The sequence below is a fragment of the Schistocerca gregaria genome, chromosome 5 (assembly GCF_023897955.1).
Source record: "Schistocerca gregaria isolate iqSchGreg1 chromosome 5, iqSchGreg1.2, whole genome shotgun sequence".
In the NCBI taxonomy this organism is placed as follows: domain Eukaryota; kingdom Metazoa; phylum Arthropoda; class Insecta; order Orthoptera; family Acrididae; genus Schistocerca; species Schistocerca gregaria.
In genome coordinates, this window is record NC_064924.1 from 628,886,150 (window position 1) to 628,958,238 (window position 72,089).

A 72,089-nucleotide genomic window follows, 5' to 3' on the forward strand; every position below is an offset into this window, starting at 1 on the left:
ACGACGTGTAGGGTGAATACTTTGAGGATACCTTTCAGCGTATAAGTCTCTACCTCCCACTGAATTTCGTTGGCATTCTCCGAAAATGGGAAGCATATCGACTTGTTTTTCGATGGAATACATCATTCACATTCGCTTGGTTTGACGATCCTAGGCTTATCTCTCCTATTAGTGTTGTACTGCGAAACCGTCGAATGGTGTTTACATGTCAATCGCACGTTAGGTGGATAGCCGTATTCGGCGAATATTTACTATATGCACGATATACGTGAGAGAACTGTCAGAGCATGTCCTTCGATAAGTGCCGAAGTGATAAGGATTACCACTTAATTGCAGAAGATTGCAGCACTGCACTGATACCAACGGTCATCGCTTCGAACACCTTCTGTAAATGGACGTTCATGCGACCTTTTTGACCCTCTTTGGCCTTCAAAGACCTTAACACATCACTGGATTCGTCTCGATAGCCGGTATCAGAAAATAAGTACCAAACTATAGCATCCCATTTAAAAAATCAAAGTTGACCTTCAAATCTCTGACGCGACCCCACCTAGCAACAAAAAGCCAATGTCATATTACAGTCCACATTGCCCCATGCAACATTTGTCCCACAATCTTTTCAGCTGTTATCATACTTTCGGAGTTATTCTAGGTGGCAATAATTAGTGATTCACCCTGTAGATGCCGTCGTGGCCTGCCTTCTTGCTACGTGGTCCGCAGCTCGTGGTCGTGCGGTAGCGTTCTCGCTTCCCACTCCCGGGTTCCCGGGTTCGATTACCGGCGGAGTCAGGGATTTTCTCTGCCTCGTGATGACTGGGTGTTGTGTCCTTAGGTTAGTTAAATTTAAGTAGTTCTAAGTTCTAGGGAACTGATGACCATAGATGTTAAGTCCCATGGTGCTCAGAGCCATTTGAACCTTGTTCCGTGACAAAACTATGTATCTTACGCTTCAGTACTCGGTACGGTCTAACATAAGGCGGGCGCAATGGTGGTTTGACTGCAAATATTGTAACCACACAGATGAACATTGATGAAGGTCTTCATGAAAGGTTTTGTACTGTGACGCAGAGGAGCCTGTGGACGAGTTTTTCTTTTTTTTATTTACACGTCTAGTTCCGTAGGACCAAATTGAGGAGCCAATCTGCAATGTCATGGAACGTGTCACTACATGAAATTACGGCGTAATAACAGAGAAAATGAAATGTTTATGAACCCAAGAAAAGTAAAGCCATAAGTTTAAGTAAACGCAACGAATAATGTAACATAGGAATCAGTTTAATTTTTCAAAGAAATCCCCAAAAGAATAACAGTGACCCATGACAGAACTCTTCAGTTTCGATTTGAAAGCGCGTGGATTACTTCTAAGATTTTTGAATCCTTGTGATAGCTTATTGACAATGGATGCAGCAGTATACTGGACCTATCTGCAAGAGCGTCAAGGAAGTGCGATCCAAAGGCAGATTAGATTTCTGCATAGTATTAACCGAGTGAAAGCTGCTAATTCTTGGTTATAAGATGGTACTGTTAACAAGAAACGACGGTAAAGAATACCCAGACTAGTGAACAGGGGTCAACAAGAGGTTCGCGAACACACATTGAATTGAACGTTGTAAGTTTTGTTAGAAGTCTTGCAGCATGCTACCTGGAGGTATCATTGCTCTTTTAAATTGGCAGGAATACGAATCTGCTGGGCAAGAACCAAATGACGTGGTGCTAGTTCGGTATCTGTTCTAACAGCTGTTCGTAACCCAAGCAGCACCACCGGCGAAGTTTCGGTCCGTATCTCCTGGTGAAATATGAGTACAGCCTTAAGAGTTCTATGGAGCCCTTCTACCATGAGGTTGCTGGCAGGATGATAGCTCATAGTCCGCAAATGGGAAACTCCTCAGAGTCTCGTAAGCTCTGAAAAAAGTTTGCACTCAAACATACTTCCCCGGTCGGTTTTCACCGTGATTGGTACTCCAAATCTGGTGATTCGTACACTGAAAAAGTACCTAGCCACCTTCTCTGATGAGAGGTACAGCTTATAGCCAACGTGTAGAGCGGTCAATCATTGTAAGTAGGTACCTATATCCTTCCGACAAGTATAATGGTCTCACAATGTCTACATGTATATGGGTAAGACTGCCAAAGGGTGCAAAAAAAAGTGCCTTCTGACCTTGCACTGCTGATACTGTAGACATTTTCTTGCCACTTGTTGACAATCCTTGTCTGCGTTCGGCCAAGTAAGACACTGAGTATGCAATTTAGAGCGCACGTTTACTGGACTTTTTTTCTCGTTTTTGAAAGTTGCCAGCCCTAAACTCTTCGCAACACACAAGAACCGGTACATGCATTCAACTGTCAGAGGTATCACAGCGGTCTTCGTTTACAACTTTCGACTCGTTCGTTTCCGGTATAGGGATCCTTACATCAAATTAATACATTTATCGTTCTCCGTCATCCTAGAAAGTCTGTAACATCATCACGGAATTATCCCGTGTGTACGTACATTTACAGACGTCCGCGCCTATAACTTTGGCGATCTGTAGTCTCGTTCGACGACGTTTCCGGACACGGGTTCCTATTCAAAATATGGTGTACTCACTCCCCTCTACAGGTCCTAGAAGTCTGTAACGGGAATTTCCGACCACCCTGTATAGGTGTTGACGACTGCAGTGCCGTATTCTGCCGGTTTACATATCTCTGTAACTGAATGCGCATGCCTTTACCAGCGTATCTGAATGCGCATGTCTATACCAGTTTCTTTGTCGTTTCAGTGTGTATCTACATCTACATCTACATACATACTCCGCAATCCACCATACGGTGCGTGGCGGAGGGTACCTCGTACCACAACTAGTATCTTCTCTCCCTGTTCCACTCCCAAACAGAACGAGGGAAAAAATGACTTCCTATATGCCTCTGTACGAGCCTTAATCTCTCTTATCTTATCTTTGTGGTCTCCTCGCGAAATGTAAGTTGGCGGCAGTAAAAATGTACTGCAGTCAGCCTCAAATGCTGGTTCTCTAAATTTCCTCAGTAGCGATTCACGAAAAGAACGCCTCCTTTCCTCTAGAGACTCCCGCCCGAGTTCTTGAAGCATTTCCGTAACACTCGCGGGATGATCAAACCTACCAGTAAATCTAGCATCCCGCCTCTGAATTGCTTCTACGTCCTCCCTCAATACGACCTGATAGGGATCCCAAACGCTCGAGCAGTACTCAAGAATAGGTCGTATTAGTGTTTTATAAGCGGTATCCTTTACAGATGAACCACATCTTCCCAAAATTCTACCAATGAACCGAAGACGAATATCCGCCTTCCCCACAACTGCCATTACATGCTTGTCCCACTTTATATCGGTCTGCAATGTTACTCCGAAATATTTAATCGACGTGACTGTGTCAAGTGCTGCACTAGTAATGGAGTATTCAAACATTATGGGATTCTTTTTCCTATTCATCTGCATTAATTTAGATTTATCTATATTTAGAGTCAGCTGCCATTCTTCACACCAATCACAAATCCTGTCCAAGTCATCTCGTATCCTCCTACAGTCACTCAACGACGACACCTTCCCGTACACCACAGCATCATCAGCAAACAGCCGCACATTGCTATCCACCCTATCTAAAAGAACATTTATGTAGATAGAAAACAACAGCGGACCTACCACAGTTCCCTGGGGCACTCCAGATGATACCCCTACCTCCGATGAACACTCACCATCGAGGACAACGTACTGGGTTCTATTACTTAAGAAGTCTCCGAGCCACTCACATACTTGGGAACCAATCCCATATGCTCGTACCTTAGTTAGGAGTCTATAGTGGAGCACCGAGTCAAACGCTTTGCCGGCCGCAGTGGCGCTGCAGTCCGGAACCGTGCGACTGCTACAGCCGCAGGTTCGAATCCTGCCTCGGGCATGGATGTGTGTGATGTCCTTAGGTTAGTTAGGTTTAAGTAGTCCTAAGTTCTAGGGGACTGATAACCTAAGATGTTAATTCCCTTAGTGCTCAGAGCCATTTGAACAATTTTTCAAATGCTTTCCGGAAGTCAAGGAATATGGCATCTGTCTGATACCCTGTATAAGTAGATAAACATGCCTAAAATTTTCAAACTGGACTTTCTCGAAAACGGTTGACAATTGCGTCTTTCTGTTTACATATTACGTTGAAGCCCTAGTCGTTTCCCGCACACCCTGTCAATATGAATCGAATCGGCGAGGGGAAGTTCGGACGGGCCCTTGTTAGATCTTTCAGTGTCTGTCAGATTCTTCTCTCACTATCGTATTTACCAACAGACAACCGAAACTTCCTGGCAGATTAAAAGTGTGTGCCGGACCGAGACTCGAACTCCGGACCTTTGCCTTTCGCGGGCAAGTGCTCTACCTTCTGAGCTACCCAAGCACGACTCACGCCCCGTCCTCACACTTTTACTACCGCCAGTACCTAGTCTCCTACCTTCCAAACTTTACAGAAACCTCCTGCGAACCTTGCAGAACTAGCACTCTTGAAAGAAAGGATATTGCGGAGACATGGCTTAGCCACAGTCGGGGGGATGTTTCCAGAATGAGATTTTCACACTACAGCGGAGTGTGCGCTGATATGAAACTTCCTGGCAGATTGGAACTGTGTGCCCGCGAAAGGCAAAAGTCTCGAGTTCGACTCTCGGTCCGTCACACAGTTTTAATCTGCCAGGAAGTTTCATATCAGTGCACACCCCGCTGCAGAGTGAAAATCTCATTCTGGGAACAGACAACAGTATGACTGAAGTAAAATCAATAAACGTCGACAGGTTCAAAATGGCTCTGAGCACTATGGGACTTATAATCTGAGGTCATCAGTCCCCTAGAACGTAGAACTACTTAAACCTAACCAACCTAAGGACATCACACACATCCATGCCCGAGGCAGGATTCGAACCTGCGAGCGTAGCTGTCGCGCGGTTCCAGACTGAAGCGCCTAGAACCGCTAGGCCACACCGCGTCGACAGGTAATGGGGGAAGAAGTTAGCACCGAAAGAGGGATAGCATAACAATTGCTGTAATGAGTGCGCTTAACGCAGGACTGCTGGCGTGTGGGCGCCAGGGTCCCCGGAGCCGGCTGGCCGCGCTGTGGCGGTTGGTCGTTATCTGAGTGTCTGCTCGCCGCTGCAGGTAGCTCGGGGCAGAGGCACCGGACAGCTGCCGTGGCTCTCACGCAACCACGGCGAATGCAGAGCTTCCTCGTGGCTGGACGGGGGCAGCCGTGTCTGCCAGCGGCCGTACACTCACCCAGTAGGCCCGTTCGCTGACATCCTTAAATCTATGTACCGTTGCGCCGAAAATTTTTGAAAAGTAACGTACAGGCAGCTTCTCAACCATCTGACCACAAATAACATATTATCGAGAACACAGATTGGATTTCTGAAGGGTTCTGATATCGAGAAGGCTATGTACACCTACATCGACAGGAAGCGCAAAATGGCTAAGCAGGGATGACTAGAGGACAAGTGTAATGATGTAGAGGCTTATCTCACTAGGGGTAAGATAGATACTGCCTACAGGAAAATGAAAGAGAAAAGAGAACCACTTGTATGAATATCAAGAGCTCAGATGGAAACCCAGTTCTAAGCAAAGAAGGGAAAGCAGAAAGGTGGAGGGAGTATACAGAGGGTCTATACAAGGGCGATGTACTTGAGGACAATGTTATGGAAATGGAAGGGGATGTAGATGAAGATGAAATGGGAGATATGATACTGCGTGAAGAGTTTGACATTGCACTGAAAGACCTGAGTCGAAACAAGGCCCCGGGAGTAGACAACATTCCACTAGAACTACTGACGGCCTTGGGAGAGGCAGTCATGACTAAACTCTACCATCTGGTGAGCAAGATGTATGAGACAGGGGAAATACCCTGTGACTTCAAAAAGATTTCTGTAGCTCCTGGAGTGCTGGTTATTTTGTGTTTTGCTGTACCTGTTAACACACATCGTTTAAATAAATATCACACTACACTAATCTGGGACCGCTCTGTCGAGTGGGCACGTTAAAGTCCACTCTAAAAATGATTCTTTTTATAACGGGAAACAAACTGATGCTTTCCATCGACGATGGGCGTCGCATGGAAGACGTGGTGTGCATAATTTGTTTCGGTCGACTTCCGCTACACGTTTCAAAAACAAAATTGCAAATATCTGCCGAAATGCCAGAGAAAGTGCACCTGACAGCTCTTAGGAGAGACACCATCTATATCAGTAAGATACAAGTCAGTGGAATCGTGCTGTAACTATTTATGTGTATAGAACTGTAGATCATTCTTGGGTCAACTGGTAAACAGAAATCAGCTGAGCAGTCGAAAGTATAGATTAGATTAGATTAGTACTTGTTCCATAGATCATGAATACGACATTTCGTAATGACGTGGAACGTGTCAGGTTAATAAAAGGTGTCTATACAAGATATTACATTACACAAAATATTACATGACACTTAATATTTTTTTGTGGGTGTTTGGGAAATTACCCACTTACTATATCCTAAAATTCATCTAATGAGTAGGAGTTGCCATTAAGAAATTCTTTTAATTTCCTTTTAAATGCTATATGGCTATCTGTCAGACTTTTGATGCTATTAGGTAAGTGACCAATGATTTTTGTGTCAGCGTAATTTACCCCCTTCTGAGCCAAAGTCAGATTTAACCTCGAGTAGTGAAGATCATCCTTTCTCCTAGTGTTGTAGCCATGTACACTGCTATTACTTTTGAATAAGTTTGGATTGTTAATAACAAATTTCATAAGTATATATATATATATATATATATATATGTGTGTGTGTGTGTGTGTGTGTGTGTGTGTGTGTGTGTGTGTGTGTGTGTATTTTGTGAGGATACAGTGAAGATCTCTAGCTCTTTAAGTAAACGTCTGCAGGATGGTCTTGGATGAGCTCCAGCAATTATTCTGATTACACGATACTGTGCAATGAACACTCTTTTACTCAATGAGGAGCTACCCCAGAATATCATGCCATACGAAAGCAGAGAATGAAAATAGGCATGGTGTGCTAATTTACTGAGATGTATATCGCCAAAATTTGCAATGACCCTAATAGCGTAAGTAGCTGAACTCAAACGTTTCAGCAGATATCCAGTGTGTTTTTTCCAGTTCAAACCATCATCAATGCATACACCTAGAAATTTTGAATATTCTACCTTAGCTACCGATTTCTGATCGAATTCTATATTTATTAATGGTGTCATTCCATTTACTGTGTGGAACTGTATGTACTGTGTTTTGTCAAAGTTTAATTAGAGCCCATCTGCAGAGAGCCACTTAATGATTTTCTGAAAAACATCGTTTACAATTTCACCAGTTAATTCTTGTCTGTTGGGTGTGATAGCTATACTTGTGTCATCGGTAAAAAGTACCAGCTTTGCATCAAATTATGTTTTATCGTTTCCGAAGCTGAAGTTTATTCTTGTGTGCGACTAAAATTTCATTTACAAAAGGTGGAAGTTTTATCATCGTTATGATAAAACATAATTGAAGTTATAATCAGCAAATGAGGAAAATGGCTGCCAGTATTAACAATCGTATATACACTCCTGGAAATTGAAATAAGAACACCGTGAATTCATTGTCCCAGGAAGAGGAAACTTTATTGACACATTCCTGGGGTCAGATACATCACATGATCACACTGACAGAACCACAGACACATAGACACAGGCAACAGAGCATGCACAATGTCGGCACTAGTACAGTGTATATCCACCTTTCGCAGCAATGCAGGCTGCTATTCTCCCATGGAGACGATCGTAGAGAAGCTGGTTGTAGTCCTGTGGAACGGCTTGCCATGCCATTTCCACCTGGCGCCTCAGTTGGACCAGCGTTCGTGCTGGACGTGCAGACCGCGTGAGACGACGCTTCATCCAGTCCCAAACATCCTCAATGGGGGACAGATCCGGAGATCTTGCTGGCCAGGGTAGTTGACTTACACCTTCTAGAGCACGTAGGGTGGCACGGGATACATGCGGACGTGCATTGTCCTGTTGGAACAGCAAGTTCCCTTGCCGGTCTAGGAATGGTAGAACGATGGGTTCGATGACGGTTTGGATGTACCGTGCACTATTCAGTGTCCCCTCAACGATCACCAGAGGTGTACGGCCAGTGTAGGAGATCGCTCCCCACACCATGATGCCGGGTGTTGGCCCTGTGTGCCTCGGTCGTATGCAGTCCTGATTGTGGCGCTCACCTGCACGGCACCAAATACGCATACGAGCATCATTGGCACCAAGGCAGAAGCGACTCTCATCGCTGAAGACGACACGTCTCCATTCGTCCCTCCATTCACGCCTGTCGCTACACCACTGGAGGCGGGCTGCACGATGTTGGGGCGTGAGCGGAAGACGGCCTAACGGTGTGCGGGACCGTAGCCCAGCTTCATGGAGACGGTTGCGAATGGTCCTCGCCGATACCCCAGGAGCAACAGTGTCCCTAATTTGCTGGGAAGTGGTGGTGCGGTCCCCTACGGCACTGCGTAGGATCCTACGGTCTTGGCGTGCATCCGTGCGTCGCTGCCGTCCGGTCCCAGGTCGACGGGCACGTGCACCTTCCGCCGACCACTGGCGACAACATCGATGTACTGTGGAGACCTCACGCCCCACGTGTTGAGCAATTCGGCGGTACGTCCACCAGGCCTCCCGCATGCCCACTATACGCCCTCGCTCAAAGTCCGTCAACTGCACATACGGTTCACGTCTACGCTGTAGCGGCATGCTACCAGTGTTAAAAGACTGCGATGGAGCTCCGTATGCCACGGCAAACTGGCTGACACTGACGGCGGCGGTGCACAAATGCTGCGCAGCTAGCGCCATTCGACGGCCAACACCGCGGTTCCTGGTGTGTCCGCTGTGCCGTGCATGTGATCATAGCTTGTACAGCCCTCTCGCAGTGTCCGGAGCAAGTATGGTGGGTCTGACACACCGGTGTCAATGTGTTCTTTTTTCCATTTCCAGGAGTGTAGAATGGTTGCGCTCGTAACATTGATGTTGACTGTTAATACAACACGAATGACTGCACTGCTTGGCACATTTTTATAATTGATAATGCAACTGTTTACTATTTTGATACAGGTAACGCTGTGTAAATGTGATTTACGCACGTTTCTCGTGCTATGTTTTGAAAGCGTTTGTTGCGTTATTCTGTGTGTCGTTGTCTTTAATTCGAGAGACGAATTCAGGGATTTTTTTATTTGACGCCATTGATTGTATATCCGCTAGTGTAATCTTGTAAGAGCTTTCATGTCAGTATGTGACATTTTATTACGCGACATTCTTCGTATACGTGTGCATCAGTTAGTGAGATAGTGAGAGTCCAATTCGGTTACGCTCTTCTTACTCGTATGTTCTTGCATTTGGTTTACAAGAACTTGATGACAGCCCATGGACCGAAACTGCTTGTTCAATGAAGAAATTTTATCAGCAGCTCTGGGCAGTAAATGACGACAGTTTTTCGATCATGGTACGACACCATGAAGACTTAATTTTATACATTTCTGTCAGTGTTTATTCAGCGACTGTATTAATTTCGTAAAATAAAGAAGAACCGATTTCAGTCACAATCGTGATTTTATTTGAATGCACGACGCATTCTGAGTCCTGGGGTTCTTCTTCAGCAGCTTACACAGTCTAAGTGGAATATTTTTCCAGATTTAGGTTGATTCTGATCCTAGTGTGATTGTTGTTGTTGTTGTTGTGGTCTTCAGTCCGAAGAAAAGTTTGATAGAGCTGTCCATGCTACTCTATCCTGAGCAATTCTCTTCGTCTCCGAATAACTACCGCAACCTACAACCTTCTGAATCTGCTGACTGTATTCATCTCCCTCCTCGATGTTTACCACCCACACTTCCCTCCGATACTAAATTGATGAGCCCTTGGTGTGTCAGAATGTGTCCTAGCAACCTATCCTTTCATTTGGTCAAGTTGTGTCACAAATTCCTTGTCACCCCAGATCTTTTCAGTACCTCCTCATTAGTTACATGATCTACCCATCTAATCGACAGCATTCTTCTGCAGCACCACATTTCGATAGCTTCTATTCACTTCTTCCCTCCGATACTAAATTGGTGAGCCCTTGCTGTCTCAAAATGTATCCTATCATTTGGTCAAGTTGTGCCACAAATTCCAAGTAACCCCAGTTCTTTTCAGTACCTCGTCATTAGTTACATGCTGTACCCATTTAATCTTCAGCATCTTCTGCAGCACCACATTTGGAAATCTTCTGTTCTCTTCTTCCCTCCAATACTAAATTGGTGAGCCCTTGATGTGTCAGAATGTGTCCTATCAACCTATCCCTTCATTTGGTCAAGTTGTGTCACAAATTTCTTGTCACCCCAGTTCTTTTCAGTACCTCCTCATTAGTTACATGATCTACCCATCTAATCGACAGCATTCTTCTGCAGCACCACATTTCGATAGCTTCTATTCTCTTCTTCCCTCTGATACTAAATTGGTGAGCCCTTGATGTCTCAAAATGTATCCTATCACCATGTCCTTTCATTTGGTCAAGTTGTGCCACAAATTCCTAGTAACCCCAGTTCTTTTCAGTACCTCGCCATTAGTTACATGATGTATCCATTTAATCTTCAGCATCTTCTGCAGCACCACATTTCGAAAGCTTCTGTTCTCTTCTTCCCTCCAATACTAAATTGGTGGGCCCTTGATGTGTCAGAATGTGTCCTATCAACCTATCCTTTCATTTGGTCAAGTCGTGCCACAAATTCCTTGTCTCCCCAGTTCTTTTCAGTACCTCCTCATTAGTTACATGATCTACCCATCTAATCGACAGCATTCTTCTGCAGCACCACATTTCGATAGCTTCTATTCACTTCTTCCCTCCGATACTAAATTGGTGAGCCCTTGCTGTCTCAAAATGTATCCTATCATTTGGTCAAGTTGTGCCACAAATTTCTTGTCACCCCAGTTCTTTTCAGTACCTCCTCATTAGTTACATGATCTACCCATCTAATCGACAGCATTCTTCTGCAGCACCACATTTCGATAGCTTCTATTCACTTCTTCCCTCCGATACTAAATTGGTGAGCCCTTGCTGTCTCAAAATGTATCCTATCATTTGGTCAAGTTGTGCCACAAATTCCAAGTAACCCCAGTTCTTTTCAGTACCTCGTCATTAGTTACATGCTGTACCCATTTAATCTTCAGCATCTTCTGCAGCACCACATTTGGAAATCTTCTGTTCTCTTCTTCCCTCCAATACTAAATTGGTGAGCCCTTGATGTGTCAGAATGTGTCCTATCAACCTATCCCTTCATTTGGTCAAGTTGTGTCACAAATTTCTTGTCACCCCAGTTCTTTTCAGTACCTCCTCATTAGTTACATGATCTACCCATCTAATCGACAGCATTCTTCTGCAGCACCACATTTCGATAGCTTCTATTCTCTTCTTCCCTCTGATACTAAATTGGTGAGCCCTTGATGTCTCAAAATGTATCCTATCACCATGTCCTTTCATTTGGTCAAGTTGTGCCACAAATTCCTAGTAACCCCAGTTCTTTTCAGTACCTCGCCATTAGTTACATGATGTATCCATTTAATCTTCAGCATCTTCTGCAGCACCACATTTCGAAAGCTTCTGTTCTCTTCTTCCCTCCAATACTAAATTGGTGGGCCCTTGATGTGTCAGAATGTGTCCTATCAACCTATCCTTTCATTTGGTCAAGTCGTGCCACAAATTCCTTGTCTCCCCAGTTCTTTTCAGTACTCCCTCATTAGTTACGTGATCTACCCATCTAATCATCAGCATTCTTCTGCAGCACCATATTTCGAAAGCTTCTATTCTCTTTTTAGGTGAACTCTTTATCGTTCATATTTCACTTCCATATACGGCTGCGCTCCAAATACCTCCAAATAGACTTCTTAACTCTTAAATCTATGTTTGACATTAACAAATTAGTCTTCTTCAGAAATGCTTTTTTTGGCGTTGCTAGTTTACATTTTATATCCTCTCTATCTCGGCCATCATCAGTTATTTTTCTTCGCAAATAGCAAAACTAATCTACTACCTCAAGTGTCTCATTTCCTGATCTAATTCCCTTAACATCGCCTGATTTAATCCCATTACCCACGTTTTGCTTTTGTTAGTGTTCAGCTTATACCCTCCTTTCATGACACTGTCCATTACATTCAACTTCTCTTCCAAGTCCTTCGCTGTCTCTGGCAGAATTACAGTGTCATTGGCAAACCTCAAAGTTTTTATCTCCTCTCCCTGAACCAATTTTTTTTGTTTCCTTTACTGATTAGAATGGTATATTACAAAATGGTCACATTGTCAGTATAAGCTTACGAAACTAATATAAACCGGAAAATAACTTTGTTTCCAGCGGTGGATACATGGTGTTTGAAGCTCTGTATGAGTAAACATGTTTCTGTGCATTCGAAAATCATGTACCCACAACTGGAAGCAGTAAGTTACTTTTCGATTTGTATTAGTTTTGTGAACTTATTTTCACGATGTGCCCGATTTGGAATATACCATCGTATTCTTACCATGACCCGAATTAACCCATGTAAGACGTGTATATTTCTATTGTCTATTGTCAAACCAAAATTTATGAAAGATGTTTATATTTTATTAATAGGCTTAAGTAGAAATAATTGATATTTGTTATTTTGGAAATAATTGTGGTAGCAGGGAATGTCTGTACCAAAGTGTTGTTGGTGGGAGAGACCGCACATTGATATAATTTTAAAAAGGGCGGGTGAGACAGCGTATGGATACATTTTAAGAAAAGTGCGGGAAAGGCCGCGCATTGATGCATTTTGTAATGGTAGCAGGGATAGTCTGCACCAGAAAGCATTGTTGGCGAGAGATATCGCACTTTAGTGTTCGTAGGAAGTCAGTAGTAAGCGAGATGTGAAGCGAGTCGGTAGCAGGTCTGAAGCGAGAGGTTGAGAGGAGCGGTGTGCCTGCCAGCCACCAGCTATGATCTACAAGAGATTATAAACGGATGTACAGAGACATCAGCTAACTATTAACTAAAAAGTAGGTCCCATTCGAACGTTGTAAAATCATCTCATTACCAACAGTAAATATTTGAAGAATCGTTTTCAGAATATAATTAATTTTTGCCAGCAATATTGCATTACTGATTATATTCCATCCCAAAAACCATCAACGTAAAAGTTTGCAAATTTTAATTGTTGTCAAGAAAAAGTTTAACTATGAATTATGTCAAATTACGTCAAATTGATTGAAGAATAACGTCAGCTTTGCTATTAAAGAATAACGTCAGCTTTGGTAATAAATACAGCCACTTATTATGACAGCCCACCAGCAGCTAATAGAGTATAGCAAAATAGAGTAAGTATATTCACGTCGCAGTTCGATGTAGCAGTCAGATGGCGATCCAGTAACAGTAAAAAAGGTAAGGAACAGTTTTGGGTTGTTGCAGGTAACGACTGAGGGCCACGACGACGACACGTTCTATGTTTAGTCGAAATAATCAGCAAATCACTTTTAATTAGCAGCATTTAAATTTGAATGGGATGATTAAACTTAATATTATTGAGAAAGAGAATTAATTTCAAAGCACTATGCGACTTAACTTCTGAAGTCAACAGTCGCCTAGAACTTACAACTAATTAAAGCTAACGAACCTAAGGACATCACACACATCCATGCCCGAGGCAGGATTCGAAGCTGCGACCGTAGAGGTCGCGCGGTTCCATACTGCAGCACCTAGAACCGCACGGCCACTCTCGCCGGCGGGAAGATTTCCTTTGTTATTATTAAGCAAGAGATAGAAATCCTAAGGAATGATTTCATAGGTTATTGCAGAAGGGAAGATTGCGTAACAAAAGAGATACAGAGGAGGCGGGAAGGTTTCACCCAAATCTGGGAAACATAATCGGTGTTGACTGTCACATCTACATCTACATCCATACTCCGCAAGCCACCTGACGGTGTGTGGCGGAGGGTACCTTGAGTACCTCTATCGGTTCTACCTTCTATTCAAGCCTCGTATTGTCCGTGGAAAAAAAGATTTTCGGTACGCCTCTGTGTGGGCTCTAATCTCTCTGATTTTATCCTCACGGTCTCTTTGCGAGATATACGTAGGAGGGAGCAATATACTGCTTAACTCTCCGGTGAAGGTATGTTCTCGAAACTTCAACAAAAGCCCGTACCGAGCTACTGAGCGCCTCTCCTGCAGTCTTCCACTTCGCGATTACTAAATGATCCTGTAACGAAGCGCGATGCTCTCCGTTGGATCTTCTCTATCTCTTCTTTCAACCCTATCTGGTGCGGATCCCACACTGCTGGGCAGTATTCAAGCAGCGGGCAAACAAGCGTACTGTAACCTACTTCCTTTGTTTTCCTATTGCATTTCCTTAGGATTCTATCAATGAATGTTAGTCTGGCATCTGCTTTACCATCGATCAACTTTATATGATCATTCCATTTTAAATCACTCCTAATGCGTACTCCCACATAATTTATGGCATTTTATTCAGCACAGCAGCTGAAGATGAGCCCCCAGGGCTCGAAACACATCATGCGTTCAAATAAAACCACAGTTGTCACTAAAGGCGATTGTTCTTTATTTTACGAGAATAAAGGCTGTGTAACTGTAGCCCTTATTTTTATTAATTACGGAGAAATTGATAAATACAGAATACATTTAAGACCCTCGATATTCCTTCAGTGGAGCGGCTATTTACGGTGAGACATTTAGGCGGAGTGCAGCCTGGCAGCGAGGGGAGGAAACAGCAGTGACCCGGGGAGGCCGCAGCGCTGGGTGCCGGCGAGTGCGTGTGTGTGTGTGTGTCTTGTGTGGGGGCCGCGCCAGCGCGTTTAATCGACCAGTCGGCGGCGATACAGCGGGCGGCAGAGCGCCGCGCCGGCAGCACCGTTTTCCAGCGGCCGGTCTCCATGGCAACAGCGGCCGTCCATCAGGCAGCCACCTGCGCGGCGAGCGGTCGATGTCCGGCGCCGCTCCAGCCGTTCCTCTGCGGGCAGCACACAGGCTGCGCCGCTCTCTTCCGCCGAGCCAGCCCCGGCTGGGGCACACCGTGCACCATCTCCCATCTACACTCCTACCTTCCCCATATTTCCCCCTCTCCTAACCTCCTCCCCTTCCGCCCCCCTCTTCCGATATCGTCAGTTGTTCGATGCCAAAAAAATATGATAGAGAATTTGTGTTGATTTGTTGTTGTTAATTCTTCTCTCCGCATTTATACTAGGCGCTTTCAATAAATCAGCCAATTTCAGTTTACAAAAAAAAGCGGAGTTTGTTGTGTGACATCATGGAATATACCCCCTTCAAGCCCCTACAGATTCATGAAGTTTCGATAGGTGGCAGCGCTATACTTAGCCATCAACATGGGCGTGTAATGAAACTGCTTTCCCAGCAGGGCCGCTGGTACTTTAAAAAATACCGAAGATCTGGTCTGGTACATTGATATTTCAATCTCACGAAGTAACCATCAAACGAAAAAACTACAAAGAACGAAACTTGTCTAGCTTGAAGGGGAAGACCAGATGGCGCTATGGTTGACCCGCTAGATGGCGCTACCATAGGTCAAATGGATATCAACTGCGTTTCTTTAAAAATAGGAACCCCCATTTTTATTACATATTCGTGTAGTACGTAAAGAAATATGAATGTTTTAGTTAGACCACTCTTTTTGCTTTGTGATAGATGCCGCTGTAATAGTCACAAACATATCACTCACAATTTTTGACCAACAGTTCGTAACAGGTAAGTTTTTAAATTAAAATACAGAACGTAGGTACGTTTGAACATTTTATTTCTGTTGTTCCAATGGGATAAATGTACCTTTGTGAACTTATCATTTCTGAGAACGCATGCTGTTACAGCGTCATTACCTGTAAATAACACATTAATGCAATAAATGCTCAAAATGATGTCCGTCAACCTCAATGTATGTGTCAATACGTGTAACGAGATTCCTCTCAACAGCGAGTAGTTCGCCTTCCGTAATGTTTTTGCACATGCATTGACAATGCACTGACGCATGTTATCAGGCGTTGTCGGTGGATCACGATAGCAAATATCCTTCAACTTTACCCACAGAAAGAAATCCGGGGACGTCACATCCGGTGAACGTGCGGGCCAATCCATCTGCCATGAAATATGCTATTCAATACCGCTTCAACCGCAAGCGAGCTACGTGCCGGACATCCATCATGTTGGAAGTACATCGCCATTCTGTCAAGCAGTGACATTGGTAGAACATTACGTAGGAAATCAGCAGACATTGCACCATTTAGATTGTCATCGATAAAATGGGGGCCAATTATCCTTCCTCACATGATACCGCACCATACATTAACCCGTCTAGGTCGCTGATGTTCCACTTGTCACAGCCATCGTGGATTTTCCGTTGCCCAATAGTGAATATTATGCCGGTTTACGTTACCGCTGTTGATGAATAACGCTTCGTTGATAAATAGAACGCGTTCAAAAAAAAAAAAAAATGTGTCATCGTCCCGTAATTTCTCCTGTGCCCAGTTGCAAAACTGTACACGACGTTCAAAGGTGTCGCCATGCAATTTCTGGTGCATAGAAATATGGTACGGGTGCTATCGATGTCGATGTAGCATTCTCAACATCGACGTTTTTGAGATTCCCGATTCCCGCGCAATTTGTCTGCAACTGATATGCGGATTAGCCGCGACAGCAGCTAAAACACCTACTTGGGCATCATCATTTGTTGCAGGTCGAGGATGACGTTTCACATGTGGCTGAACGCTTCCTGTTTCCTTAAATAACATAACTATCCGGCGAACGGTCCGGACACTTGGATGATGTCGCCCAGGATACAGAGCAGCATACATAGTACACGCCCTTTGGGTGTTATGAACACAATAGCCATACATCAACACGTTAGCAACCTTTTCCGGTCCATTTTAATAAGGGTAATGCATCACGCAGCAAATACCGTCCGCACTGGCGGAGTGTTACCTGATACCACGTACTTATACGTTTGTGACTATTACAGCGCTATCTATCACAAAGCGAAATAAGTGGTTCAACTAAAACATTCATATTTCTTTACGTACTACAGGAATATGTAATAAAAATGGGGGTTCCTATTTTAAAAAACGCAGTTGATATCCGTTTGACCTATGGCAGCGCCATCTAGCTGGCCAACCATAGCGCCCTCTGGCTTCTCCCTTCAAGCCAGACGAGTTTCGTTCTTTGTAGTATCTTCGTTTGATGCTTATTTCGTGAGATATTTGGCCCTGTCACTATCAATGGACCACTCTGTATATATAAAAATATCGGCTGAACATTGTAAATATACTGCCAGTTTTAGAGCTATATATTGAGATATTGTCCCTCCGTCGGAGGTTCGACTCCTCACTCGGGCACGGGTGTATGTGTTGTCCTTAACTTAAGTTAATTTAAGTCAGTTTAATTAGTGTGTAATCCTAGGGACCGATGACCTCTGCAGTTCGGTTCGGTGGTACTTACCACAAATTTCCAATTTAGGTATTGATTTATTATTGTTCTGTAGACCAACAACTTAGCGGCTTGCCTATCCGCATTAGAGCAAGAATTGGAAGGAAACCGATGTAAACCGATGCACGTTCACACTTGGCGATAACCACTGCGCTAATAACGGTAACTGCATGTAAGTGGCACAATAAAAGGTATCCTTTGGGTCCTTCGCCCGGTTTCGCCACATCTCGGATTTGTCCGGAACGCTTCATGTCGAATTCCCTGTTTTTCTTTTCATTTCTGCTAACGTCAGAGACCTAGCAGCTGTAGTGTCAAAATTCCATGGTGAAGTTAAACGTTGCAGTTTCTGTTGGAGGTGCTGAGCGCCGATTACGTCAGCACGTACTCTAATACATCTCCGCCCAGCGCAAAGACCAATCGTGTCATTTAGATTTTTCTTCATGACTTTCTGCAATTGTTTTTGAACAGTGCCGATGTGAAGAAATAGCACACTAACTGCGTTAAAAATTCTTTAACCCCTGTGCAATCGGACTACTTCTTTGTGCCACCTATACTTGCTTCAGACAATCAAAGAGAGAGACTGGACGTCATGGAGCTCAAAAAGTAATAAGACTCCTTCGCACAGTTGAAAGCAAATTATGTTCGACTGCAATTTCGAAAGAACAATTTGAAATATTTACCGAAAACTACGAGAAAATGTAATATAAAATAAAAATGTCGGCACTCGATGCTGCCCTTTCAATATCGATATTTAGAGAATGAAATTATCGTCTAAGTATCGAAACTTTTGGCAAAACTCATCGATGTATCGAAGTATCGATATTTTATCAACAGCCCTGGTTCCAAGAAGAGAACTACCATCTAAGATATTCATAGGCGCTTGAAGAACGTCTACGGGGACTTGGCAGTGGAGAAAAGCACGCCGAGTCGTCGGGCGAGACGCCTGCCGTCATCGCGAGAAGGTCGCGCAAACCAGTCCCATCTGCCGCGTGCTGGCCGGCTGCACACAGTTGTGACTCCTGCATTGATGGAACGTGTGGACACTCTCACTCGAGATGATAGATGGATCACAATCAAACACCTCGCTGCCCAACTGGACATCTCTATTGATAGTGCTGACACATTCGTCCACCAATTGCGGTACTCAAAGGTGTGTGCCCACTGGGTTGCCGGCCGGAGTGACCGAGCGGTTCTAGCCGCTTCAGTCTGGAACCGCGTGACGGCTACGGTCGCAGGTTCGAATCCTGCCTCGGGCATGGATGTGTGTGATGTCCTTAGGTTAGTTAGGTTTAAGTAGTTCTAAGTTCTAGGGGACTGATGACCTCAGCAGTTAAATCCCATAGTGCTCAGAGCCAGCCTACTGGGTTCCTCGCCACCTAACAGAATTGCTTCCGGGTTACGAGGCTGATCGTGACAATTTTTCGTCGAACATCGTCACAGGCGATGAAACATGGGTTCTTCACTTCGAACCGGAAACCAAACGGCCATCGGTGGAGTGCCGCCACACCTACTTTTCTCCGAAGGAAAAGTTCAGAGTCGCACCCTTAACCGGTAGAATCATGGCAGCGGTCTTCCGGAACTCTTTAAGGGGTTATTCTACATCTACATCCATACTCCGCAAGCCAGCCGACGGTGTGTGGCGGAGGGTACCTTGAGTACCTCTATCGGTTCTCCCTTCTATTCCAGTCTCGTATTGTATGTGGAAAGAAGGATTGTCGGTATGATTCTGTGTGGGCTCTAATCTCTCTGATTTTATCCTCATGGTCTCTTCGCGAGATATACGTAGGAGGGAGCAATATACTGCTTGACTCCTCGTGAAGGTATGTTCTCGGAACTTCAACAGAAGCCCGTACCGAGCTACTGAGCGTCTCTCTTGCAGAGTCTTCCACTGGAGTTTATCTATCATCTCCGTAACGCTTTTGTGATTACTAAATGATCCTGCAACGAAGCACGCTGCTCTCCGTTGGATCTTTTCTCTTCTATGTCTCTTCTATCACCCCTATCTGGTACGGATCCCACACTGGTTCTGTTTGATGTCCTCCCTCATGGTGCAACGATCGACTCTGAAGTGTGTTGATTGGACAGGCCCTGACAGTAAGGTGGCATAACACAGTCGCATTGAACGGAGATTATGTTCAAAATGTAGTTTTGTAGCCAAAAGATTGGGAAATAATATGGTGTATTGCAATCATGACTAAAACCAACCTGCTCTCAGAAAAAGGTGTTGCATTACTTATTGGACGCCCCACGTACACTCGTCCCAGCGTTTCTTGGCCTTCCGAATGTTTTAATTGTTCTTCCACTTCATTAACGACGTCATCCGTGTTCTCTGATCGGCGACCACGCAACGGATTCTTCATTTCTGCAAACAAGAAAAGTCAACACCTCGACAATTCCAAAAACAGAAAGTATGACCTCCCCTGCTGACTTTTGCTCTCGGTTCGTCTGCCATGGACATGTTATCAGTCCGGAAATTCCTTTTCCACCTCACAATAGTGTCCTAAGATGGTCAATCATTTCCATACGTAGCCTACATCTCGTCATGGATCATGGATTTCCCGGGCCCTGTTACTTTATAACAATACGAGACTCACGTTTCTCCATCTTACACCTCAGTCGCTTCCGGCTCTTTAAAAAAAAAAATTAAAAAAATAATAAACTGAAATTTTCTACATCACGCGCTGGGCGATTAGTAATGACCATGAAGAAATTTCATCAATATGACAAAATAATTCCGGTGTGATAATTAGTACTTTAAGAGACCCCCTCCAGCTTCGCACTTCACATTTGACCCAATTCATGATTTCAATTTGTGCAAATTTGTCTGGGATAAATAATTTTTTATTGTACTAAAGATAATTTAGAGGAACTCAGAAATGAAAGAAAAAGGAGGGAAATCATGGAATAAATGCTGACAGATACCACCTGGAATGTAAGTTTTTCGGGAAAAATTTTAAGCTCTTTTAAATAAAGACAGTTGTTAGGCAAGGGGACGGATTATTCCCAATACCCTTCGATGTCGTCCTGCAGAAAATAATGGAAACCTTGGAAGAAGCTCTCAAGATGGGAGGAATAAGGAATACACGTCGTGAAGAGGGGAAACAACCTAGAAATCAGGTATTTAGCTTTTGCCGAAGACTTTGTTCTTTTTGCCAGAAACCAGAGATATGAGCAAAGAAAACTGGAGATCTTTCATGAAATAACTGGGTGAGCCTCGAAGTCCCGTCATGAAAGACAGAATATGTGGAACGTAGACATCGAGGGGAGAAATACTTGGAGATAAAATACAGGAAGATGAAAAGCACAGAGAAGTTCGAGTACCTAGGACAATAGATCCAACTCAAAGGACTGAACGTACAGATATTCAAAGGAAGAGTCAAAGCCAGAAAATTAGACGCTGCTTAGAAACTAACACACAACAGGTACAACAAACGAGTGAGATCCTACAAAGCCCTGGATCAGGCACTATAATTCAGACATAAAATCGGAAGAATACTATGATTCGGATTGTGTTATTTTAAATTAAAAACCCACAGTTGGAAGAAGTTGAAAAGAAAGATACTCGAGAAAATTCTGCGGTCCCAGAAGACAACTGATGGGAACTGAAAGAACAAGGGAAGCGAGGCTGTCATTAAGCACAAGGAAAACTTCACAGACACAATGCAGAAACGACGGTTGAAATTTTATGTACGCCTAGTAAGAATGGCCGAAAACCGACTCACGTGACTGAAGTCCACCTCTAAGTGAGTAGAAGAGGTGAAAAGAGATAAACAAGAAGCTAGAGATGATCCAAAACAGAGAAGAATTGAGAAGCAAAATTTAGTAGCGTAAAATCATTTGATGAGAAACCACTGAAAAATGGAGCCCACACGTTATATTTTGGAAGAGTTTCTGGGAAGAGAGGAAAAGTAACGCGAACAAGCTTTACGAACAAACTTTGTTGCAGATCAAATCTACTTAGCGGACTGGGGCCCTAACTTGTATTGGTTGGTTGATTCGGTGGAGGGGACCAAACAGCGATATCATAGGTTCCTTCGGATTAGGGAAGGACGGGGAAGGAAATCAGCTGTGCTCTTTCAAAGGAACCATCCTGGCGTTTGCTTGAAGCGAATTAGGGAAAACATGGAAAAGCTAAATCTTTTTACCCAGATATGTTTCCTGAAGTTACAGCATCATCAGCGTGTTTTTCATTTTTGTTATTGTTACCAAACGCTATAGTTTTTGTAGTTTTCTCTATTTTACGTGGCCTGGCAGATTAACATATCCATCTCTGACATTTATTATTATACGTAGATATATGAAATAACTAAAGTTCTATTTCTCATTAGTGTACTTGTAAATCTGAAGATGCTCTGATTCGGCCGAAATATGTCATAACAGTTACATGACCGATCTAGACTATTTTATGCGTAAAACAAGATCACTATTTTCTCCTGCGAAGAAATACCGCCTTTCTTTAGATTTAATTCACCTGTCTGAATTGCTGACTTGGGCGAAACATTTGCTGTTGAAGTTCATTCAACAGTGTCTTCTTTTCCTCAGGGCTTCTTTTTGTTAGAACGTTTACTCGAAAAAAATTTAGTGATTTTTAACACTGGACATGTATATTTTATTCACGAACTCAATTGTAACAAACTGATGCCTGACCCATGAGCTTACCGGTACAAGATATTAGTCACTCCTTTCAATGAGTACTGTGGTCTCTTTGGAGCCTTGGTTAGAATTGCTACCAAGCGGCTGTGTGACCAGCCACTGCTTGTAAGTAGGCTGTTTAGGTTTTTATGTTGGTAACGCCACGTAGCACTCTGTATGAAAATCGCTTACTGTGCTGTGTGCAGTCTGTGGGTGATTGGCATTGTTGGAATATTTGCTATTGTAGTGTTGGGCAGTTGGATGTGAACAGCATGTAGCGTTGCGCAGTTGGAGGTGAGCCGCCAGCAGTGGTGGATGTGGGGAAGTGAGATGGCAGAATTTTGAGAGCGGACGATCTGGACGTGTGTCCATTGGAAAGAGTAAATGTGTAATAATGTATATCATGAACTGATATACATATGATGACTTTTGAATATTATTAAGGTAAATACATTGTTTGTTCTTTATCAAAATCTTTCCTTTTGCTAACTATGCCTATCAGTAGTTAGTGCCTTCAGTGGTTATAATCTTTTATTTAGCTGGCAGTATTGGCGCTCGCTGTATTGCAGTAGTTTGAGTAACGAAGAGTTTTGTGAGGTAAGTGATTCATGAAAGTTATAGATTATTGTTAGTCAGGGATTATTGAAAGTTGCGCTAGAAATATTGTGTGTCAGTTTAGTGTTGATCAGAATAAGTAAAGAGAGAAGTGTCTGAGTATGTTGAGTTCTGCTCAGCTGTTTGAAAATCAAATAACGTAAGAGGTTTACCAGCACAGTAATTTATAATTTTCCAAAGAGGACGTTGCATGCTGACCTAGGTCATGGCAGAAGACAGATCTCGACGGAAATGTTGGTGAAGTTCACCCAGAGACCGTCGGTTTACAAATGTATGCAGAAGTACCTATTATGAAGAAAGATATTGTGAACGTATCTGCTGTTGGCAAGGACCATGTGGAAATAGAGCTTACAGAAAGTGAGGCAGGGAATCAGTCCAGGAAAAAGTTTTCAAAGAAAATAACTGAGCTGTATATATTCCCACACATGCGGTGAACAAACAAGGTGCAACTACAGACTTCGAACTCTCAAAAGTAATGAGGAGATATTAGATGTGTCAGTAAATACACGGTCCAGTCACATTAACGCGACCACCGAGCATGTTCGACGTCAGTGTGCAGTAACCTCACACAGACTCCAGGTTGCAGCCCTAGCAGTGGAGTGTATACAAGGCATATGCGGGGAATCCGAAGAACAGTGCAGTCGTAGTAATGCGGAAACGCAGCGATTTATATGACTGTCGAAAGGGCGTGATCGTTGACTTTCGGACCAAGGGTGGAAGCATTTCCGGAACGGCTGTATCTCTAAACTGCTCGTGTGCCACCGTGGCGTTAAAGTATACGGTGTACAGCAAACTGGCGGTATCCGAGCCTGTCGCCAAGGCAATTCGTCGCACCACGGGCCGTAGAGGAAAGGGGTGAGCGACCATTGCGGAGATGTGTACGGCGAATACGAGGGTCGCTCCAAAAGAAATGCACACTATTTATGTAAAAATCAGTTTTCATTCTGCATGTGTGGACGTTTTACAGTGTGTACATACATCCTTCCCGCTTGTTTTCAAACTTGGTTCAACCTGTTCCCGTGAGTGGTGCCATCACAGCATGCCTTCAAGATGGCTGCTACACTTGACGTTCGTCAGAAGCAACGTGCTGCCATAGCATTCCTGTGCTGTGAAAACGAGACAGTGGGAAACATCCACAAGAGATTGACAACGTTGTGTGGATATGCTGCTGTCGATCGCAGTACAGTTAGTCGGTGGGCAAGCAGGTGACGTGATGAAAGCGGGCACGGCAATATTGAGGATTGTCCACGCAGAGGCAGGCCTCGTACTGCACACACTCCAGACAATGTGCAGAGAGTTAACGAATTGGTGACTGCTGACAGACGCATCACAGTGGACGAATTGTCACGCTACGTTGGGATAGGGAAAGGAAGTTGTAAGTAGGCTGTTTAGGTTTTCTTATTGGTGACGCCACATAGCGCTCTGTATGAAAAATCACTGGCTGTGCTATGTGCAGTCTGTGGCTAGTTTGCATTGTTGTCTGCCATTGTAGTGTTGAGCAGCGGCAGCTGGATGCTAACAGCGCGTAGCGTTGCGCAGTTGGAGGTGAGCCGCCAGCAGTGGTGGCCGTGGGGAGAGAGATGGCGGAGTTTTGAAATTTGTAAGAATTGGTGTCATGAACTGCTATATATATTATGACTAGTGAGGTAAATACATTGTTTGTTCTCTATTAAAATCTTTCATTTGCTAACTATGCCTATCAGTAGTTAGTGCCTTCAGTAGTTTGAATCTTTTATTTAGCTGGCAGTAGTGGCGCTCGCTGTATTGCCGTAGCTTGAGTAACGAAGATTTTTGTGAGGCAAGTGATTTGTGAAACGTATAGGTTAATGCTAGTCAGGGCCATTCTTTCGTAGGGATTTTTGGAAGTCAGATTGCGTTGCGCTAAAGATATTGTGTGTCAGTTTAAGCACAGTCGTGTATAAATTGTTCTAAGGGGACGTTTCAAAGTGTTTGCAGAATACTGAAAGTGTTGGCGTTAAAAAAGGTTTGTGCCAGGTGGGTTCCCAGGATGTTGACAGTGGCTCACAAAGAAACAAGAAAACGGTATGCAGTGAACTTTTGGTACAGTACGAGAATGGTGGAGATGAATTTCTTGGAAGAATTGTGACAGGTGATGCAACATGGCTCCATCATTTTTCACCAGAGACGAAGAGGCAATCAATGGAGTGGCATCATGCAAATTCACCTGAGGAAAAAAAAATCAAAACCACACTTTCTGTTGGAAAAGTTATGGCTACGGTGTTTTTCGATTCTGAAGGACTCTTGCTTGTGGACATCATACCAAGTGGAACCACCATAAATTCTGATGCATATGTGATGACATTGAAGAAACTTCAACTGCGCTTTTTTAAAAATAGGAACCCCCATTTTTTATTACATATTCCTGTAGTACGTAAAGAAATATGAATGTTTTAGTTGGACCACTTATTTCGCTTTGTGATAGATGGCGCTGTAATAGTCACAAACGTATAAGTACGTGGTATCAGGTAACACTCCGTCAGAGCGGACGGTATTTGCTTTGTGATGCATTACCCTTGTTAAAATGGACGGTTTACCAATTGCGGAAAAGGTCGATAACGTGTTGATGTATGGCTATTGTGATCATAATACCCAACGGGCGTGTACTATGTATGCTGCTCTGTATCCTGGGCGACATCATCCAAGTGTCCGGACCGTTCGCCGGATAGTTATGTTATTTAAGGAAACAGGAAGTGTTCAGCCACATGTGAAACGTCATCCTCGACCTGCAACAAATGATGATGCCCAAGTAGGTGTTTTAGCTGCTGTCGCGGCTAATCCGCACATCAGTTGCAGACAAATTGCGCGGGAATCGTGAATCTCAAAAACGTCAACAGGTTACGTGATGAAAGCGGGCAGGGCAATATTGACGATTGTCCTCGCAGCGGCAACTGCACACATTCCAGAAAATATGCAGAGAATTGGTGACTGCTCACAGACGCATCACAGTGAACGAATTGTCACGCTACGTTGCGATAGGGGAAGGAAGTGTTTGCAGAATACTGGAAGTGTTGGCGTTAAAAAAAGGTTTGTGCCAGGTGGGTTCCCAAGATGTCGACAGTGGCACACAAAGAAACAAGAAAAACGGTATGCATCGAACTTTTGGAACAGTACGAGAATGGTGAAGATGAATTTCTTGGAAGAATTGTGACAGGTGATGAAACATGGCTCCATCATTTTTCACCACAGACTAAGAGGCAATCAATGGAGTGGCATCATGCAAATTCACCCAAGAATAAAAATTCAAAACCACACCTTCTGCTGGAAAAGCTGGTTTTTGATTCTGAAGGACTCTTGCTTGTGGACATCATGCCAAGTGAAACCACCATAAATTCTGATGCATATGTGACGACACTGAAGAAAATTCAAGCTCGACTGAGTCCTGTCGACCACATCGGCAAAAGCAGGATGTTTTGCTGTTGCATGACAATGCGAGACCACATGTCAGTCAAAAACCATGGAGGCGATCACAAAACTTGGATGGACAACACTGAAACACCCGCCTTACAGTCCTGACCTGGCTCCATGTGACTATCATCTCTTTGAGAAACTGAAACACTGTTCGTGGAACAAGGTTCAAATGGTTCAAATGGCTCTGAGCACTATGGGACTTAACATCTATGGTCATCACTCCCCTAGAACTTAGAACTACTTAAACCTAACTAACCTAAGGACATCATACAACACCCAGCCATCACGAGGCAGTGAAAATGCCTGACCCCGTCGGGAATCGAGCCCGGGAACCCGGGCGTGGGAAGCGAGAACGCTACCGCACGACCACGAGATGCGGGCGTGGAACAAGGTTTGAACATAATGACTCCCTTGTGCACGCTGCCAAACAGTGGCTTCAAGAGGTTGGTCCAGAATTGTACCATGCAGGTATACAGGCGTTGGTTCCAAGATGGCGTAAGGCAGTTCAGAGGGATGGAAATTATGTGGAGAAATGAAAATATTCTTCCTAAAGGATGTATCTACACACTGTAAAACTTTCAAACATGTAGAATAAAAGATGGATTTAAAAGAAATAGTGTGCATTTCTTTTGGAGTGACGCTCGTAGAAGTGCAACAGTTGAGCAGCTTACCGCCCAGATGAACCAAGGGCCTACCAGCAGGGTCTTCTGAACCACAGTTCAGTGAACGTTGATGGGTACAGGCCTCCATAGCAGGCGCCTGGTTCATGCGTGCAAGCTGACTGCTGATCATCGGCGACAAAGGTTGGAATTTGCACGTCAGTACGGCAGCTGTACGTGCACTGACTGACGCCAGGTGTTTTTTCAGATGATCGCGTTCTGTGCTGCACCGGACAGATGGCTGTTGGGGTGTATGCTCCTGCAACAACCGTCGGAAAAGTCAAGCCCGGAGTAGGGAGCGTTATTGTGTGGGGAATGTTTTCGTGGCTTTCTCTGGGTGATCTCTTCATTCTGGAAGGCGCAGTGGATCAGCACAAGTACGCTTCTATCCTTGGGGACCATGCCCACCCCTAAACGCTGTTTGCTTTTCACTCGGCACGATGGCATCTACCAGCAGGGGCAGTGCAACGTGTACCACAGCTCACAGCGTGCGTTCGTTTTTCGAAAAATACCAGGATGACTTTGCCGTACTCCCCTGGACACCGAACTCCCTAGATCTAAACCCGATCAACATTCTGTGGGACAACCTCGATTGAGCTGTGAGACAGTGTTTCAGATGTCTACGCTATGGCCTCATTAACAGCCAATGTAAAAACATCTACATCTACATTTATACACGTCAAGCCACCCAACGGTGTGTGGCGGAGGGCACTTTACGTGCCACTGTCATTACCTCCCTTTCCTGTTCCAGTCGCGTATGGTTCGCGGGAAGAACGACTGCCGGAAAGCCTCAATGCGCTCTCGAATCTCTCTAATTTTACATTCGTGATATCCTCGGGAGGTATAAGTAGGGGGAAGCAATATATTCGATACCTCATCCAGAATCGCACCCTCTCGAAACCTGGACAGCAAGCTACACCACGATACAGAGCGCCTCTCTTGCACAGTCTGCCACTTGAATTTGCTAAACATCTCCGTAACGCTATCACGCTTACCAAATAACCCTGTGACGAAACGCACCGCTCTTCTTGGGATCTTCTCTATATTCTCTGTCAACCCGATCTGGTACGGATCCCACACTGATGAGCAATACTCAAGTATAGGTCGAACGACTGTTTTGTAAGCCACCTCCTTTGCTGATGGACTACATTTTCTAAGGACTCTCCCAATGAATCTCAACCTGGCACCTGCCTTACCAACAAATAATTTTACATGATCATTCCACTTCCAATCGTTCCGCACGCATACTCCCAGATATTTTACAGAAGTAACTGCTACCAGTGTTTGTTCCGCTATCATATAATCATACAATAAAGGATCCTTCTTTCTATGTATTCGCAATACATTACATTTGTCTATGTTAAGGGTCAGTTGCCACTCCCTGCACCAAGTGCCTATCCACTGCAGATCTTCCTGCATTTCGCTGCAATTTTCTAATACTGCAACTTTTATGTATACTACAGCATCATCCGCGAAAACCCGCACGGAACTTCCGACACTATCTACTAGGTCATTTATATATATTGTGAAAAGCAATGGTCCCATAACACTCCCCTGTGACACGCCAGAGGTTACTTTAACGTCTGTAGACGTCTCTCCATTGAGAACAACATGCTGTGTTCTGTTTGCTAAAAACTCTTCGATCCAGCCACACAGCTGGTCTGATATTCCGTACGCTCTCATTTTGTTTATCAGGCGACAGTGCGGAACTGTATCGAACGCCTTCCGGAAGTCAAGGAAAATGGCATCTACCTGGGAGCCTGTATCTAATATTTTCTGGGTCTCATGAACAAATAAAGCGAGCTGGGTCTCATATGATCGCTGTTTCCAGAATCCATGATGATTCCTACAGAGTAGATTCTGAGTTTCCAAGAATGACATGATACGAGAGCAAAAAACAGGTAAGATGCGAAAGTTACTGGGGATATCGTTAACTGGGGTAACTTTATATCAATTTTTTTCCATGTTCTGAGAATACTGGGTACAAAAGAAACTACACATCACAACATACATTGTAAAATTTTATGTCTGTAGCTACTGAGTGCTTCTTAGAAAAGTGAAAATGTACATTAACTATCCCCTATTAAAGTAAAATTTCTGTTTTAATACTGGTACAAAGTTTCACTGTTATTTAGGATAACTTTAAACCAGTCTCGGAAGACGTAGTATTTTTCCTGTATCTGCTTTGGATAAATGTAGATCATACAAGAAGGAAATCAGGTGTTAATAAGTAGAAACATACAGTGTTAATTCAGTATTGTATGTTTACTTTGAAATATCAAGATATTTCTACATATATACAGACGTGGCTTTATTCAATTTAAATCTCCACCGCCAATGCAACTAAAGCATAATCACAAGCTAGTAGTAAGGTGAAAAGACAACTGAAATACACTGCAGAAGCCACATAGGTAATAAAACTGTTTCTTTTAGTACAAGATAATGCAAGCAGTTGGAGAATAAGCCATTTGAACCAAAAGAAGTAAATAGTACAAAGATACCTCGACTAGTAGAAAGTTACCCTGACTGCCTGTAACGCATATCACAGACATGCCCATCTCCGTCCAGTTTATGCATGTACTGCGAAGAAAACGGTTTAGCCATAGACAGACGATTAGGTGAATATAAGAGAAGGAAACAAAAGCAAGAAATGGTAGGCTTACTGCGTTCTGTTGTGACAGCAGTGGTACAGATTCCTCTTGCGTAACTACGTCTCGTTCTGTATTCTCGATACACCTACGTAAGTCGTAAGCCATTTGCATCCGAAGATACTCATCAGTGTAAACAGGTTCGTGGTGTTTCACAAACAATAATATATGGGGAGCAGAAAGATAAATCAGTCTTCAATTTCAATTAAGTTCGCTGTAGTAGTAATGTTGTTTATCCTTGTTGCCATCGCTACCAGCGATCACTTTTAACTTAAATTCCTTAATATGCCGCAATCGTGACAAAACTTAATACATTTTTGTATTTTAAGTAAATCTCAAATTATCTCTAGATGCTAACGAAAGAATAACTCACTGCCTCCTTTAATTTGTAGGTACCAACGTGAGTTTGGACCATGAGATCTATATGCAACATTTGAATCTCAGCTAGCGACTAAATTCACGTAACAAGAATTCACCAGAGATCCTATAGTTGATTGGTAACGCAGTGTGGTAGCATCACTGAGTCGCAATGTCGGACCTCACGCAGTATGTTATAAATCTGCTCCAAAATTTAATTATTCAGCTCAAGATATTTAAATAATTGCACAATTCAGGGTTAGTTCACCATAGCATTTAAAGGTTAAGCTGTTCTTATAAGACCACGTTAATTCACAGAAAATCAGTACCTCTTATCGAGCTTCTCTAAAACCAGAGAGGGCCTGCGTTGCCAACTTACGTGAAATTAAGCTTGCGAGAGCTTTTGTTACCAACTGCTGGACATTATACCTAATTTTTAATTCAAATTTCGAAGATTGAAATTAGTTGTGCTCTTTCAGGAAATTCAGTTAGTTACTTGTAATCCACACACTTCTAAAAAACACATCTCAGAATCTTCAGATGAATTTTCGAGTACTTCACAAGTTATTTGTATCTTTTTGTACATATAACCGTTACATACCTTCAAAGTAATATCGTATAGAGTATGAGTATAGAATACGTGTAATCAGACTGTACGGTTCCAGTTTGTGACACAGATTCATACAGACCGATTCCATACAAAGCTAACTTACAATTCATTATTTCATTTCTTATTCCTCAAAACGCAGCGTAGCGAGAATATAAGGCCGCTGGCAGTCTTTGTCCCTGTGGCCGTAATGGCTGACTGGGAGACCGAAGAATCCTTTCTGAGTTGCTCATGAAAGAGAAAAAAAAAGCCTTCGTTTGTAGTTTACTGGTAGACACTACATTTAACGACAACAAAACTTATTAGCTACAACATACATAATCCTAACGAACCACATTCGCTGTCGCTGACAAGAATGTGACCATCTCACAAAATCTATTTGTCCCATTTCAAATTGAAACAACATGCCTTATATGAAGCAAGTAACGTAATAACTGTAATAGCTACGCCACTGCAGCATACCGTTCACAAGCACAGAATGTTTCAAATAATACGGCTGCGATGCACCGCCGAATAAATAACGTAGGAAAATGTTCTCTATTAAAGAGAACAGGCAACCGCTCCAGGAAGTGGTCGCAAGCCAACAACCACTGCCGAGAGCAAGTCATTTCACTCCACATAACCGCAGGAAAACAAACGTGGGCACTCCGAAACAGGATAACACCAGCAGCTGGAGTGCAACAGCGCTCACCTCACTTACCTTCTGCACTTTAGAGACTAAAAGTAGCTAAAAACAAAGCTGCGAGTCTAGACGATCACAGATTAGTCGATGGTTTTTCAGTTTAACCCTAGATTACTAAACCATCGTAATATTTACGTTACAGTCGAAATAATCGTCTTGAGAGATTCAACGACTGTATAGATGGTTAAGATAATTTTCTTTCATCGTTCTGTCTCAGCTGCACATTTTTAATTAGATTGTATATTTCGTTCACTATCGATCATCTTGAGGTCTAAGTAGTTGCGTCAGCAACCCGTCTTGTCCACTCAGAACCAATACTTGAGTAGTCTGATACGTGGTTCTGAAAAGACAAGACTGACGATGATCCAGAGTGAAGCAAATCCAATTAAAAATTTGCAGCTGAGACAGAACAATAAATGAGAATCATCTTAAAGTAAAATTTAGGACTGCTCTTGGTACTAATTCGCGGTACCCGCCAATTTGGTTGGGTTAGTAATAGGTTGTCCTTATTTTGTGTGTGACACACCGTTGGAGACCTTATGATTGTAATTAACTAGTGCATACACTATAATTTATGTCGTTCTTTGAATAAATGTTCAAATGTGTGTGAATTTCTAAGGGACCCAACTGGTTTGATCATCGGTCCCTAGACTTACACGCTACTTAAACTAATTTGTGCTAAGAACGACATACACGTCCATGTCCGAGGGAGAACTCGAACCTCTGGCGGGAGGGGCTGCGCAAGTGGTCACATGGCGCATCAACCCACTCCGCGCGGTCATCTGAATAAAACAAGGACTAGTAAAATTTATGACGGTTTAGTTACAATATAACATTTACCCCCTTTAGTGTCCCAGGGTTAATACTAAATGCTCTCTGTATGTCCCAAGTTAGTTGTGTCAAATTATCCAATGTAGAAGGAAATTTTCTAAAGTCATTTTTATAGACTTGTAGTATGCTGTAAATTTCGAATCACAACTCGGGACGATTTTTAATTAATCGTTCCAAGATTTGTACAATGCACGACAGGAATACTAAGGCTCTGTAACAGGCGGCAGTCACTGTATACTTTCTAGGTTTCTCAATTGATGTAATTAGCTGTGCAAGCCAAACCTCAGGATATAAATCAGACAACCACGTTCGATTCTAAATCTGCAGCAGCCAACCTTTCGCAGGCTTAGATAAATTCTGCAGCACTGCGTAATAAATATCGTCCGTTCCTAGTGCTGTGTTCGCTGAGTAGGATAAGGCAGTCGACAGTTCTTCCTTCGTACAATACGAGCGTAGGAAATGGTGTGAAAGTGAAACTTGTCCTGGAGCACGTTAGAGGTGTGGATGGTAAAGAGGGACGAGCTATATTGTCTAGTAATGTGTCTGTGATTGATTCAACCATCCTTCGTAAACTGGTAGTTCCTTGGTTCTTACGCTGAGGAGCCTTAACAAGTCTATGTATCTCTGAATCACCATATTCAAGTGCTCTAAGAAGTTATCGAGTAACTGGTTTGCACAATATTCTTGCAACGTGCTTTTTCTAGCTACATCTAATTTTCTATATTATACAGCCCACCATTTTGTTGGATTTTTCTTTGGATTTTCTATATTTTCTTCATGTGGATTCATACGAGAACTCCCGTGTTTTTTAGTTAGGTAATTACTTTACAATCACCTACATCGCGGCATTTTCTTACACCACTGGTCATTCAAATTGCTACACCAAGAAGAAATGCAGATGATAAACGGGTATTGATTCGACTAATATACAGGGTGTTACAAAAAGGTACTGCCAAACATTCAGGAAACATTCCTCACACACAAACAGCGTTTCCGGACACATGTCCACATAACATGTTTTCTTTCTTTGTGTGTAAGGAATGTTTCCTGAAAGTTTGGCCGTACCTTTTTGTAACACCCTGTATTATATTAGAACTGACATGGGTTTACATTTTCACGCAATTTGGGTGCATAGATCCTGAGAAATCAGTACCCAGAACAACCACCTCTGGCCGTAATAACGGCCTTGAAACGCCTGGGCATTGAGTCAAACAGAGCTTGGATGGCGTGTACAGGTACAGCTGCCCATGCATCTACAACACGATACCACAGTTCATCAAGAGTAGTGACTGGCGTATTGTGACGAACCAGCTGCTCGACTACCATTGACCAGACATTTTCAATTGGTGAGAGATCTGGAGAATGTGTTGACCACGGCAGCAGTCGAACATTTTATGTATCCAGAAAGGCGCGTACAGGACCTGGAACATGCGGTCGTGCATTATCCTGCTGAAATGTAGGGTTTCGCAGTGATCGAATGAAGGGTAGAGCTACGGGTCGTAACACATCTGAAATGTAACGTCCACTGTTCAGAGTGCCGTCAATGCGAACAAGACATGACCGAGACGTGTAACCAATGGCACCCCATATCATCTCGCCGGGTGATACGCCAGTATGGCGATGACGAATACACGCTTCCATTGTGCTTTCACGGCAATGTCGCCAAACACGGATGCGACCATCATGATGCTGTAAACAGAACCTGGATTCATCCGAAAAAATGACGTTTTGCCATTCGTGCGCCCAGGTTCGTCGTTGAGTACACCATCGCAGACGTTCCTGTCTATGATGCAGCGTCAAGGGTAACCGCAGCAATGGTCTACGAGCTGATAGTCCATGCTGTTCCAAACGTCTACGAACTGTCCGTGCAGATGGTTGTTGTTTTCAAACATCCCCACCTGTTGACTCAGAGATCAAGACGTAGCTGCACGATCTGTTACAGTCATGCGGATAAGATGCCTGTCATCTCGACTGCTAGTGATACGAGGCCGTTGGGATCCCACACGGCGTTCCGTATTAGCCTCCTGAACACACCGATTCCATATTCTGCTAACAGTCATTGGATCTCGACCAAAGCGAGCAGCAATGTCGCGATACGGTAAACCGCAATCGCGATAGGCTACAATCCGACCTTTATCAAAGTCGGAAACGTGATGGTACGCATTTCACCTCCTTACACGTGGCATCACAACAACGTTTCACCAGGCAACGCCGGTCAACTGCTGTTTGTGTGTGAGAAATCGTTTGCAAAGATTCCTCGTGTCAGCACGTTGTAGGTGTCGCCACCGGCGCCAACCTTGTGTGAATGCTCTGAAAAGCAAATCATTTGCATATCACATCATCTTCATCCTGTCCGTTAAATTTCGCGTCTGTACAACGTCATCTACGTGGTGTAGGAATTTTAATGGCCAGTAGTGTATATCAGAAATTAGGTGAGTCCATGTCTTGTATTCTTCCCGTTGGGCCTCTTTTATTCTCCATATTCCACTTCATTTCCTTGCCGTGGCAGTTATTCATAGTTTAATTTCAATTGGAAGGTGATGTGATCCCAGCGTGCCACATTGAACTGTTCATTGAGTTAAAGTAGCCAATTCTGGAGAGCAAATGGTTAGGGCTACTGCTGTCTGTCTTCTTTACCGAGCAGATACATCTATATCTACATCTACATCCACATACATCCCAACTAGCCAATATTCCGTGCGTGGCGGAGGGTACCATGTACCATTGCTAGTTGTCTTCTCCCCTGTTCCACTCGCAAATAAGAGCGAGAGAAAATCAACTATCTACTTGCCTCGGGTATGAGTCCTAATTTCTCGTATCTTATCGTCGTGGTCCTTAAGCGAAATGCTTGTTGGGACTAGAACAATCGCCGGCCTGATTGGCCGAGCGGTTCTAGGCGCTTCAGTCTGGAACCGCGCGACCACTACGGTCGCAGGTTCGAATCCTGCCTCGGGCATAGATGTGTGTGATGTCTTTAGGTTAGTCAGGTTTAAGTAGTTCTAAGTTCTAGGGGACTGATGACCTTAGATGTTAAGTCCCATAGAGCTCAGAGCCATTTGAACCAGTTAGAAGAATGGTTCTGCAGTCAGCTTCAAATGTCGTCCTCTAAATTTTGTCAATAGTGCTTCTCGAAAAGAACATCGCCTTTCCTCCAGAAATTCCCATTTGATTTCCCTTTAATCCGACCTGGTGAGGATCCCAAACACTCTGGCAGTACTCGAGAACAGGGCTCACTAGTGTTCTATATGCGGTGTGCTTGCAGATGAACCACACTTTCCTAAAATTCGTCCAAGTCGACAATTCGCCTTCTCTACCATGACAGGCTTTCCGGCATTAAGCAACACTGATCCGTAGTTTTCAATCATCTCTTCCAGTTGTCTCTCGTAGCCGCCCGTAACTCCACATCCCCACATGACATTATGTGCATTAATCTCACCACACGTCAGACACCGTACCTACGTCTGGATAAAAAAATTTCTCTATGTTCTACTCTGGATACTGGTTCTGGAGGGGCAGTAAGCGGAGATTAGTGAGAAACTGTTCGTATTTGTATGAATTGTAACTGATGCAACTTGCACCTCTTCACTAGGTAATATTTGTACAGGCAATACTGCGTAAGAAATATTCATCTGGATGGGAATCACAACTTCTTCACTCCCATCCATCCAGTCTTTTCTTTCTTTTCTTATAACGTCGTACGCAGGAAACACGAGAAGTAGGCTTAAACCATGTTTCCGGGATGCAACATTTCGGTGTAATTCTTGCACCAAATTCTTTCATTGGATACTGCTGATCTGCGTTTCATTGTAAAATTTTAAGCATTATCCTCTTTTGCAAGGTATTCCATGCTTTTCCTGACTTCTTGCAGCTGTATACTGTCACTTCTCGTTGATCTAATTTTGCTCTAGTATTATGGCTCTGAGCACCATGGGACTTAACATCTGAGGTCACCAGTCCCTTAGAACTTAGAACTACTTAAACCTAACTAACCTAAGGACATCACACACATCCATGCCCGAAGCAGGATTCAAACCTGCGACCGTAGGGGTCGCGCGGTTCCAGACTGAAGCGCCTAGAACCACACACGGCCACAACGGCCGGCGAGCATGGGACACGCTAACCTTAAAAATAAAGAAATAGTCGGTGACTTAACGAAGACCGCCTCTCACAACTGCACATTTAAAAACATTTTATTACCGCTATCACACCTGAAGACTGTATTACACTGATTTCCAAAATTAAGGCAACAAACGGAAATTTTGCAAGATTTCGTTTATTTTGCCACAAAACTGTATAAACAGGTGATAGTAAATTAGAAACAATGTAAAGAATACAGAACATAATCAGCTGGAACATGCATGACAGCAGACAAAAATATTCTTCTTTTTTTTCAACTTAACGGATTAGCAAACACATTCTGACAAATGGTTAATGTGCTCAGTATGGGGTGTTACTACCTCTAGCAGCAATACAGGCCTGACAACGACGGGATATGCTGTGAATGATGTCATCAGTCTCACGTCGAGGCAATACTCCCTGCAGAGCTACTCTCAAGCCTTGGACTGTGGGTACTGGATGATGACGTGATGCAACCCGCCTCCCTAGTGCATCCCAGACATGCTCCACGAGATTCAAATCGCAGCAATATCTTCCGTTCACAAAAAAAATCAACCACCCGTGCTCTATGCGTCGAGAATTATCGCCCATCAATACGACGTCTGAGCCCACAGCACGTCGCAACAACCGCGTAAGAGATCCCAAGATCTCCTCACGGTACCGGACAGCCGTTAAATCTCTCTCATTCACCCGTACAATTTCGTGAAGAGATGTCCGAGGGCCCGTAAATCGTATTCCAGGTGCCTTGCAGATGCGAATCGGTAGAGAATCACTCTCCAGACCAAATTGGGTCTCTACATTAGTTTCCATTCTTCCCATGGCCCTCCATAGCAGAGAGTCTGTTGCCGTCTTCTCTGTGCTGTACTGCATCGTCAGTGACTGTGTACACAGCGGTTCTGGATGTTGGACTACCCTGCAAAAACTACGCCGGTTGATAGGCGCACTGGCGCCATTGCTGGCGTGGTTGTTCGTTGAGCGGAATTCCGTCTTCCGTGCAGAACATGATCGTAACAGCATCTGTTACAGTTTGCATGATTATATCGTAAGTTGAACACAGGACAGGGAAATAGCAGTTTGTTGCTTTAATTTTGGACGCCAGTAGTATTAAAGCAACCTATGTGTCACGCCGCTTTCCATTGTTGCCAAATTTATTCAAGATGGCGGCGATGACGTCATCCAAGATGGCTGCATGTAAACTTGGAAACAGAGCATGATGACATCCAAGATGGCGGATTTTGGATGGAAGATAGGCCAATTGTGCTATGTCCACTAACCAAACCATCCAGAAAAATGGCGGGAAGTTTGAATTTTGGTGGGAAAATAGGCCAATTGGGCTAAGTCCACTAACCTGACCCTCCAGAAGAAATTGGCGCCAAATTCAAATTCCAACAAGATAACGCATGCAAAATCGTACTTGTCTTTATTATTATTCATTATCATTTCTTATAATTCATTATCATTTATTATCATTTATTATGTATTATTATTATTGGCCTACCTCCACGAGAAACAAATTCAAATTCCAAAACGAAAATGGCTGCAAAACCATACTTGTCTTTATTGTTATTCATTATCATTTATTATTATTTGTTATCAGTATTCATAATCACTTATTATTTATTGTCATTTATTATTATTCATTATTATTGGCCTACCTCCACTAACATAGAAAATCGCGCCATGTTCAAATTGACACGCCATAATCTCTGGAAAACCGTACTTCTATTAATTATTATTAAGATTTACTATTATTTATTAGCATTTATTATGATTTATTATTATTTATTCAAGATGGTCGATTTTTGCGGCAAGAAAACCAATTCCCTTACATCCATAACAAAAAATCTCAATCAAATTCAAACATGATAATCTACGAAAAAAAAGAGGCCAATTGGGCCATGTGCATTAACCTAAGTCCACCTCATCCTACAAAGTTTGAATTTTTCGTCCTCACTTATTGTTTCACTCCTAAGACATGAAAATCGCATCAAATAGTAATATAGTGCACTTTTACTAACGTAAGTCACCTCCTGTGAATTACTGGGAAAAGAACTGAAGTCTTTATTTCAAACTGTACCATCATCACTTGTTCTCCAAAAATGGCTCTGGGACTAAACATCTGAGGTCATCAGTCCCCTAGAACTTAAAACTACTTAACCTAAGTAACCTAAGGACATCACACACATCCATGCCCGAGGCAGGATTCGAACCTGCGACTGTAGCCGTCACGCGGTTCCAGACTGAAGCGCATAGAACCGCTCGGCCACTCCTGCCGGCCTGGTTTTGTCATTTTAAGAAGGATCTTTTTGACGTTAGTTACCCTTCACTTTCGGGAATACCTTTCGGTTTGCTCAAGATAGTTTAAACTCATTAAGCCACAATGATCGACGTAGTGTACACGACAATTGGCAAATGTGGTGAACTGTGATCGTGCGACATTTGCACGCTGTGGCGAAGGTTCAAAAATCAGGTGTATGAGTACCACATGCTCTAATCCAAAATCACAAAAATTAGCGTTTGCCAATACGGTGCACCTCTGCTTGCTCGCCATCAATTGGCTCTTGAACAACACCGACCATTCCTATTAAGTTTCGTTACTGGTGACGAGAAACGGTGTCTTTATGCTAACGCAAGGAAAAGTTAAGAATGGTTGAGGCCAAACAAAGCAGCAGCTCCCCATACAAAGACCTGCGAGCTTCCGCAAAATACAGGATGTCCGAAAAGACTGTCCCCGATTACATAAATTGATAACTCAGGCTAGAAATAAGATACAAATATGAAACTAGTGTTTAATTGTTTACAACTATCAAAGTTTTTTTCTGTTTTAGGTTCGCAGCTCGTAAGTAGTGGATCAGGTGCAGTGCCCAAAAAGCCATGTTAACCAATCAGGAGAAGGTACAGTGTGTCCTGTGGTACCATGAGACACGATCACCCACCACAGTGCAGAGACACTTCCAGACAACATTTCGAAGTAATCCACCTGATGTCAAGAGCATTTAAGCCTGGTATGAGAAGTTCAAGAACACAGTATCGGTTGCTGATCTTCCGAGGTCTGGTCCACCAAGAACCTCAGCAGACAGGGGGGAAGCTGTGAGGCAGTCTTTCCTGAGAAGTCCGAAGAAATCGGTGCGCAGGGCCTCACGTGAATTACAGATGCCAAAAAGCTCTCTCCCTGACATTTTACACAAACATTTATTGTTCCGTGCACACAAAGTGCAAATCGTTGAGGCCTTGTTGCCCAGTGACGGTATACGTCGATACGACTTTGCGGTCGAAATGCTATCACGTATTGAGGACGATGATGGTTATCTCAGACGAATTGTCTTCTCCGACGAAGCGACCTTTTTTGTCAGTGGAGTAGTTAATCGCCATAATGTGCGCATTTGGGGTTCACAATCCCCTGGCGAGGTCATGGAGTGCACCAGAGGCAGTCCAAAGGTGAATGTTTGGTGCGCGCTATTGCACGATCGAATTATCTGGCCATTCTTCTTCGCTGAGGCTACCACCACATCTGCAGTGTATCTGGACACGTTGCAACTGTATGCTGTTCCTCAGCTGCTTCAGTATCACCCCGATGTCTTGTTTCAGCAAGACGGTGCACCGCCTCATTGGGGTTCGGACGTCCGTGCCTATCTCGATATGACCTTTCCTGGGCGATGGATTGGTCGTGATGGGCCAACGGTTTGGCCTCCACGCTCTCCTGACATAACCCCACTAGACTTCTTTTTATGGGGTTATGTCAAGGACGAGGTCAACCGAACACGTGTACCAGATCTTGAAACCCTGCGGCAATGGATAACCACAGTCGTTGAATCGATCCCTCCAGAGATTTTGGCTAATGTGCGGACGGGAATTGAACATCGCCTAGATGTGATACGTGCTACCAAGGGTGCTCATATGGAAGTTAGCTGATGTGTGAAAAAAACTTTGATAGTTTGTAAGCAATTAGACGCCAGTTTCATATTTGTATCTTACTTTTAGCCTGAGTTATCAATTTATGTAATCATGGAAAGACTTTTCGGACAGTCTGCATAGCGTTATGCATCTGGTGGAACAGTGGCGGTGTGGCGTTTGCGAATTGCTTCCCCGAGGTTTAACCATCACTGCTGACATCTATTGTCAACAACTGAGATGTCCCGCAGGCACAGTCCAAGAACAACGACCATGAAGACGGAGTGAAGTGATGCTACTCCTCGACAATACCCGCCCTCATTCTACTAGACTGGGAAAAAAAGTTATACTGGAGTCGTGTTGGGAAGTCATTCCGCAGCCAGCTGACGTTGTCCCCCACAGGTTTTCACTTTCCTGCTCTCTGTCGAATGACCTTCAAGGAACTACCTTTCCGGATGAAAATGCGCTCCGAACATGCCTCGATGAATTCTTCGCCTCAAAACCACGTGATTCCTACAGTCACGGAATCGAAAAGTTACAGCGGCGTTGACAGACTGTTGCAAATAATGAAGGAGAATAGATTTCTGGTGACTAAAGTCTCTGTTACGTGTATCTGTTGTGTTCATTAAACGTACGGAAAAACAGTACGAACTTATGCATAAAGCAAATAGTATCGATACTTTAAGACGCATTTGAAAAATGTAGCTTCCTAGATTTATTTCGTCCCTCGTCGACTCGTTTGACAGGGAACGAGGTGGAGACTCCCTGGTTGACACTCATTTGCGACGTCAGCGGCTCACATCCACGTCAGGCCGTTAGATTCCGGTTTTCCGCGGTTTCCCTAAAGCTCTTATAGCGAATGTCAGGATGGTTCCTCTGGAAATGACGCAACCCACATCATTTCCTAACTCTTTGCTTAACTGCAATCTTATTTGCAGTCTGCGAAGACATCTGCGCACTTTGTTTATTTGTGTTCCTCGTGCGATGTCGTGTTTTTTGCAGCTGCAAGAGGACGATCTGCGCAGTTGGTTCGTAGTGCGCACAGCTTGTGACCAGCCAAGAGAGTGTGTGCCGGACGTCTCTTGCCGTTCCTTGGCTATTGGGCTCGTATGTTGGAACCGGCCGTTATCACCACCCCGGCTACCGATAACACGTTCACAGTGTTCTGATGCAACCGCCAGGCAGTGTGTTTCTCAGACGCGGCTCGCTTCGCCTAACCCAGGCACTTTACTCGCTGCGGTTAATCTTTTCGTATCGTGTCATTCATGTACCGTGTTAAATTCATGCATGGTATACGTGAATACTCTGCAGTCAGACCCAGTGTGGACTAATAAGCATCCAGCTGGAGCTGAAAGATCTTTTTGACGTTTATATCCGTGTTTGCGAATTAAATATGGGCCTTTACACGCCGTCTTCTGTAAAAGACAATTTATTTCTTTATCTTTTTGCCACAATTTTTCCTATTTCTACTATTTATTTAAACATTTTTGACACCTTTCTGACGTGTACGGCTTGACAGCTCGTCGTCTGTAAAGTAGTCAGAAAAAGGCATAAAACCCAGCCAACCTTATACAGTCCCCGTCCACATTTAGGCTAAATATTTGTTCTTCTCACTGCTGTCCATTAGTTCGGCATCGGGCTGCTAATGACAGTATGGTAGAGTAGCTTGACTTCCAAGGTATACGTACTACAATAATGAAGTTTCTAACCACGTGCCTAAGTGACACTAGCCCGATAAAACTGCTACTCTCACTACTCCATAAAAACGACGAGAAACGTCTCTTGAAATCAGAAACAGTTTGATATATATATACACACACAGACTGTAGCGACTAATGACATTTTGTACCAAGGCCAGGATTTGGACTCGGGGATCCAACTCATAAGGCAGATGCGCTAATCAGCTACATCACCCTGGAAGAGTGGCTTTGCAGACCAGCACTAAGTACTCTAGTACTCCTCTCTCTTTAATCCAAATTTCCATTTGCGCCTCAGGGCAATTGGTATTCCCCCTACACTCAGCATTGCAGAACCTATGATTAAAATTCTTCTGGATGTTGTACCGCAACACTGTATAAAAATACTTTACTTATAAACTGTAAAACCAATATTTCGACCATATTAGAAAGCCCTTGCTAAGGGCAAGGAAGACAGCTATAATACGGTCGAAACATAGGATTTGTAGTTTATAATTAAAATATTTTTATACAGTGACACGGTACAACACCCAGAAGAATTTGAATCAGCATGACACCAGCTGCAGAAGCCTACGAAGTTATGTCAGCAATCCGGGAGGTTCTGCAAAATGGGTACAAATGGCTCTGAGCACTATGGGAATTAACTTCTAAGGTCATCAGTCCCCTAGAACTTAGAACTACTTAAACCTAACTAACGTAAGGACATCACACACATCCATGCCCTAGGCAGGATTCGAACCTGCGACCGTAGCGGTCACGCGGTTCCAGACTATAGCGCCTAGAACCGCTCGTCCACTCCGGCCGGCAGAGGCTCTGCAACTATACTGGAAAAGCACCTCATCAGCAAATGAGACAGAAGAGCCTGCCTAAAACCCAGGAATAGGTTGTTTAATCAAATGAACCTATATGGTTCCAGAGAGCTTTTCAAGTCTCAACCGTCTCCGATGTATATATCCAGACTGAAGCGACGAATGAAAATTTGTACCTAGGCTGGGATTCCAAACCAGCTCTCCTGCTCACTAGGTAGATGCGCTAACCACTACGCCACCCTGGCGCAGTGGCTTTGCACAAATGGACGGACTACCCCACCACGCCTCCCTCGTCAACCCGGGTTGGTACAAATTTTCATTTGTTGCTGCAGTTTGGATATACCATGTGTTCGGAAATTGCAATTACAGGCATCTAGGACTTGTAGAGGGGAGTGAGTACATAATATTTTTAATAGGAAAGTAATTTTTCCGTTCTACTACTGTTTGAATTCAGATGTGCAACGCGTTCACGTCTGCCGAGGGAAAGAGAAAAGTCCCATCGTTGCTGGAATGCAATAGGGTAGGCAGTGTGGCAGAATAAATGAAGGTGAATTTCGCACCTTACATAAGAATTTTGTACATCATGACGGGAAGGTGAATATGACACATAACTTTAACAGTAATGAGCAGATTTGCCTATAAGTATGAAATGCAAGAGGGATGACACTCAATCGACGCTATTAACACACCACTCCTGTATAATGCGTGTCAATGAGTAGAAGGTGAAAGAAGCAGCGAGAGGAGACGTTTTGTGTGGAAGGCAGCGGACACGAAACGTCCGATTGGCGGAAACGAACTAGAAAAGAGTATAGTGCCGAGATTTCGATGTAGTTCAATGTTAGAGCCCTTGCGATTGGTAGAGAGAGTTTCCACAAAATAAAAGGACGCACCTGTTGGTCGAAAAAAGCCGTGATGTGGAGAACGAAAGAACCCAGGTGGGAAGAGAGTTCGGCTGCGAGAAAGACGAGAGCGAAATTTTCGAGGACTCTTCTCTGAATTGGCGTCAAGTGCAGAATGGAGTGCATAACGCTCTGTACGACGCACAGGAGAAATCTGAGTGAATACTGCGTTCACTGGCGCTGACATTCAGCTAGATATTAGCTGTAGCATCGTTAAGCTCCCACTGTGGAGAAACGAACCAGCCAGTTAGTTAATTGTCCTTGCGAGGACTAGAGGGCATTTTAGTACTGCATGCTGCTCCAGCCATGCGCGTGCATATTGCCATATTCCAAGACTAGGGATGAGAGCATATTTTCTCGCCTCACCAGAAACATAGGGAGAATTTCTGCTGAAAAAAATCAGCAAAGGCTTAAATATATTTTATAGGAATTTCAGTGGGCGAGAGCAGCCATGCAGACGACAGCTCATCGCATCTAAGGTAAATACCACAGGCAGAGGTGTAAACTTGTTGGTTCAGCAGCTTGCGTCCACTGTACATTCGAGCGACCTTGGGTAATCTTTTGCTCAACTTGCTACAAAGCTAACCATCCTGCGCAGACTTGATTTTTAATCCTAAATAGTACCGAACTTTGAACCGGAATCGGAGATTTATCATAGTACTGGCCAACATCATGACGTAGTCGTAAGAATAATTCTGTAAAGCAACTTCTAATTAAAATTTGCCATTGTTGTGTTTAGGATTATTTCACTTTCTGAGGACAAGATGTGTTCGTTTGGCAACTGTCGTAACATTGTCACATTGTAAACTGTGTAAATGAGTGTATTTCTGTGATAAGTTTGGAACATTAAACTAAAGTTATTTACTGTTTACACAGTTGTTGCTGATCGGACACGAACCTTAGAACAGGATGACGAGTATTACGTCAGACGGAGGCCTGATGTCATTTAACGTCTGCCTTGCTGTGAGACCTATTCAACGCCTGCGTGTCTCGGATACAGGTTCGATACACTTTTTCGGAACACACAGACATGTCCTTTGTACATCTCGAAGCTTGAAGTAACGGAAGAGCTACTAGTTGGCTGTGTCACGAACGTTTTCTGCAATGTAGCACGCCATCGGACAAACTTTTTGTCCAAGCTACGCAACTATTCCGATAAACAGGTATCTTCACCGTGAGGAGGCACGACTTTGGTTCTCCAAGTCAACGCCAAGCGCCAGAATTTGATGTACTACCTAGCGTGGAAGAGAACCCGTCAACGAGTACTCGAACAATTGCGCTTTCAGTCGGTGTTAGTCACGGTATCGTCTGGGACGTTCTACGTGAGCAACAATTACTTCCGTACCACTTACAAAGGGTACACGCTATGGGTCCAGCCGCTTCTCCGCAACATGTCGCTTACTGCACGCGATTCCTGCGCCGCCGCGTCGACACACCTCTGTTTCCACGTCGAGTTCACAGATGAATTTAAGTTCACTAGGGATTGTGTTCTGAATTCACGAAATAGCCATGTCTGGTCAGAAGAAAACCGTCGTGCCACACATGTTCAGGGATTTCAGGACCGGTTTGGTATTAACGCGCGGGCTATTATTCTGGACGGTCGTGTGCTTGAGTCACACCTCCTTCCAGTCAAGCTAACTGGTCCTGCGTACTGGATCTTCCTGCAAAACGTGTTGGGCCCGTCCGTGGAAGCTGTGCCACTGATTGCCCGTCAGGAACCGCAGTTTCATTATGGTGGTGCCCCTCCTCGCCTCTCACGTGCGGTTTGGAGACATCTGAACAGACGGCCTGGTGAAAGATGGACAGCCCGAGATAGACAACCGCGTGGCAGCCGCGATCGCCAGATTTAACCCCTATAGACTACTTCTTGCGGGGTCCTTGCAAAATTTAATTTACGAAACTCCTGCAGAGGCAGAAGAAGATTTGCTGGCACGATTTCTGGCAGCAGCATTAGATATAGCAGAGACACCAGGTGGGGTGGAGAGTGTATGCCAGAACATGCTTCGTAATACAATGCCTGTAACAACGTTGGTGCTCGTTAGATCGAGCCGCTGTTGTAATGCATCAGTACTGTTCTGTACGTGCAGTAAGCTGGGTTGTTTATTTGTTCTGGAATAACGTAAACCTGTGATGTTCAAGTGTTAATACAAATCAATGGGCTTAAGTGATAAACTGACGTTTCGTTACGTTTCCTTTGGAATAGTTACTTAATAATGGTAATGCGCCATGGCTAATTCAGTTCCTCAAGCCATGGCTAATTCAATTCCTCAAGCAGAAGCGGGTAAGTTAAACATGTAAATTGAAATCGTCTTAGAACGGACGCGGTGCGTTTCCGGACGTGGGTTCATATTCACTATATACTGCACTCACTACCCTCTGTAAGTCCTAGAAGTTTGTAACGGGAATTTCCGAACACCCTGTACACAACATAGATGTTTGAGACTTGAAAAGTTCGCTGGAACCATATAGTTCCATTTGAGAAATTGTTTGCACTTCACACTGAATTTATATTACTTCACTTTCATAGAAAATATTCCTACGATGTCTATGGTTCATCCAGAACACACCAGAATTCACACTGTTTCACGACTTCCCTTGAGTTGCTTCTCGCATTGGACGGTCAGCGTATAATATTTTACGTCTTCTCCTTTTGCTAAGTTCAGTCGACAATGATTACTTTTCGCGCCTCCAATGCACTCGTCTGCGACCCAATCTGCAGCCTCCCCAACAACAGGCTGACACATGCGCCAAACTGCTGCTATAATGGGATTATGGCGTGTGCCCCCACTACCTGAACCATGGATGAAGGGTATCAGACGGATGCCATATTCCTTGACTTCCGGAAAGCGTTTGACTCGGTGCCCCACTGCAGACTCCTAACTAAGGTACGACCATATGGGATTGGTTCCCAATTATGTGAGGGCTCGAAGACTTCTTAAGTAATAGAACCCAGTACGTTGTTCTCGATGGTGAGTGTTCATCGGAGTTGAGGGTATCATCTGGAGTGCCCCAGGGTGCGATAGGTCCGCTGTTGTTTTCTATCTACATAAATGATCTTTCGGATAGGGTGGATAGCCATGTGCGGCTGTTTGCTGATGATGCTGTGGTATACGGGAAGGCGGCGTCGTTGAGTGACTGATGGAGGATACAAGATGACTTGGACAGGATTTGTGATTGGTGTAAAGAATGGCAGCTAACTCTAAATATAGATAAATGTAAATTAATCAGAAGAGGAGGAGGTATACTTGGAAAAGGCCGGGAGATACCGGAAGATTTCAATTAGATTACATCATGGTCAGACAGAGATTCCGAAATCAGATACTGGATTGTAAGGCGTACCCAGGAGCAGATATAGACTCAGATCACAATATAGTAGTGATGAACAGTAGGCTGAAGTTCAAGACATTAGTCAGGAAGAATCAATACGCAAAGAAGTGTGATACGGAAGTTCTAAGGAATGACGAGATATGTTTGAAGTTCTCTAACTCTATAGATATAGCAATAAGGAATAGCGCAGTAGGCAGTACAGCTGAAGCGGAATGGACATCTCTAAAAAGGGCCATCACAGAAGTTGGGAAGGAAAACATAGGTACAAAGAAGGTAGCTGCGAAGAAACCATGGGTAACAGAAGAAATACTTCAGTTGATTGATGAAAGGAGGAAGTACAAACATGTTCCGGGGAAATCAGGAATACAGAAATACAAGTCGCTGAGGAATGAAATAAATAGGAAGTGCAGGGAAGCTAAGACGAAATGGCTGCAGGAAAAATGTGAAGACATCGAAAAAGATATGATTGTCGGAAGGACGGACTCAGCATACAGGAAAGTCAAAACAACCTTAGGTGACATTAAAAGCAACGGTGGTAACATTAAGAGTGCAACGGGAATTCCACTGTTAAATGCAGAGGAGAGAGCAGATAGGTGGAAAGAATACATTGAAAGCCTCTATGAGGGTGAAGATTTGTCTGATGTGATAGAAGAAGAAACAGGAGTCGATTTAGAAGAGATAGGGGATCCAGTATTAGAATCGGAATTTAAAAGAGCTTTGGAGGACTTACGGTCAAATAAGGCAGCAGGGATAGACAACATTCCATCAGAATTTCTAAAATCGTTAGGGGAAGTGGCAACAAAACGACTATTCACGTTGGTGTGTAGAATATATGAGTCTGGCGACATACCATCTGACTTTCGGAAAAGCATCATCCACACAATTCCGAAGACGGCAAGAGCTGACAAGTGCGAGAATTATCGCACAATCAGCTTAACAGCTCATGCATCGAAGCTGCTTACAAGAATAATATACAGAAGAATGGAAAAGAAAATTGAGAATGCGCTAAGTGACGATCAATTTGGCTTAAGGGAAAGTAAAGGCACGAGAGAGGCAATTCTGACGTTACGGCTAATAATGGAAGCAAGGCTAAAGAAAAATCAAGACACGTTCATAGTATTTGTCGACCTGAAAAAAGCGTTCGACATTATAAAATGGTGCAAGCTGTTCGAGATAGTGAAAAAAGTAGGGGTAACCTATAGGGAGAGACGGGTCATATACAATATGTACAACAACCAAGAGGGAATAATAAGAGTGGACGATCAAGAACGAAGTGCTCGTATTAAGAAGGGTGTAAGACAAGGCTGATCTGCTGAACGGAATGAACAGTCTAATGAGTACACAGTATGGTTTGAGAGTAAATCGGAGAAAGACGAAGGTAATGAGAAGTAGTAGAAATGAGAACAGCGAGAAACTTAACATCAGGATTGATGGTGACGAAGTCAATGAAGTTAAGGAATTCTGCTACGTAGGCAGTAAAATAGCCAATGACGGACGGAGCGAGGAAGACATCAAAAGCAGACTCGCTATGGCAAAAAAGACATTTCTGGCCAAGAGAAGTCTCCTAATATCAAATACCGGCCTTAATTTGAGGAAGAAATTTCTGAGGATGTACGTCTGGAGTACAGCATGGTAGAGAAACATGGACTGTGGGAAAACGGGAACAGAAGAGAATCGAAGCATTTGAAATGTGGTGCTATAGACGAATGTTGAAAATTAGGTGGACTGATAAGGTAAGGAATGAGGAGGTTGTACGCAGAATCGGAGAGGAAATGAATATGTGGAAAACACGGATAAGGAGAAGGGACAGGATGATAGGACATCTGCTAAGACATGAGGGAATGACTTCCATGGTACTAGAGGCAACTGTAGAGGACAAAAACTGTAGAGGAAGACAGAGATTGGAATACGTCAAGCAAATAACTGAGGACGTAGGTTGCAAGTGCTACTCTGAGATGAAGAGGTTAGCACAGGGAAGGAATTCGTGGCGGGCCGCATCAAACCAGTCAGCAGACTGATGAAAAAAAAAAATGCAGATGAATAGGAAAAAGAGTCCCGTAATGTTTGAATACTCCATTAGTAGTGTAGAGCTTGGCACAGTCGATTAAATATTTGGGAGTAACATTGCAGAGCGATATGAAGTGGGACAAGCATGTAATGGCAGTTGTGGGGAAGGCGGATAGTCGTCTTGGGTTCATTGGTAGAATTTTGGGAAGATATGGTTCATCTGTAAAGGAGATCGCTTATAAAACGTTAATACGACCTATTCTTGAGTAATGCTCGAGCGTTTGGGATCCATATCAGGTCGGATTGAGGGAGGACATAGAAGCAATTCAGCGGCGGGCTGCTAGATTTGTTACTGGTAGGTTTGATCATCACGCGACTGTTACGGAAATACTTCAGGAACTCGGGTAGGAGTCTCTGGAGGAAAGGAGGCGTCCTTTTCGTGAAACGCTACTGAGGAAATTTAGAGAACCAGCATTTGAGGCTTACTGCAGAACTATTTTACTGCCACTAACTTACATTTCGCGGAAAGACTCCAAAGATAAGATAAGAGAGATTAGGGCTCGTACAGAGGCATATAGGCAGTCATTTTTCCCTCGTTCTGTTTGGGGGTGGAAAAGTGAGAGAAGATGCTAGTTGTGGTACGAAGTACCCTCCGCCACGCACGGTGTGGTGGATTGCGGAGTATGTATGTAGATGTAGATGTAGATGTAGAGGGCTCTAATCTTTCAGAGGCGAATAGGGGCAAGATTCAGTATGTAGGAGCAGTATCGATATCTGAACCCCTACAACCAACAAATCTATCTTCACAATTAATGTGCAGGGGTTGGACAAAAATATCGAAACACAGAAAACACAATACGTTTCCATACCTAATGCGGTGTAGAAAACCTGCTGGCATTCAAAACAGCTTCCTGCCGCCTCTGAGTGGTTAATTACAGGTTCTGTATGGTATTCAAGGGGATCTTGTACCACTTTTGCTGCAAAGTTGTGTGAAGTTCAGGTAACGATGGCGATAACGCACCCTTCCCTCCTAAATGGACTACATTGGCTCTATAATGTTGAGACCTGGTAATTGTGATGGCCAGAGCGGATGCGAAAATTCACCATTGTGTTCTCAAAACCAGTCCTGGACCGTGCGAGCTCCATGAACAGAGGCTCTGTAGTCATGGAACAAAGCGTCACCATTGGCAAACCAACATTGTACCACTGGATGGACCTGATCAACCAAAATGGTCCCATAGCGCTGGGCAGCAGTGCGACGTTGCAGAGTGATCATGGCGTCTACGGATTACCACGATATGGCTGCCCAGATTAGCACCGAACCCCCGCCAAGTCTGACTTTCAGTACGTAAACTCGACTCGAAATTGGAGACAGTGTGAGACAACACGTAACCGAGCGAATGCTATCCTTTCATTGCTCCAAAGACCAGGTGTTATGGCAAGTTTTCCTGCTACACGTGTAATGGTGTGGTTGTGGTTTGTTTTTGCTTATTCTAGAATTGAGAACAACTGTGTGAGGTGAAATGACAAGTTTAATTTCGCAATATTTCTCACCAAATAACAGCTTTTCACACAGTTTACAACTCGCCAACATAAAAAAACAGCGCAATGGATAACGCATCTTGCCAACATCAAAAAGTGAAATACATTTATACACAACAATGTTATGTATTATCTCACTGAAGGAACATTAATCTTAAGCACAATATTATGAAAGTTTAATGGGAAGTTTGTTTACAAAATTGTTCCTGCACATACATTATCATGTTGGTTAGTACTATGAAAATCGTCCTATTCCGGTTCAAAGTTCGGTACTATTTAGGATGACAATCAAGTCTACGGTGGACAGTTAGTCAAGTGACAAATTTGAGCGCAAGATTACCCAAGGCCACTTGAGTTTACAGTGGACGCAAGCTGGTGAATCAACAAAGTTCACGCCTCTGCATACGGTGTTTACCTTTAGCTGCGATGTGCTGCTGCCTGCAAGGCAGCTCTCTCCCACTGAAATTCCTACAAAACTAATCTGGCCTCTGCTGAACATTCCAGCAGAACCTCTCCTTATCTATCTCAGCCCTAGACTTATTATGTGGCGATATACACGCGCATGGATGGAGCAGCGTGCATATTATAGTGCCGTCTTAGTTCTTGCAAGAACAATTAACTAATTTGGCTGGTTCGTTTCTCCACAGTTGGAGCTAAACGTTGCTACATCTAATTTTAGCTGGATTGCAGCTGCTGTGAAAGCAGTGTCCACACCAATTTCTTCTCTGCATCGTATGGAGTGTTAAGCACTCCGTTCTGCACTTGACACCAGTTGAGAGAAGAGACCATGAAAATTTCTCCCTTGTCCTACTCCTGGCAGAACTGCCTACCTGCACTTGGGTTCCTTTTTCACGTCATAGATTTTTTTTCCAGTAAGAGCGTTCCTCTTATTTTGTAGAAACACACTCTACCAATCGCAATGTCTCTTCTATCAAACTGCTTCGAAACTTCAGTATTTTTCTCCTTCCTAGTGCGTTTCCGCCAATCGGATGTTTTGTGCCCATTCTAGACGCCTAAAGTGCATTGACCTTTCCATGTGTCGCACTCGCTGGACGAAAATGCGTCACTTGCTTTTGTTCGTATCCCATTAGAATTCTGAAACGCAGTTTTCTAAAGCTTATTCTCTGCCCTTGTACCGATGACTCCGCTACAGGCGGTCCTCCGGTCCGGGGTCGCTGTCCTCCTTCCTGCCACCCCTTTAAGTGGTTTCCGACATAACTCCCACAGCGTGCCTTCCCTACGTCATTGTGGAGCTGGCTTTTGAAAAAAAAAAAAGAAAAAAAAAGACTCGACTCACGTTCCATGTTTTACATGTTTTACCTTCCACTCAAAGACATGCATTGTATAGGAATAGTGCATTACCTGACTGTCATTCCTTTTTGCCTTAGTTATTGATAGGCAAATGTTCTCATAACTGTCGATTTACGTTAGGTGTCATCTTCACCTTCTCATTTGTAAAGATCTCATGTAAGGTGCGAATCTGACCATTTATTCTGCCACCTTACACTGGGATCTGCATCCCTGATGAGTGGTTTTGTAACTCCAGCTCAACATGCAAGCAAACACATTTGCCCCCTTGATTATGGAAGCACCCACTTTGTGAGTTCCCCAACAATTTGCCCATGTCAGAATTCATATAGCTCCGACATAATGCACTCACGACAACACAGAAAACTGTTCCATCCACGGTTGACATTTGCGAGGTACTGAGAACGTTGCATAGGTCCCTTTCGTGGTCAAATACAACAGCACAACCTTCAGGCTCGGGTAGCATCTGAATTTATGTTCAAGAAGGCGTTTCTAGTGGGCTTTCCATATTTTTATCCACCCCTGTAGTTTCAAGAGAGCAGTTAAAAGAAAAAGGCAGAATTTAAACACCCAAATGCAGGCTGACAGTTACCACAGACCCAGTAATCTACAATTACACACATGCTCATAAATTAAGGAAAATTTCACAATGTTGTGCCACACAATGTGGCACTACACAAAACTGGAGCTAATAGCATAGACACATAGGGAACTCACATGATACAGATCTGTAAGTCCACGATATTTGTGATAAATTGATAAAACCATCCCAAACCACATGTGCTACAAAACGCCACTGTTTCCTGCGCATATACCCCGATATCAATATGGGAAATGATCACCATGCACATGTACACAGGCCGCACAATGGGTTGGTATACTCTGGATCAGGTGGTCGAGCAGCTGCTGGGGTATAGCCTCCTATTCTTGCACCATTGCTTCTCGGAGCACCTGAAGTGTCCTAGGGGTGTGAAGACGTGCAGCGATAGGTCGACCGAGAGCATCACAGACGTGCTCGATGGGGTTTAGGGCTGGATAACAGGCAGACCACTCCATTCCCCTGATAGCTTCTGTTTCAAGGAACTCCTCCACGATGGCAGCTCGGTGGGTCCGTGCGTTATCATCCATCAGGAGGAAGGTGGGACCCATTGCACCCCTAAAAAGGCGGACATACTGGTGCAAAATGATGTCCCGATACACCTAACCTGTTACAGTTCCTCTGTCAAAGACATGCAGGGGTGTACGTGCACCAATCATAATCCCACCCCACAGCATCAAACCACGACCTCCATACAGGTCTCTTTCAAGGACATTAAGGGGTTGGTATCTGGTTCCTCGTTCACGCCAGGTGAAAACCCGGCGAGAATCACTGTTCAGACTACACCTGGACTCGTCCGTTAATATAACCTGGAACCACTGTTCCAATGACCATTACAGTGTTCTTCACACCAGGCTTTACGGGCTCTGCTGTGACCAGGGGTCAGTGAAATGCACCTTGCAGGTCTCCAGGCTGTAGACTATGTGTCTGGAGACAACTGTTCCAGTGGCTGCGGTAAGGTCCCGAGCAAGGCTACCTGCAGTACTCCGTGGCCGTCTGCGGGCACTGATGGTCCGATATCGGTCTTCTTGTGGTGTTGTACACTGTGGACGTCCCGTACAGTAGCGGCTGGACACGTTTCCTGTCTGCTGGAATCGTTGCCATAATCCTGAGTTCACACTTTGTGGCACACGGAGGCCCGTGCTACGACCTGCTGTCGCCCTCCAGTCGCACTAGTATTCTACCCCTCATAACGTCATCAATATGTGTTCTTTGAACCATTTTCAAGACACTGTCACCATTAGCACGTTTTAAAACGTCTGCACACTTACTCGCTGCACCGTACTCTGACATGCAGCAACACACCTCTGCGTATGTGGACTGCTGCCAGCGCTACCACGCGACGACCGCAGGTCAAATGCACCGCATGGTCGTACCCTGAAGTGATTTAAACCCGCAAACCGCCCACGAGAGCGTTGTTTCACCATGTATCAGCATTATCCTTAATTTATGAGCATGAGTGTACTTCAACTCTTTGTTAATTTACTGTAAAATGCTACTTGTTGAAAACGTCTCCTAGCGAATAGATGCCTTAAGAATGACTGATTCGATCTACATATCGATGGTAGGCACTGATCACCTCCTAACTCCATCCGTCTGTGAAAACCTCGTAATTTCAATAACCAGAAACTCCATTATGAAAGAGCGATTTGAATGCGCAAGGATTTTTTTAAATCGGTCAATAATTGGGCTTCTACTGTGTGGTGAGACATGTAGTAACATTACCTTGTCTGTATTACTTTATACATATTTTTAAGACACCATTTTTGTTTCTTCTGTAAAATTTAAGAAAATGGAGTTATGAGTTTTTCACTGCCTACCACAGATATACGAGGAAAAGGTGAGGCGGAGAGACAGGTCACCCAGACATATCCAGAACGCGGATATATATAGAGACAAAAAGTTGTAGCGGATAATATGACGAATTTCCTGATTTGATAGCTTTTGAGTTACAGTGATTCAGCGTTTGTTGCTGTTGGCGCTGAAACTTGTCGTGAAAATTTCGAGAAATGTCCAAAACTTCGAGAGCACAGTGGCCGGAATCGACATTAGCGGTCCAGACACCGCCAAGCAGACCTCTCGAGCTTACGCTGTGTCAGAATGTCAACACATTTGCCTGTTTACCTATCTGCACTCTGCACTACAGGCCACTTATTCCAACTTTCGCGCAGACACGTACACAAATGAGGAAAATTGGATATACTACTTTTATATGGTGAATGTAAAAGAAATGCTGTAAAAATAGTGCAGCGTATATGGCTATCCATCTCATGTCCGACGCTCCAGGCAACTGCACGAGTTATTAAAATCCTAATGCGGGCAGGCTGCTTGAACGTAAAGGAGAGGACAAGAAAGAAGAGTGCAACTGACGGAGAACTCGAAGAAGCTGTTCTGGGTGCGGCGCCAATGAATCTGCACAGCAGTACGAAACATACTGCTCAAGGACTGTGGAATCAGGCAGACGATTGTCATTCGCATCCTGCATCGACAGAATTTCCAACATTATCATCTGCCAATAGACCAGACACTCGACGACGCTGATTTCGAACGCCGTACACAATTTTGTCGGTTTTCCCTTCAGCAACTGAGAGACGACCTTACGTTTTTCCAACGTGTGCTTGTTACCGACTAAGCAACGTTTACTAACCACACTAACGTAAACTTTAATAACCTGCATTACTGGGCATCCGAAAATCCACACTGGCTTCCTCAAGTGCAACGCCAGTGGCCATGGAGCGTAAACGTATGGTGAGGCATCATAAGAAATTACATTGTGGGACATTACTTCGTCTCAGGCGGTCTAAATGGACATTCGTACGCACTCTGTCTGACGAACATTCTGCCGGTTCTTCTAGAGGGCGCACCACCGGATATTCTCAGTGTGTGAGTCTGCTATACGACGGTTGTCCAGCTCATTCGTCACGTGTTGCGACGCAAATACTGAACGAGAACTTTCCTAGACGTTGAGTAGGACGAAATTCTGTTGTCAAATGGCCTCTGAAGTTCCTCGATTTGACTGGCTCTAAATTCAAATGGCTCTAGTGCCCTATGGGATTTAACAGCTGAGGTCATCAGTTCCCTAAACTTAGAACTACTTAAACCTAACTAACCTAAGGACATCACACACATCCATGCCTGAAGCAGGATTCGAACCTGCGACCGCAGCAGCCGCGTGATTCCGGACTGAAGCGCCTAGAACCGCTCGGTCACCACGGCCGGTCCCGATTTGACTCCTCTTGATTCCTATCTTTGGGGAGCACTCAAAGATACAGTCTATGACGAAGCTCCAACTAGCCAGATGATATGTGTCGTCGAATCGGGAGTGCATGCTCAACGATGTCATTCACTGTAATTACATCTATCCATCGTTCTTTCGAACGACGATTCCAAATGAGCCTTTCAGTCCATGGTCAACATCGTGAACACACACTTAAATAAAGGGCAAAGTTATTTTCCTGGAAGGCGAAATTTATGTTATAGAGTTTGGCTGGTTACCAAATCATTGTCAATAAATTCTTTATTTTATTTACGTGGGTACGAAATTGCATCGATATTAAATAAGTCGACAGCGTGTATTGGGCCTTAGCTGGTAGGACTGTCATCACGCACTTACGCTCAACATGAAACCACGTTTCGTGAAAAAGAATATTTATTTTGGGGTTACAGGTGGTCACCAAAGTATTTTTAACAAAATGTTTAATTCAACGAATGTACGCCATGTGATATAATTTAGAGCAGTGTGGATAGGGACAGTTGTCAAAAATGTTCAAATCTGTGTGAATTCCCTTGGCACCAAACTGCTGAGGTCATTGGTCCGTAGACTTACACACTACTTAAAATAACTTACGCCAAGGGCAACACACACACACACACACACACACACACACACCCATGCCCGAGGGAGGACTGGAACCTCCGGCGGGAGGGGCCGCGCAATTCGTAACATGGCGCCTCTAACCGCGCGGCAACCCCGCGCGGCTGACAGTTATCCAACAGCACGTACAGGGTGTTTCAAAAATGACCGGTATATTTGAAACGGCAAAAAAAAACTAAACGAGCAGCGATAGAAATAAACCGTTTGTTGCAATATGCTTGGGACAACAGTACATTTTCAGGCGGATAAACTTTCGAAATTACAGTAGTTACAATTTTCAACAACAGATGGCGCTGCAAGTGATGAGAAAGATATAGAAGACAACGCAGTCTGTGGGTGCGCCATTCTGTACGTTGTCTTTCTGCTGTAAGCGTGTGCTGTTCACAACGTGCAAGTGTGCTGTGGACAACATGGTTTACTCCTTAGAACAGAGGATTTTTCTGGTGTTGGAATTCCACCGCCTAGAACACAGTGTTGTTGCAACAAGACGAAGTTTTCAACGGAGGTTTAATGTAACCAAAGGACCGAAAAGCGATACAATAAAGGATCTGTTTGAAAAAGTTCAACGGACTGGGAACGTGACGGATGAACGTGCTGGAAAGGTAGGGCGACCGCGTACGGCAACCACAGAGGGCAACGTGCAGCTAGTGCAGCAGGTGATCCAACAGCGGCCTCGGGTTTCCGTTCGTCGTGTTGCAGCTGCGGTCCAAATGACGCCAACGTCCACGTATCGTCTCATGCGCCAGAGTTTACACCTCTATCCATACAAAATTCAAACGCGGCAACCCCTCAGCGCCGCTACCATTGCTGCATGAGAGACATTCGCTAACGATATAGTGCACAGGATTGATGACGGCGATATGCATGTGGGCAGCAGTTGGTTTACTGACGAAGCTTATTTTTAATTGGACAGCTTCGTCAATAAACAGAACTGGCGCATATGGGGAACCGAAAAGCCCCATGTTGCAGTCCCATCGTCCCTGCATCCTCAAAAAGTACTGGTCTGGGCCGCCATTTCTTCTAAAGGAATCATTGGCCCATTTTTCAGATCGGAAACGATTACTGCATCACGCTATGTGGACATTCTTCGTGAATTTGTGGCGGTACAAACTGCCTTAGACGACACTGCGAACGCCTCGTGGTTTATGCAAGATGGTGCCCGCCCACATCGCACGGCCGACGTCTTTAATTTCCTGAATGAATATTTCGATGATCGTGTGATTGCTTTGGGCTATCCGAAACATACAGGAGGCGGCGTGGATTGGCCTCCCTATTCGCCAGACATGAACCCCTGTGACTTCTTTCTGTGGACACACTTGAAAGACCAGGTGTACCGCCAGAATCCAGAAACAATTGAACAGCTGAAGCAGTACATCTCATCTGTATGTGAAGCCATTCAGCCAGACACGTTGTCAAAGGTTTCGGGTAATTTCATTCAGAGACTACGCCATACTATTGCTACGCATGGTGGATATATGGAAAATATCGTACTATAGAGTTTCCCAGACCGCAGCGCGATCTGTTGTTGACAATTGTAACTACTGTAATTTCGAAAGTTTGTCTGCCTGAAAATGTACTGTTGTCCCAAGCATATTGCAACAAACGGTGTATTTCTATCGCTGCTCGTTTAGTTTGTATTGCCGTTTCAAATATACCGGTCATTTTTGAAACACCCTGTATTTTACCTCTACGAAGCACACACCCACGTTAAGAGAAGTCAAATCTTTCTTCTAACATTTAGATATTTCATACACGAGGTGATTTTTGCCGCGTATAAGATCTCTTTATTTTTGAAGAATGAGCAGTTGATTTCACCGTTTCAGCTCACGTAAATTTGGGAGGATACACAAATGTGAAATAGTTTCCCTTAGTCCTTTTTGATACGCTAGATTCTAGCCTATGTCGTATTTCCATATACAACACTGATTGGTGAACCTGGGTCTAAGTTGCTTCAAGAGGAAATGAAGCTTTATTCTCGTAACGCAGGCCTACTCTACGGTAGACAGCTACGAAACCTGGTTCGAGAAGCCTGCTTTGCAATGTTTGCACCGCAAATGCCGTTTCCGGCCACTGTGCTCTCACATTCTAGGGCATTTCTCGAATTTGTTTACAATAGGTTTCAATGTCAACATTAACAAACGCTGTGTCACTGTAACTGACTTCTCAAGAGCTATCGAATGCAGTTATGAAAAGTATACGGTTCCATTTAAAAAAACGCTCTTACTTGACTATCTCAGTTAATAACAGCGCTAAAAACATTAATAAAACAAAAACATACGTACCCCTCGACCCTCTAACGATTGCCGAAAACCGCCTTTGGATATGTGTAACCTTTCATTAAATAAAAGGGGGTTACGCCTTATGTGACCCACCCTGTGTAACGTGTGTTGTTTAAGCCGTATTTCGATGGTCGTCCACTTTCCTGTACCTTGGAAGAGAAGAAGGTCTTTCACCATGGAACATATTATACTTGCAAATGAACTGACTTTCTTTAATTTCTTAATAATTGTACCCCTCTTGAAAATGGAAATTGGTTTTAGTTTCCTGCAGCTTACGTTTAAAAATGTATTCAACTTGTAACTGGTTGTTGATTATATTTCTGCTTAATTTTATTTCACGTACTCACTATTGGTGTGCAGCAGAGCAATAAGGGAACAGATAGAAGACTCAATATAGTGCTGATAGGGCTTTCTCGACTGGAGCGCTGTTAAATTTCAATATAATATTTTTTCCAAGGTATTTGACCTTGGAATAAGACTTAATATTTGCAAAAAACTGAATTTTCTGGATTAATTGTTGTGAATTCAGAAAAAGGCCGCAGCGCTTAAAAGTGAATGCCTACATTTAAAAATGGAATAAGAAAGTATATTAAACTTTCATTACAGAGCTGGCTAGAGGTGGAAGGCTGAAAACTGTTCCATGATACAACATATTCCCTCACTACGCATAATCTTCTTCATTCTATTAGGGTTTTTAGCGAGGGAAAAATGACTGTCAGCATGTCTAGATAAGCGCCTAAGCCCGCCATTAAGAAGTCGTTCACGCATGAGAATCACACAAACATGATGCCGTTTGACCATCGCGCGCAGTCACGTACGGCCGACATAGCAGTTGGCATCCCCGGCGTACAGAAACAACTGAAAGATTTGCAAATAAATAAGTCTCCAAGTCAGGATGGAATTCCAGTTCCGTTCTGCAAAGAATGCCCACACTTATCCCCCATTCATCGCGAATCTCTCGCCCACCGCAAAGTCCCAAGCGACTGGAAAAAAGCGCAGGTGACTCCCGTATAAAAGAAGGTTAGAAGAACAGACCCGAAAAATTACAGACCAGTATCCTTAACATCGGTTTGTTGGAGAATTCTTGAACATATTCTGAGTCCAAATATAATACATTTCCCAGGGATCCCAAAGTTTATGTCCACGAACCAGCACGGTCTTATAAAGCACCGCTCGTGTGAAACTCAGCTTGCCATTTTCTCATCCGATATACTACGAAGGGCAACGGGCAGATTCCGTATTTCTAGATTTCCGAAAATCATTTGAGAAGATACCCTATTCTATACCGTTATCGAAGGTACGAGCGTATGGAGTAGGTTCACAGAAACGTGAGTGGCCTTGCCGGCCGTGGTGACCGAGCGGTTCTAGGCGCTTCATTCCGGAATCGCGCGACTGCTACGGTCGCAGTTTCGAATCCTGACTCGGGCATGGATGTGTGTGATGTCCTTAGGTTAGTTAGGTTTAAGTATTTCTAAGTTCTAGGGGACTGATGACCTCAAATGTTAAGTCCCATAGTGCTCAGAGCCATTTGAACCATTTTTGTGAGTGGCTCGAAGACTTCAGAAGTGTCCCAAAAATTCGAAGTAGTTTTTATTTGAACGCATACCGTCTTAATTTATTTGTACGATGCCAAAACAACTATATGTAAAACTTCAGAACCTTACGATGTTGGCAACCCGTGCCGACTTGCATTGAGACATGTCAGGTTGGCTGTACTTGGTAAGAAAGCCGAAGGCGCGCTCCCTCGTGAATGTCGGTGTGTCTCTAACACTGTTAGTATAAATTAAAGTCAGTAAGTGAAAATGTCAGTGAAATTACGTAGTAGTTCTAAAACGCTTATATTTTTAATAGGTGCGGTAAAAAATCAGGTAAATGGTTAAAAACTGCCATCTAATGAACAAGTTCTAGCAGTTTTATTTTATAATATCCGGGAAGTGAATTTAACTGTCAGTGAAAGTGCAAATCTCACTATTCGGGAAGGAATGATCTTTTGGGAAAAGACGCGTATACGTACCAAACCTGTACCTAATTGTGTGAAGATATTAGTGAATCGATATCAAGTTTGGAGGGAGTTGCAAAAAAAATGTACAAAAACTCCAAAAGATATTTGAGCAGCGCCGACAAGAGTTTGTCAACAAGTTGGATGATTTGTTCGACACTGCACACGCTGATGCACTTCAGTTAATGATAATAAATGAAGATAAAAGCTCTTTACAGCGGAAGAGAGAGCCAGGTCGGTCTGGTCACTTAACTGGAGCGGACAAAAAACTGACTAGTAAAGAGGAAAGGTTGCGCATCAGAACTATTGAGGAAGAAAATCGACGTGCTAAATATTTTTCCACGACAGCTCCTTCGACAGCATCTTATTAAGCATTACAAAATGACTCGTCTTCAAATTGTAATGAAAATGAAATGTGTTTGCAAGAAAATTTGCCAACTGTGATTGAGAACATAAAATCTGAAACCAGTAAAACAAAAATGCGGAAAAATTTCTTTACTCCAAAATTACTAGCAGCGCTAGATAGGTGTCAGTTGAGTGTGAGAGATTCAATGTATATTCTTGAAGCTACCATTAAGGCACTTGGATATAACACTGATGAATTTCCTATAAGTAAGACTGCGATTCAAAGAATTCGTACAGAGAAACAGAAAGAGCTTGCGGAAGCTATAAAAGTTAATTCTCAAAACGAGGTACCAGATGTTGTGACTGTTCATTGGGATGGCAAACTGTTGCCTGATAGACATGATCGGGAATCAAAGGAATAACGTCTTACGATAGTTATTTCATATAGAAACAAAGAACAACTTATTGCTGTGTCAAGGTTGGAAAACTCGTTAGGATGTGAACAGCGAAAGCTGTTTGGAACGCGATTGTGGACTAGAATCTCGAAGACAAAGAGCAGTTTCTTTCTTGTGATACTACGGCTTCAAATACAGGTCATATCAATGGTGCCTGTATGCTACTTGAGCAAAAACTTAACAGAAGTGTCATTCTTTTTCCTTGCCGCCACTACGTGTGTGAGCTACTGTTAAAAAACGTGTTACAGGTAAAAATCAGTTCAGTGACACGTCCTGATATACCACTCTTCAAAAAGTTCCGAGATAACTGGAGAAGTGTAGATCTAGATAAGATACAGTGCTACAAAGAAAATGTCGCAAAGCATCTGACTGTCTCAGAAATTGACAATCTGCTTGAGTTTTACCTCAATGAACTGATAAAAGAAATAATCAGAGATGATTACCGAGAGTTGATAAAGCCTTCTGTCATATTTTTAGTTGGAGATACAGACAGAAAATTCGAGATGCGGCCTCCAAGTGCCATACAGCAAGCTCGATGGATGGCGAGAGCTACATATTCCCTAAAAATATCATTACTTTGTGCTCAGTTAAAAATTTCGCTGTTTGAAATTTGCCTGTTCATAATGACATCCTACGCCAAGCCACGGCTCCAGTGTATTTTGGCAGTAAAGGTATTCTGCCAAGATTTGTGTTTTTGAAGTCTATGAAGGCATACGAAAAAATAGATAAAGACATCTCAAAAGCAGCTCTACAGAAGATAAGCCAGCATTTATGGTATTTGACTGATAAAGTTTCTGTCTTGTCACTGTTTGACGATGATGTGGATCTAGAAACACAAGTAAAAATTGTTGAAAATTTAACCAAAGATAATTTATCAGCTGTTACATTCCTTCGAAGGAAGAACTTTGCGGTCCATTATATGGTGAGTTAAATAAATGAATAGAGACTTTGTTTCTTTAGTTTCCTGTTTACATCACAATTTTCAAATGGTTCAAATGGCTCTGAGCACTATGGGACTTAACTTCTAAGGGTATCAGTCCCCTAGAACTTAGAACTACTTAAACCCAAATGCTTTTCGGAAATCTAGAAATGTGGTGTCTTCCTGTGGCACTTCATCTATGGTTCTCAGTATATCACGTTAGAAAACAGCAAGCTGAGTTTCATACGAGCGATGCTTTCTAAACGCCTGCTGATTCGCGGACATAAGCTTCTTAGTTTCAACAAGTCTATTATATTCGAAGTGAGAGTATCTTCAAGGACTCTGCAGCAAACAGAAGTTATCAGTCATCAATCAGGGGGACACGCCCCCCGCCCCCTGTCCACACACAGACACACACACACACACACACACACACACAGAACTCTGTAAGAAGCGGTGCTGGCTCCGGCTCTCCATGGAGGCCCTCTGTGACAAAGGCCACGAGTTACGCTTTCGATGCAGGTGGGCGTAGCCAGAGACGAAAGAGAAATCCTTTGGCGACGCTTTGACGAGCCACCAGGCTGCAGTTAAGCAGCGTATCCACTAACAACGGGAACCAATGCTCAAATGTGTGTGAAATCTTATGGGACTTAACTGCTACACACTATGCGAGGTGCCGGGGCTAGCAGTGTATTTAACACTAAATTCTTCTAGAATCTACATATCTAAATGATGCTCTAAGCCCCACCTATTCTAACTCGGACTTTTGCTGTTGCACATGGATTAAAAAACCACGCGAACTGACTGTAATCGACCCTGAAAGTGGAGTAGAAAAGAGTTCGGCACCTGCAATAATTTAATTTGATAAATAAGTTAAATAAAGGAAGGTTTCAATAACGTAGTGAGAAATGATAGGGTTCCTCTACCGATTAACAAAATGAAAGTTCCGCACAAAATAACAATATGATTTATTAAGACTAAACACAAAATAATAAACAAAAACACATGACACATTTACAATACATCAAATTGGCTCAAATTGGATACTCAAATGCTGTGAAGGTGAAGTTGTCCCTAAACTACACTCCTGGAAACTGAAATAAGAACACCGTGAATTCATTGTCCCAGGAAGGGGAAACTTTATTGACACATTCCTGGGGTCAGATACATCACATCATCACACTGACAGAACCACAGGCACATAGACACAGGCAACAGAGCATGCACAATGTCGGCACTAGTACAGTGTATATCCACCTTTCGCAGCAATGCAGGCTGCTATTCTCCCATGGAGACGATCGTAGAGATGCTGGATGTAGTCCTGTGGAACGGCTTGCCATGCCATTTCCACCTGGCGCCTCAGTTGGACCAGCGTTCGTGCTGGACGTGCAGACCGCGTGAGACGACGCTTCATCCAGTCCCAAACATGCTCAATGGGGGACAGATCCGGACATCTTGCTGGCCAGGATAGTTGACTTACACCTTCTAGAGCACGCTGGGTGGCACGGGATACATGCGGACGTGCATTGTCCTGTTGGAACAGCAAGTTCCCTTGCCGGTCTAGGAATGGTAGAACGATGGGTTCGATGACGGTTTGGATGTACCGTGCACTACTCAGTGTCCCTTCGACGATCACCAGAGGTGTACGACCAGTGTAGGAGATCGCTCCCCACACCACGATGCCGGGTGTTGGCCCTGTGTGCCTCGGTCGTATGCAGTCCTGATTGTGGCGCTCACCTGCACGGCGCCAAACACGCATACGACCATCATTGGCACCAAGGCAGAAGCGACTCTCATCGCTGAAGACGACACGTCTCCATTCGTCGCTCCATTCACGCCTGTCGTGACACCACTGGAGGCGGGCTGCACGATGTTGGGGCGTGAGCGGAGGCGGCGTAACGGTGTGCGGGACCGTAGCCCAGCTTCATGGAGACGGTTGCGAATGGTCCTCGCCGACACCCCAGGAGCAACAGTGTCCCTAATTTGCTGGGAAGTGGCGGTGCGGTCCCCTACGGCACTGCGTAGGATCCTAGGGTCTTGGCGTGCATCCGTGCGTCGCTGCGGTCCGGTCCCAGATCGACGGGCACGTGCACCTTCCGCCGACCACTGGCGACAACATCGATGTACTGTGGAGACCTCACGCCCCTCGTGTTGAGCAATTCGGCGGTACGTCCACCCGGCCTCCCGCATGCCCACTATACGCCCTCGCTCAAAGTCCGTCAACTGCACATACGGTTCACGTCCACGCTGTCGCGGCATGCTACCAGTGTTAAAGACTGCGTTGGAGCTCCGTATGCCACGGCAAACTGGCTGACACTGACGGCGGCGGTGCACAAATGCTGCGCAGCTAGCGCCATTCGACGGCCAACACCGCGGTTCCTGGTGTGTCCGCTGTGCCGTGCGTGTGATCATTGCTTGTACAGCCCTCTCGCAGTGTCCGGAGCAAGTATGGTGGGTCTGACACACCGGTGTCAATGTGTTCTTTTTTACATTTCCAGGAGTGTAGATTGTGACGTTTATGACGATGTAGTATGTGGAGCCAATTCCTTGCAACTCAAATCTAAAGAGAGTCACACAGCTAACCCAACATTAATTGCTTCTACATTAGTGAGAACTCAGGCAATGAACACCCAAGACAGAGCAAAGTTAGAAAAGACAAACAGGAGCGCCCTGCTGAGCTCTGATTATCACCTAGCAAAATTGCCTGCTTTGCCGGTGCTGCCGATGTACATTACCAAGCTATCTTCTTAACTGCACGGACACGATCTGGTGTAATGGAGGCGACGTCCCGTCGTGGTGATGATAATGTCGCGAGTATAGTCCGAAACAAATTACCCTGGTCTAGTTGTTCCTAGCAATACAAATGCGCCTGTGAGGGAGACGAAGAAGGCTCTCCACACAATCACTGACGGTACAGTGATTGATTTTAACAAGCGAAGTCACACAGTAACTCCGATACAGTCAACTTTAGCCAAAACTGCTCAAGACAGACAACATTGGTCGCTTGTACGCAGAACGCTCAATTGCCCACTGTACTCGGAAAGTTACGTTGAAGTCGAAACTTCAGCAACTTCGTCAAACAGTTAAAATTAAATAAAAGTATGTTAGACAGCCAACGGAAGGCAGGCTGTCCAGAGCAGCGAGAGCTCAGTCTTGTAACCTACTCCGACCGAAAGGCGAGAGCCGACTCCCTCTACAAGAGCACCCGTACCAACCGAACACAGAACATTCCCGCCCCCGCGACAGTGGCCGTGGTTAAACGTTCCAATCAGCAACTCGAAAACCGCCGGAAAATTCCACTTTATTGCCGAAGCTCTACCATTCCACCAATGGAGATTCTTGGCGCCAATTTCTGCGGCGATTTTGCTACGTCACGGAGCTATGCCCTGAGCAAGCCAATCACAGTTACGATTTGGCAGAAAACGCGGGAATTTGCCCGCCAAGGCTGCTTGGGAACACAAGTCATTCCCACGCCTCGCCGGTAGCCCGCCAGACAGTGTTTTCGCTAAGTTTCTGCGAAGTAATGGAACCTCTAGCTTAGACGCCCCTTCAGGCCCTTGCGGGCGTGTCTCCGCCGCTATTATATGTCGGCGTCTGGAAAGCATTCACTCAACTCCCTCACACCCGTCGGCTTAACCCTTTCAAGATCAGCAGAGCCCGCCTGTCACCGGACCACACGGGTGACGAGAGACACTGCGTGGGAAGTCCGCGTGTGAAGGAATAGCAACTTTTCACCGCATGCAATTAGAGAGGAAAATCGAATTACTCAGACTAAGATAGAAATATGAGAGGGGGCTTCTGCCACAGCGACATCTGCTGGCACCACTAGAGGGAGCGGCCAAACAAATACGAGGGTCACTCCAAAAGAAATGCACACTATTTTTTTTAAACCCATCTTTTATTCTACATGTTTGAAAGTTTTGAAGTGTGTAGATACATCCTTTAGGAACAATATTTTCACTTCCCCACATCATTTACATACCTCTCAACTGCCTTACGCCATCTTGGAACCAGCGCCTGTATAAAATTCTGGACCAACCTGCTGGAGTCACAGTTTGGCAGCGTGCACAAGGGAGTCATCATCTTCAAACCCTGTTCCACGAAGAGAGTCTTTCAGTTTCCAAAGAGATGATAGGCACATGGAGCCAGGTCAGGAATGTAAGGCGGGTGTTTCAGTGTTGTCCATCCGAGTTTTGTTATCGCTTCCATGGTTTTTTGACTGACATGTGGCCGTGCATTGTCGTGCAACAGCAAAACATCCTGCTTTCGCCGATGTGGTCCAACACGACTCAGTCGAGCTTGAAGTTTCTTCAGTGTCATCACATATGCAACAGAATTTATGGTGGTTCCACTTGGTATGATGTCCACAAGCAAGAGTCCTTCAGAATCGAAAAACACCGTAGCCATAACTTTTCCAGCAGAAAGTGTGGTTTTGATTTTTTTTTTCTTGGGTGAATTTGCATGATGCCACCCCACTGATTGCCTCTTCGTTTCTGGTGAAAAATGATGGAGCCATGTTGCATCACCTGTCACAATTCTTCCAAGAAATTCATCTCCACCATTCTCGTACTGTACCCAAAGTTCACTGCATACAGTTTTCTTGTTTCTTTGTGAGCCACTGTCAACATCCTGGGAACCCACCTGGCACAAACCTTTTTTAACGCCAACACTTTCAGTATTCTGCAAACACTTCCTTCCCCTATCCCAACGTAGCGTGACAATTCGTTCACTGTGATGCGTCTGTCAGCAGTCACTAATTCGTTGACTCTCTGCACATTGTCTGGAGTGTGCAGTACGAAGCCTGCAGCTGCGAGGACAATCCTCAATATTGCTGTGCCCACTTTCATCACGTCACCTGCTTGCCCACCGACTAACTTTACTGCGATCGACAGCAGCATCTCCACACACCTTTTTCAACCTCTTGTGGATGTTTCCCACTGTCTCGTTTTCACAGCACAGGAATTCTATGACAGCACATTGCTTCTGACGAATGTCAAGTGTAGCAGTCATCTTGAAAACATGCTGGGCCTGGCGCCACTCACGGGAAGAGGTTGAACTAAGTTTGAAAACAAGCGGGAAGGATGTATCTACGCACTGTAAAACTTCCACACATACAGAATGAAAATTGATTTTTACATAAATAGTGTGCATTTCTTTTGGAGTGACCCTCGTAATTCTTCCCCAACTGGGCACCCAGACATGCCTTGATTCAAATAATGGAATTTCCGAGGCTGGGAATTTTGTAACAGAAGACCGAATTCCTCCGTCAACTTGGCGCCATACTTTGGACCTCACAGACAAGTATGCTCTGTCTCATTTACTATCGTCTTTCTCTCTCTCTCTCTCCCTCTGATCTTACCTGCTAATTTTCCAGTCGAGTTTTCTAGGAGAGCGGACTGTGGTTCAAATGGCTCTGAGCACTATGGGACTTAACATCTATGGTCACCAGTCCCCTAGAACTTAGAACCACTTAAACCTAACTAACCTAAGGACATCACACAACACCCAGTCATCACGAAGAGCGGACTGTGATTTCTGCTTTTCTTCATCCTACTGGACGGACAGTAGAAATTAATTTGGTGGGGAGATAAACGACAAACTCTCAATGGTCCCACTGGTGTATCTGTGTTCTTGCAACGACATTGTCCATCGAATGAAGTACGCGTTTCCCACGCCGTGCCAAAGTAGAACTCAGCTAGTGCGTGGAAAAGGGCATTCGATTTTTAGTTTCGGAAGAGGAACGACTTTTGAATCGGGTGCGAGGGCCATAGGTGCAAGAGTGATGTGAGAAACCTTTTGATGTCCATACCTAGACTTAGACTATCGCTGGTTAAGATGGACGGCTACGAGGATGCCAGAGGCGACCCCGACTGCTCTGTGGTAAGCAGTTGCTTGATAGGTCTTATTAGGCTTTGCTCACCCTAGTACCCAAACTTATCATTACATAAACTTCCGTAGTTCCGTCAAATTTCCGATTCTTACTTCGCAAATGGACTGTAGATTCGTTTCGCGAATCTTGATGCTTTTCCCACATGTACTGCTCATACTAACTCCCCTCTGATGCATGATTTATAGTGTGATAGTCGTAATACGACGATCTCTGCCTTTTTTTCCGGCATTATCTGATCATTCGAGCTTAGAACACCAATTTTTGGGAGAGGAATGCATTTACGTTTCCTTTGTCTCTCCCTCTTTTCTCATTGTCTACACACAAGACAAGTGTGCAAGTCATATTGTCGACCCTCTAACGATCGATCATTTCATACTACGCTCTACTTAATTCAGTGTTAATCAATTTGTTTTGATACAGCACATCCTGAAAACAACATTAAGTGGCTATTTGTCATGTGCATTGAGGATCTCCTGTTTATAATCATTACATTTTTTCGTAATCAATTAGTAGGGCGTAGAGGTGCCAATATTTGCAGTTTTAGTGATATTTGAATATCAAGTCGCTACACTGCACCATTCAGGATGTGTGCACACATACATACATCTACACCACAACTTCCCCTCATGGTAACCCCTTATGGCATCACAGAACATAGGCGTCTTTAGTCGATGGCGATAAGGATCAAGCATAACAGAAAAAGGAAGCCCCTCAGTCGCCTAGCGCCCGCAAAGGATGGTCTTCGATGATTAAGCCACTGAGATATCTTGACATCTTGGTTACTGTCGTCCAAGAAGGATTTTCATCTGTGTCGGCCTGATCTCCATAGATGGTCACCTCGCTTATCGCTTAGATTTACTAAAGTCAGCAGCTAGGTGAGCGGTATTGTTAGAAAGTTTCATTTAGATTTCTTCTTTATGATCCTGATCCAAAAACTATTTGTCGTTTTAACAATAGATACGATGGAGGTAAAACTTTCTGACAATATCGTCAATAGAAAAGGTAGCTTGCACTAAGCACAGCTTGGGACGTGGCGATCGGATGGTTGAAGCGGGCACGGCGGGTACGCAAAGAAAACATTACCATATATGACGCTGGAGAGAGTACTAGTGACGTCACGGAAGGTAGTGCAGCTGTGTAAGAATGGCAGCAACAACCAGAACATAATCACCACTTTACATTAGCCGAAAAGCACTCGGCCGATAAGTTGTGAATATTTAACCACTTGAAGTTCGACAGAATTTTTATCAACTACTCCAGAGTCTTTAAAGTGGTTAAAGGCAATGGAAATTCTTGACAGAACATTCTCTTCAACCTCGATAGGTGTCTTCTACAGAAGACCTACCGTGTGAAACCCACAAGAAGAAATCAAGTTAGGTCAGGTTAGATGAATGAGCTGACCACAAAACGAAACATCTGTCCATCCACCGTTCAGAAAATGTGCGACGCAAACGTTCGAGATTGAGAGGCACAAATTGAGCGTGGAACCCAATCGTCCGCTTGCTGATCTCTGGTAAGCCTTGACTACCCGAAAGCTGATGTTGCGCCACTGAACAGCTGAAACAGATGCAACGTTAAATCGTCGGATGACGATACCGGTGTCAAGTTTCTTCTCCTGCTTCACCATGCGCAGTCAGAAGATTTTACCGTCTGATGATCCTATTAGAACATAAATATAGCCAAAAAGAGACGGTGCAAAGAGGGGAGAAATGTCGTACATGTTGCTATTCTACGTAAAGAGTTACAAATAAATATAAAGTCATTAGTATCTGCTTATTTTGCCTTTTATATTACCTCATAGTCAACCACCAACATTACTCTTCAGTTCATACTCAATTATTTGGAAAGCATTCACAGGATCACTTTTAGACTCTTTCTCGACCGCATACTAAAAAATAAAAATAAAAAATAGAACTGTAAACGGAGAACCTCAAAATCAAGAACTGAAAAACTGGAGCCTATGGCATAGAAAACTTGGGATGGGTAGTCATTCTTTTGCATTCCCGTTGTTACCGTCATGGAGGCACTGATTCTCACTAGATTTTGTCCTTACTCTTAACACTAGCAAAGAAAACCGCTGGGAAGTTGGCGTTTTTGCCAGCCGTAGCAAGTGCAAATAGTCGTGTGTTGGAATACTGGTCGGAAAACATCGGCATCGAAGTCGTTTACTGCATTACAGTGCATACGACAGCGACATAACAACAGCGATTAAAACTGATGGAATAACAGCTTTTAACGGTAATTTGGCATCGCTCCACACAAGCCTGCTGTGATTTTCCAGTGGGGAGTCTCCCTATATACAGTAAAAAAAAAAAAAAACCATTATGTGTGTTGTGTTCTGCAGTTAGCCTGCTGCAGTAATAAGCCCCTAAACACTGTTAATGTGTATTTGACTAGCTACTTTTGCAATGTCAGGACGAACATTCCGTGCACATGTCTAATCGGATGTTGTCTGTAAACTAACGCCTACGTCACTGCACAAGTATTATATTAAAGCAGCAGGAGAAACGTATTTTTCACCACAGTACCATCAGACTCCTACTAGATTTTGTACTTATTCTTAACACTAATAAAGAAAACTGCTTTCGCCAGCTGTGTTAACTACAAGCAACCATATGTCTGAGTGCTAATCGAAAAAATGTACGACTCGAGAAGTTTTACTATATAAAGCCACATGCAGTAGGAAAATAAACGTTCATGCAGAGTTTAAAAGCGATGAAGTAACAGCTTTCAACGGTAATTCGGAAGCACTCTGCAGCAGCGTGAGGTCACATTCCAGTGATGAGTCTTTCTGCATACAGAAAAAAAAGCTAATCTCTGTGTGGTGAAGTTTGTCTTTTCGAACCATCAGTCTTCTGACTGGTTTATGCGGCTCACCATGAATTCCTCTCCTGTGATAACATTTTCATCACAGACTAGGACTTGCAACGTATGTCCTCAAGTATTTTCTGGATGTATCCAGATCTCTGTCTTCCTCTACAGTTTTTACCCTCTGCAGCTCCTCTAGTACCATGGAAATTATTCTACGATGTCTTAACAGATGTCCTGTCATCCTGTCCGTTCTTCCTGTCACTGCTTTCCACATCTTTCTTTCCTCGCCGATTCTACGGAGCAACGTATGTCCTCAAGTATTTTCTGGATGTATCCAGATCTCTGTCTTCCTCTACAGTTTTTACCCTCTGCAGCTCCTTCTAGTACCATGGAAATTATTCTACGATGTCTTAACAGATGTCCTGTCATCCTGTCCGTTCTTCCTGTCACTGCTTTCCACATGTTCCTTTCCTCGCCGATTCTACAGAGAACCTCCTTATGACAAAATTGTTAAGGCTTTCGTGGCCACTTGTTGACAAACTGCCTATTGGCTTCCGTCTTGGCTTCTTCGGCCCGAGTGGCTGGCATTGTCAAAGCTCCACCCTCCATTGCCGGTGGTGAACTGGAGCCGAGCTCGCGGCCGCAGACTACATGTACCTGGCGCGCCAACGTCCGAGGGCTTCTCCGTGGTCATTTCCGGTGCGGTTCTCCTCCTGCTACCTGCGACGGTCGTTCGCTGCAGAACGGGAAGCCAGGATCCGTTTACCTTAAGGCTTTCCTTTTTCTTGTTGAAGCTGTTCGCGTGTTTTTGTATTTCTACAGCTTCTCTGAACAAGCGCGTGTGATAGTGCTTCTCTACAGCCAGAACTTCCGTGTCGGCGAATTTTATTACGTGGTCGGTCTCACTCTGTGCGTGCTCTGCTACGGCCGATTTCTCCACCTGCCCCAGCCTGCAATGTCGCTTATGTTCTTTGATCCTGGTGTTAATTGATCGTCCAGTCATTCCGACATAAACTTTTCCGCATGTGCATGGTATACGGTATATTCCCGACATTGCAAGTGGGTCCCTTTTCTCCTTGGCCGATCTAAGACACTCTTTGATCTTCCTTGTCGGTTTGAAAATCGTCTTTACGCCATGTTTGCGCAGTATACGGCCGATTCTGTCCGTCACTCTGGGAATGTATGGCAGAAAGGTCGTACCTGACATATCTTTTTCTGGTTTCTTACTTCGCCGCGTGTTTAGCCCTGTTACACTTCTAATATAATTTGTGGAGTACCCATTTCTCCTCAGAACACTTTCCAGGGGTTGCATTTTGCGTCTGAGGTGCTGCGGCTCACATATTCGTCCTGCTCCTTATTGCTTACCTTATCAATGCACCTAATTTTCAACACTCTT